Source organism: Arabidopsis lyrata (genome assembly GCF_000004255.2).
Source record: "Arabidopsis lyrata subsp. lyrata unplaced genomic scaffold ARALYscaffold_2, whole genome shotgun sequence".
NCBI classification, from domain to species: domain Eukaryota; kingdom Viridiplantae; phylum Streptophyta; class Magnoliopsida; order Brassicales; family Brassicaceae; genus Arabidopsis; species Arabidopsis lyrata.
This window is the reverse complement of record NW_003302554.1, coordinates 11038052-11110140: the sequence shown is the minus strand read 5'-3', so window position 1 is coordinate 11110140 and position 72089 is coordinate 11038052. Positions and strand designations below refer to the sequence as shown.

Below are 72089 nucleotides of genomic sequence, written 5' to 3'. Positions count from 1 at the left end.
AACTGACTGATGAAGAGGTCGAGGAGATGATCCGTGAAGCAGATGTTGATGGAGATGGTCAGATAAACTACGAGGAGTTTGTCAAGATTATGATGGCTAAGTGATGATAAGAAGAAAATGAAGAATAAAAGTGGTGATGTGATGACCTTTTAGGCTTTTACTATCTACAAAAAAGATTCGACCTTTTAGTGTCTTGGGTTTGATTTGAGGTCAAGTAGTTTCTTAAGGTTTTAACAGACTGAATTTGTGACTATCTTTTCTATTTTGTGGGGTTTTTTTTCTTGTTGGCATAATGGCATGTTTAGATTTTGGTAACTACTGTTGTCGCAAAGCTTTTATTATGAAAAAAGTTACTTCACAAGCCCGAAAAGGCTTGATAGTTTGTTGTAGAGCTCCAACAAAACACAAACTCATACATAGAGTGCGTACAAAAGGAGAAGTATCTTAAATAAGATGACGAATTGTGACTTCCATACGTATCGGGGACTCGGGAGTCACTGTAATATGCAGAGTTGAAGATGTTGATTTGGTAGTGATAGAGGGTGTAGTTTCAAGTCCCCTAGTTAGAGAGGTTTAGGGGAAATAGCAAAGGGATCCGTTAAAAGAATGGATTGTTTTAAAATGGGGGTGTAAGAATTAGAGGTCTGAAATGAGAAAACATAAATGTGAGAATGTGTAGGGGTAGAGGCTTGAACCACCTTAGCTTGACTAGGTAGGAATAGAGTTTGAAAATCTCATTGAAAAAACCTTAAACAAACTCTACTTAATCACACCTTTTATTTAGAAAAAAAAATTACAATTAACCAGGACTAAAAAACTTACAAATTTTACAGCAAAAAGTAAAACCTCAACCAAATTAGACTCCAATCAGACCCTAGTTATTACAATTTTTTTAACTTCTCCTTTATTAATTTTAATGAAAGATCACAAATATATCAATGAACATACAAAAAAAGCTCTATAATCCATAAGTTAAACAAAAGAATCAAAAAATTGAAATTACACGTTGCTTTCTTTTTTTAGGTAAGCCTTACATGTTAACAGATAATCAATTTATTATTTTCCTTGATCGTCTTTGTCTTCCGTCTAATTTGATCTTCTTGTTTGGCTATCATCTCTTTTATGAAAATCCAATACATTTTTTGAAAATCAAAAGGTTGCGATCTATCAGTTACATCGCAAACCATACCAACATTTCCATCTTCCGCGACAAGCGATGACATTGTTTTGGTTGTAAATATCACCCATGATAAATCCATGATCTCGATTCTCTTGTTGATGTTCTTCGACAACTAGAAATGCAAAGTACTTATGATTTGATTCCATGGCGATTTCTAAGGCGGTCATCGACAAAATATGCCTCAATAAATACGGCATAGCCATCAGAAATTGCATTTCGATAAGAGATCCGACACACACAAAGGCTTATATTCATTTTTAAAAATTACAAAAGAGAAGAATACATTTGGATTTAGAAATCCAAAACAGAAAGGTTCACTGATTTAGATTAAAACAGAAAGCAAAGAAAATCAAAAGAAGAAACATGTATCGCTGACAAGTGCCGGCGGCCCTAAGACAATCGAAAAGGTGGAGGCCAAGAAAGAAAATGGTTTATGTGTTCAATAAGACCCTAGTTCTGACAATATGGTTACATACCTAATTAATTATCGTATTTAACAGAATAAATGCGTTAATAATTTGTCATCCAACCGTCACTTATACAAGAAGTGTCGAAAGAGACTTGGTATTATTTTATGCATCCACACGCCAACATAGAGATTAGTCCACACATTCGACATAAAATATTTTACGCGTGTCATGTGACTACAGACTACTAATCAAACATCACATTGCTTTCTTAATTTTTTGTTTGTTAAAGTTATTTGTATTAATTATTTGCAAACTCTACTCACTTTTCAGATATGAAACCTTTAATTTCTGAATTTGCCAAGTAAATTCTATCAATAATTACAACTTAAATGTATAATTTAACCAAAAAAAATCTAAATCATTACCTCTTAATCATCAAACATTAAAATTTAACTTAAATCAAATCCATTTAAAATTACCAGTAGGAATTTGTGAAGTTTTCTTGTAGTTGAAGATTAGTAGGTTACTCGCTATAATCATGCTAAATGAATAACCGTAAACATAAAGAGATTTAAAATTATACAATAACTAAAAGATAAAGAACTATAAATTCTATTCTAATAGTCAAGTAGATGTAGAAATTTTCATCCAAATGTGAAAACAATGTCTTGATTTGTAAACTGAAATTACGAAAAGCTAAGAAAATCAAAATATTTTAGAAATTTAATCATGGTTTTAAAACACTCTTAAAGTTGTTTAGATATAATAAACGACTTTAGGTCAGGCTAGTCCGGTTGGAACTAGTTATCCACTGTTAGAACTTTGAGAGAATCAAGAAAGTTTGTTACAGAGAGGATCAAACAAACTCATTTCATTGATGTTGATAAAACAAGTTACAACGAATGTCTTATTATAGAGAGAGTTTTCCGGTTTAGGAAACAGAGTTAACCGGAATTGAATCTATGAATTACATTAAACCAATCATAACCAATCTTATACTCTAATACCCCTCTTCAAGATGGCATGTATATTGAAAGTAATGACATCTTGCTGAGTAGAGTAAGAAACTGGCTGGGATAAAGCGGTTTAGTGAACACATCTGCAAGCTGCTGCTCTGTTTTCACATGAAGAGTCTTGATTAAACCATTAGTCACACATTCTCGGACTTTGTGACAATCAAGTTCAAGATGCTTTGTTCTCTCATGGAAGACAGCATTATTGGCGATATGTATAGCAGCAGTAGAATCACAAAAGAAAGCTATTGATTTAGACTGAGGTACATGCAACTCAGTGAGAAGATTAACCAACCAGATAACCTCTTTCACTCTAAATCCCATTGCTCTATATTCTGATTCTGCTGAAGACATAGAGACTGTAGGCTGCTTTTTAGAATTCCAGGAGATCAATGATTTACCTAGAAACATACAATAGCCTGTAGTCGATCGTCTTGAATCTTTGCAAGATCCCCAATCAGCATCAGTGAAAGCCTTAAGAGTCATGTCAGAGTCTGCTGAGTAGAATAAACCAAGACCAATAGTACCTTTCAAATAATGGAGAACTTTGTGAACTGCTCGCAGATGAGACGCCTTGGGAACTGCTGTAAATTGACATAGTCTATTCACTGCAAAAGTAATGTCTGGACGTGTAATGGCGAGGTACATTAAACGTCCTACCAAGCGTCTGTATAACTGAAAATCTTCAAGTATTGGCTCATCACCATCTTGAATCAGTTTCACATTCGGATCCATAGGGATAGTAGAAGGCTTACAAGCTAGTAATCCAGTTTCCTCAAGAAGCTCAAGAGTATACTTCCTTTGGCAAATAGAGATACCTTTTGTAGAGCGGGCAATCTCTAAGCCTAGAAAGTATTGTAAATCTCCTAAGTCTCTGAGTTTAAAAATATTCTGCAAATCAAGCTTGAGCTGAGCCACTTCATCATCATCATTTGCTGCAATGACAATATCATCCACATAGACTAAAACTGCCACATACTTACAATTAATGTTCCTCACAAACAATGTATGGTCTGTATATGATTTCTGAAAGCCAAGACTTAAAAGAGCTGAGCTAAACTTCAGAAACCATTGGCGAGAGGCTTGTTTTAAACCATAAAGTGATTTATGCAACTTACAGACATGATTTGGTGGCAGTGTTTCTCCTTCTTTTGCTGTATAACCCGGAGGAAGCTCCATATAAATCTCCTCATCAAGATCTCCATTTAAAAAGGCATTAGATATGTCTAGTTGATGCAAGCTCCATTGTTTAGCAGCAGCAACAGCTAGAAGTGTCTTGACAGTAGTCATTTTGGCCACAGGGGAGAATGTATCAACAAAATCTACTCCTTCTTGTTGAGTGTAGCCCTTTGCAACAAGGCGTGCTTTATAGCGCATAAAAGTACCATCAGCATTCAATTTAGTCTTATAGACCCATTTGCATCCAATGGCTATTAGACGGGAGAGAACAAACAGACCACGTATGAGTACTCTCAAGAGCTATAAGTTCCTCATTCATCGCCTTTATCCACTCATCAAACTTCTTAGCTTGTTTAAAAGATGCTGGCTCTGCAAACTTTGTTACTGCACAAATGTAAGCCTTGTATTCTTCTGTTATCTTTTCATATGACATATAAGCAGCTAAGGGATGAGGGATGTTAGTCATAGTCATATTGCAGTAGTAATCATGCAAATATGTTGGAGACTTGGAGACTCTTTTGCCTTTACCTTTACTAGAATTATCATTTACAGGAGTATCAGTTTCAGTCAAAGTTTCATTCACAACTGTAGGTATTTCTCTAACCTCTACAGGAAGTTCACTATTGACTATAGGAGACTGACTACTCACAACTGCAGAATCCACTAAAGTAAAGAAATCTGAAGAATTAGGCGTACCAGTGGCAAAAGGGAAGATGTCTTCATGGAAAACCACATTCCTTGAAATATGAATGGTTTGTGTTTCCAAATCTAACAATTTGTTCCCTTTGTAGCCTGCAGGATATCCTGAGAAGAGACAAGCTTTGGACCTTGGCTGAAACTTGTTGCGGTTCTTTGATGATGTTGAACTATAACAGAGACAGCTAAAGACTCTCAAGCCTTTGTATTCAGGTTTCTTCGAAGTCAATACCTGAAATGGAGTTTTGTTTTTCAACAATGGAGTAGGTAATCGATTAATGAGAAAGACTGATGTCAATATGCAATCTCCCCAATATTCAAGAGGAAGAGAAGCTTGAAACATAAGGGATCTTGCGACATTCAATATGTGTTGATGCTTCCTCTAGACTACAGAATTTTGTTCTGGTGTCTCCGGGCAAGAATGGTAGGATCTGATGCCTTTGGACCTATAAAGATCCGTGAATTGTAGCTCTGGAGCATTGTCTGATCTCACTCCTTTGACTACAGCATTATACTGAGTTTCTACCATCTTTATGAAATCTGGAAAGACCTGCAACACTTCAGATTTTGTTCTCAATAAATACACCCATGTCACCCTACTATGGTCATCAACAATAGTCAAGAAGTGACTGATTTATCATGGAAGTTATCAGATATGTTAACAAACATATTCTTGTCATGACATACATGATGTGTCGCACCACTATCAATGATCAAAGACTTTGATGACAATGTATTACCTGTGGCCCTCAAAACTCCAACAAAACATAAGGTAGAGGAAGAGAAGGCCATACCAGGTAATGCAGTGATGGTGCCACCAGAGGTAGACGACATCAAAGACTGATCCAGTGGTGATGACAATTGAGAGTTGAAGTAGGCTATAACTCCTTGTATCTGATCTTGTGAGAGAGCAACAGGCTGTTCAGCAACAGTGATTTGGTCTGTAATAGCAGGTGCTGCAACACTTGAGCTACCACGGGTTTAAGAGGAACTTATTTCACTTTGTGCTTAAACCCCACCGGATAACCATGAATCTTATAGCATTTGTCAGCTGTATGACCATTATAACCACAGTGTGAACAAATAGGCCTATTAGACTTCTGAGCATTGTAAGCAGCATTAAAAGAAACAGGAATAGTCTCATGAGCAGCCACATTGAAAACAGAAGCATTCTGAACTGGTACAATATTCCTTTGACTGAAATCTTGATCAAGAAGATTGTAAACTTCTGAAAGACTTGGAACATTCTTCTTCATAACAATCTGACTCCTAATGCTTGAGTATGAATCATTCCAACCAGCTAAGAACTTGATAATCTTGCTGTGTTCCACTTTAGTAGCATTAGCATGACAACATTCACAATTTTGATAGGTCTTTACACAGTCTTCTCCATCAAGGTCATCCCATAACGTCTTGAGTTTGGTATAATAAGTAGATAAATCGGAAGTACCTTGTTGAAGAGACCAGACTTGCTGTGTAAGTTGATAAGACCTTGGCAAATTGGTTATATGAAAACGAATCATCAAATCTTGCCAAATCGCAGAAGCATCATTAAAGCGAAGAATACTTCCATAGATTTCCTTTGTCACGGAGTTTAAAATCCAAGATTTGACCATTGCATTGCATCGTGACCAAATTCGATAATGCGGATGCGAATCTAATGGTCTCGGAAGTGAACCATCCACAAAAGCAATCTTGTTTTTAGCATCTAATGCAGTGGTAATAGCGATGTTCCATGTATTATAATTCAAGCCATTAAGTACCTCAGAGATGATGGAAGATCCCGGATTATCACCACTATTCAAGAAGTAAGGTGAATATTGAATTCCATCAAACGCAAAGGCTTCTTGACTTTGAATCGAGATCGGAACATTGAAGTTTTGAGATTGAACGGTAGGATTAACCGCGAAAGTCACCGGAATAGGTGGATTTGCAGAAACATTCACCGGAATAGGTGGATTTGTAGAAACATTCACCGGAATAGGTGGATTTGTAGAAATATTCACCGGAATAGGTGGATTTGTAGAATCGATCACCGGAATAGGTGAAGACATCACCGGAATTGAGCGAGTGGTCTTAGATCGAGCTGGATTCGTTGATTTCGCTGCAGAACCGGAGCCACGAGCTAATCGTTTGGAAGTTCGTCGGAGAGTAACCATTGTTATGAATCAAGGTGAAGAAAAATCGATGCGGAAGAGAGAATCGAAGATGGTGAAGTTGAATTCACCGCTCTGATACCATGTTAGAACTTTGAGAGAATCAAGAAAGTTTGTTACAGAGAGGATCAAACAAACTCATTTCATTGATGTTGATAAAACAAGTTACAACGAATCTCTTATTATAGAGAGAGTGTTCCGGTTTAGGAAACAGAGTTAACCGGAATTGAATCTATGAATTACACTAAACCAATCATAACCAATCTTATACTCTAATATCCACTAAAATCCGGGTGAATTTAAAACAGAGGAACCTTCACCATTTTTGTTTGAACATCATCTTGTTGAGTTGGATTGGACTCAAAGTAGAGATCCGATCCGATGAGATAATGTTGATGAGAGAATGATGACGGTTCCTCTCTTCTTTGATGTGCTTAGTCTTTTATTATTTTTTGGACTTTAGAACTCTGAGTCTGGATCCACATTTTTCTCTATTATGCAAACAATTGTCACCTCTATGTGGTTCTGTTGTGGAAGCATTCACGTGTCTTTAATTAATATATTACTACTATATAGGAGTATTTAAAAAAATAACTTTTAAAAACAAATATTTAACTTGATTATATTTATGGTATATTCATTACTATTAGATTCGTTTCCTTTGTTGGCTTTAGTTTTCCTAATATTTTTATTGGTTTGTTTTCAAGGCTTTTGCACTTCTGTTCCTATATTTTCTATTCTGTAACAAGATTTTCTCATTTTATATGCATTGATAAAAGAATATAGAAAATCTTGTTACGGAATAGAAAATATAGGATAAAAAATTATACAAATTGTATATTTTCTATATTCTTTTATCAATGCATATAAAATATTTAGCTAAAAATATATTTTTATAGTTTTATAAATATAGTTAAAAATATATAAATGTTTAGCTAAAAATATAGTTTTATTATTAAAATTAATTGTATTATGTCCCATTAAAATATTTTGCAAATCCACCACATTGTAAAAAGCCAAAAAAAAATACCCATCAAATATATCAATAGATAGATATCATCATATCCTACAGAAATAAATTAGTTTATAAATGCCACGTAAAATTTAATAATAAAAGAAAATCTGCAAGAGAGTTTACACAAGTAAAGTATATTAAAAATCAGAATAATATAAAAGCTTTTACTCACGCAATCTTTCACGCGTCTTTAAAACCGCGTTAAAACGTCACTTCACCATCAACCCTATTTATATCCAACCAACACATTCACTTCTCACAATTTCTTAAATCTTTTTCTTCCTCTCTAAACAATGTCAAAGAACGTTTCAAGAAACTGCTTAGGTTCAATGGAAGACATCAAGAAAGTTTTCCAACGATTCGACAAAAACAACGATGGGAAAATCTCTATCGATGAGCTTAAAGACGTGATAGGAGCTCTCTCTCCAAACGCTACGCAAGAAGAAACCAAATCTATGATGAAAGAGTTTGATCTTGATGGTAATGGATTCATTGATTTGGATGAATTTGTTGCTTTGTTTCAAATAAATGATCAAAGTAGTGATAGTAATGAGATTAGAGATTTGAAAGAAGCTTTTGATTTGTATGATTTGGATCGTAATGGAAGAATCTCGGCTAATGAGTTACACTCGGTTATGAAGAATCTTGGTGAGAAGTGTTCGGTTCAAGATTGTCAAAGGATGATTAGTAAAGTTGATTCTGATGGTGATGGTTGCGTTGATTTTGAAGAGTTTAAGAAGATGATGATTAATGGTAATGCTTGATGAAATCGATTTAGAATTTTGGAAGATTTAATCCTTTTTTTTCTTGTAAATATCGTTTTTTTTTATGATTTGGTCAATCTAATCTTTTTTAGGATTTAGGTTAATTAGGAGTTTTTAATTTTTTAAGGTTTTATCGATTAATCTAGAAGAATCTCTATGTTGCTTCTTTAATGGCTCTGACCTAATGTTAGGGAATATTGTTGATGACCTAATTAATCGATTAATAATAATTCAAAAAGTTAATTACCTTTTTGAGACATTTATTAATATAGTTGGTTTGGTTTGGTTTGATCATGTGCATCTTGTGTCGATGGTTACACTTAAAGAACATGATCCCATGTGATCTTAACCGTATCTCGCTGGTGCATTAATTTACATGTTATTACGATCCGATTATTGTGTGTTAACAATTAATACATAAGTATTAAAAAAGAAATTAAAATAGTGTTTAATTTGTCATGATTATTTTTAAGATCTCCAAGATCTTTAGATTATCCATAGAGATATTTAACTTGACATTTAGAATATTTAATAGATTCTCAATTTAAAAGATATGCTTAAGATCATTTTTGAGATCGGAGAGATATGTGCCTAATCTAAAAGCTATCCAGAGAGATACTTGCCTAATCTTAAGTCTTAACTAACTTGAGAATTAAAATTAAAACAAAAATGTTCTATATATGTAATGTATTAATGTTCTGATTTAGGGTTCTTTTTGTACTCGGCTCGGCCTAGTCCGTTGACAGCTCGATCGGCCCGTCACAAGCCCGAACCCCCGCCCCAGAAAGTCAGTCAAGGTTATTATTGGGCTTTTATGGGCTTTCATTAATATAATACTTTCAGGTCAATATTGAGAATTTGATAACCTTACGCCAAAATTTTGAAATGCAAAGCAAAACTTAATAACGATCTATAAAATACATCTAGAAATAAAGATTGAAGAACATACATAGCAAAATACACAAACACAAATCAAGTCGTCATCATCAACTTTTTTCAACACCAACTTCTATAAATCTGCAAAAGTGAAAGATCGTATGTTTATGAAAAAACTCATGATTCATTCATATAATTTCACAACATTAAAATATATATATCAAGAACCAATTCATCACATCACCAGTCTCATCAAATTCTAAAATCTCGTCCTAAGCTAATTGCTATTTTTGTCTTTAGTATCAAAATTACATCTTCAAACTGCATAAGTCATAACCATATAATCTTATGAATTATGATACAAATATTTTAGAGAAAATGAATACTTCATCTAATGATAAAATACAAAATAAATGTTACTTGATTTGGATAATAATAGAAAATATTTTCAGTATATCTTAATGTTACCAATACTTAAAATCCGATTTTATTGGAAGGATTCTATATTTTCAAAAATTAATAATTATAACTACATTTATTTATATTTCTATAGAAATCTAAGAATTCGAAACAAAATTATGGTTATGATTTTGGTACACGTATATAGAAACCACTAAATCTCTCGACATCTTTGCTTAAATTTATAAAGGATTACCCTTTTTATATTAATTGAGAAACATTTTATAAAAATACCCTTATCTTCATGTGTGATTAACAAAAATGTCATGCTGACGTGTCGTTCTCATAGAGCTTCTCAATCTATTTAACTAAAAACCCAATATTTATTAAGATATTTACAGATTTTGCAATTAGTTTTACTTATATTTATTTTTTTCCACTTAATTTATGTTTTATTTTATTTTACTCAATTAATTAAAACAAAAATATAATTAAAATATGTAATTAAGATATATAAATCTATACATAATGGAGTACCTAATATTTTGTATATTGATAAATATACCAAGATATATATATATATATCATAAATTATGATAACCATAAACATTAATACATAGATGAAAATTTCACTAATCTTGATAATCATTAATACATCACCGTTTATCTAATAATATAAAAATCGAACACTTTCAATATCATCAATACATTAAAATTGGTTAATAATCGTTTTAAAACTATTTTGTAACTAATATATTAATTAATCCAATTTTGTAATGTTGATGATATGGCACCAGTAAAGGCTTTTACGTACATTTTAACATTGTAATATTTATCTAGTACAAAACCACTAGCGTATGAGTGGTCACACGGCTAAAAAGGTCTTAATTTCCATGCCATAAAACTCGGTGAAGTAACTCATTCTTTACCTATAGAGGAAACAATGCACTGGCAATTTAATTTTACCATAAAGGAACCCTAAGGGTAAGTAAGGATAAAAAAAAAAAAAGCCCTTAAGTAAGGATGATGGACGGGCCTATTTACTAACCCGGCTTGGTTGGAATAAAATTAAGACCATCGATAAATGATCTAAAAAGAAAAAAAAAACCAAAAAAAGACATATGATGGACCTGGCCTATTTACAAGCTCATCATAGGCCCATTTTGGTAGAACAGTTCCATAGAGTTATCAATGATACACGTCCTGCGCTGTTCTTCTATGTATTTTGTCTTTGTTTGCACATAATCCAATAGAATATCTTCCCTTACATAAGCGAATAGAGAAAGATCGAGAGACTGAATGAGACTGTGACAGAGATGTTTTCTGGCCACGGGAATGGATTGTGAGTGGAGATGATAATAATATGTAGACAGTTCTTTAATTATTTTTGTCTTGACATCGTCGATATTTTCAGTCTTATTAGCTAGGTTTTTACTTCTATGGGTCACTCTCAATGTGAGTACCGACTTAAAAATATAAGTTACAACTTCCATAAAGTATTTTTTTAATTAAAAAAAGAGTTTTAATTATTTACCTATTTAAAGTTTTGAATATGTGCTAAACGACCAAAATTTTGAGAAGTAATTTGCGAAACGACAAGCGTAAAACAGGAGTACTGTGGCTGCAAGTTGCAGGGTTTTAGGTTGAAACTGGACAAAATACTTTTAGGCCAAATCTTTATCATTTGAATCTATCGGATTTAATTGGTACCATTTCCTATATTATCATTTACTCCCTCCGTTTCGTTGTAGTTGTCGTTTTAGGATTTAAATTTTGTTTCGATAGTTGTCGTTTTAGGTTTTCAATGCAAATGTTTGGTAAAACTTCTAGTATTATCTCTATTGTTTTAATGTTTTGGCCAATGAAAAAATTTATAAGATATATTAATAAAGGATAAAACAGAAAATTTAATGTTTTTCTTAATTTGTGTGAAAAAACCTTAAACGACAACTAAAACGAAACGGAGAGAGTATTAAGGTTTTCAAAAGATGACAGTCAAAGCTAAGGAGGTGATATGAGTTTGCGGTATACTTGCGGATAGCGGTAAGTTTTGTACCACCATCATTTTATGGCGGTAAAAAATTGAAAAAGTATCTTTTTTATGTTAGTTTATTTATTTATTAAGTGTTACACAAATAAATTGTTTAAAACTCTCTCTTTTATATATCTTTTGCAAAAAATTTATACTCTCTCTATTTCATTATATAGGATGTTTCGGAGTTTTTATTGTGTTTATGTTTTACAAGTTTCAATGCAAATCTTAAATATATTTAATATTTTTAATTATAAAGATTAGGCAGTCTCTTTTGTAATTGGTTGATATATTAAAAATCAAATATTAAATGATAACTTTAGAAAGAAAATTAAATTTCTTAAACAATATGTTTTTAGCTAAAACATCATATAATTTGAAACAGAGAGAGCATTAAATACTATTTAATGTATTGCATCTTTTCTATTCTTACCAAGCGGAATATAACTCAACCGTCAATTCTTACCATGTCATGACATTTTTTATAACATTTTCAAAAGCTCACTCTCACATCTACTTTATAAAAAGAAATTTTTTTTTGAGTAACATAACATGAGCGTTAATATATATCATCTATGATTAAACTCACCATATGTAGTTCAAAAGAGCAATGCTTTACAAATAGCATAACATTTTGTCAGTTTTATATATACAATTGTTCACTGTGAAGCCTAGTGGTATATACTAGGGCTTTTGTTGTATCATTATCACATAGTCCAAACCACGTAATGTATTTTGTAAAAGGAAGAAAACAAATAACCATTTACCGTAGATAATTTTCTTTTATTGTAACAGAAAATTGTATAATATAGCTTCCAAATAGCAGTACACTCGATATGGAGAGAGCGCAATGGAAGGTGACATTGTGGGACATCAACTCCAGCCATGCCACTTAGCTTGGTTTGCTTCTAGAAGTTAAATTTTGTCATCTCTCAAGTTTATTTTTGTCTCCAATTCTCAAATTAATCAAAAACATTTGCATTTGATGTGACAACCATTATTCTTTCTTGCATATAATTCAACATTACATTTTAAAAAAGAAAATTTTACAATATAAAAGTGATATTCAGTTTTTATGTATTTCAAACTATCCAATAATTATAACCATGGATAAAAAAAATTCAAATATGTAATAAGAAAATATTTACTATTCGTGTGAAATAGAATAACGCAGTTGATGATAAAGAATTAGTAAGGGCATTTTGTGTAGAAAAAGAGAAAGGAACGTGCATGGTCATCGTCCACGAACAATTTTCCAAATGAGACAGAATTTCATAAAAGCAGTAGGGTGTCGAGTCATCTTCATATAAAAGTTCATTTCACACTTTGGATTCATCCCACGAAGTTAATCATACACAATAATTGTTTATTCTTTCAAAATGATAGAACTTGATTGTACTGTTATGGACTTTTTCCGACATTTACATGATAATACTAGAAAGATTTCAAAACAAAACTTTTTTTTTTGTAAACAATAATGTTTTCTTAAGCCAAATTTATTGATTAAAATTTATGAAATAAGGATCAACTTTTGCTTGAATAGGAAGTTTGAACGTTGTAGGATTTGCGAGATGAATGAGATAATAACAAAGTAGATTAATCATAGAATAATGAAATCGATAGAATGAAATTTTTTAGGCTGAATAAATTTTAAAATTGAATAAAGAAATTTCTAAACAACAGAAAAACCAAAATTTACTATTTAGTTGATCATTATAAGGTTTTCTAAATTAATTACAATTATGAAACATTTTTTTTTTGTTAAAAATAATTATGAAACATGCCAGATCAAAAAATTGTTATTTTTAACGGTTTCTTATCCCATGCAAAATTTAATAAGAAAATTAACATATATGCAACATTTGGCCTAATTCTTTTTCATTCTACCACATTGCAGGCCCATTTATCGCTCATACCACAATTGAGGTGTGTAATAGCCATTTTGCCCTTCCTATTGTGTGTTCAAATTTCGGGGACAAAATTCATTGTTTGAGCAAACAAAAAGAATTTTACGCTCAAACAATGAATTTTACATATAGGTCATCTTATTTTTGCATATTAGCTGGTTTTGTCCCTCGATTTTAATTTATTGTTTTTGGATTTTAGTATGTAAACTCTGATTTCGGTCTTTTTATTTTGTTTGATGTTTATAATTCGTTTGATTATTATTCCGAATAGGTTTATTGTCTCCCAGATACTTGTCCCTAAATGTTGCATTTTATCTGCTACATCAGCTGATGGCAAAACCATCTTTTTTATACCATAATACCACATAAATGTGGTATGAGTGAAAAAAAATTATCAAATGTGGTAGAAATGAAAATGTTTTGGTCAAATGTAGTAGAGTTGACCAAATTCTCAAATTTAATTTTATATGATATATATTCAGCTAAATTAGGTTTAAAATGTAAAAAACATGAAAATAGCATATTATCTAAACCCAGATTGACAACAAATTCTGATTCTGTTTTGAAAAATAAACTTGACTTAGTGAAATGTACAATTGTTTTTCTAACCATTCTTTAGTGGTAAACTTTAACTTTGTATATATTTGCAAAGAATGAAAATATCTCTAAAGTATTTTCTTATATAACGTTCATGCAAAATATGACTGGTAGGTCGTTATAGCTCTTAAAGTTGAATGGTAGATTTGTGTGCGTGCACTATTGCCCTCTTCTCTTCGAGTTAAAACTTTACGTAATTCATTAATCAGGACTTACTTAGTTGTCAATTACATATAACTCTTTCTTTGCGTAATATAAATAATCCACTTTTAATCAAAGGTAAAGCCGTTTATTTACGTTGTTGCATATACGACATTGAACATGTTGGAATTAGTAGATCCATTCGTTACACATGTAAATGTTTCAATATAATAAAACACTAATCAATCATAAGTCCTTTCATGTTCTCAGGTTGGCCCATATTAGCAACCATGAGGCGTGCCGGTACAGACGTACGTATAAGAAACTGCATTAGAGCAACCTCATTGAGGATATGTTAATTTTGGCTCTTAGAATTAATTTATTATTAATTTTGAAAAGTTTAGAATTAAGAGATTGTATTTTGGTTTTAAATTTTAGGCGTCTTCAATAGTAGGTTTTTAAACTGTGGTTACTGTTTTTCAAAATTGAACCAAATTTTAATTTTTTCTAACATTTTCCTTCTTTTTTTGTATTTTTTCGGTTAATTTCGATTATATTCGGTTAAGCTCGGTTATTTTAGGTAAAAATCCGAAACAAACCGAACTTGTTAAAATTTTGGTTAGTTATAGTTATCTACAGTATTCAAATATCCAAACCGAACCGAATCGAAAGGGAACCGAACCGATCCGAACCGAAATTTCTAAAATATCCGAATGATTATTATATTACTATATCCAAACTAACCGAAACCGAACGTAACCGAACTGAAACCGAACGGTTAACCGAATGCCCAGACCTACGTGCAATCAGTCAGAAACTACCACGTGGACATCTCTTAACATTAGTTTTGTTTCTTAACTTAGAGACTACTTTTAACAGTATTCATCATTTCCATTTAATTTAAATCAAATTAAAAACTAAAAACAAGCTAAGAGCCTTGCATTGAGAATTATCTTATTATACACGAACATACTTACAAAAATCTAATCAATCTTTGCAATAGTTTTAAATAATACAATTTCAACGGTTACGGTTAGAACAACTTGGCAAGTCCAGCCAAAAAGATGTAGACGTTGCCGTATGTTATATCTCTATTGCTTCATCGATACATGCACAATACACAATACACGTATGCTACGGAGTAAAATTGATACAGGACAACATCAATGGTCCAAAACTTGTAATAAGGACAAGAGGTTCTCTTAAGAGGAGCGATGAAGAAAGATAACAAAAATTTGGCGAAAGGTTCCATGCATCTTTTGCGTTTTTGTCCCATGCAATTATAGTTCAACCCGAAGAAAACGGATATTAGTTGCCAAATTTTTGTTAACATGAAGTCCATATATTATATGCCAATCTCCGTATAAGTCTATCTCCATTACATACAGAAGTCGAAGCTCTTCTCTGGGCGATGAAGTGTATGATTGGTGCAGATAATCAAAAGGTAGCTTTCTTTACAGACTGTTCAGACCTGGTGAAAATGGTGTCTTTCCCAACCGAATGGCCGGCATTTTCAGTGTATTTGGAGGAATTTCAGAGCGACAAGAAAGAATTTCAACCTTCTCTTTATCTTTAATTTTTCGTAGTGCAAATGTAAAAGCGGATAATTTAGCACGAAAAGTTCGTGCAAAACCGCATCATATCACTTTTGTAAACAACATTCCTCAAAAATGACTCTTTTAATTTTAATTAATATCGGACGACAAAAAAAAAAGTCCATATATGCCAAGAAAAAACGGAAGTCCGTAGCTTTTTTTTTTAATAGTTTTTACGTAAACAAAAAAATTGATTAGTGATTTTTTTTATATAGAAAATTTGTACATTTATTCTTAAAAATCTTTTTCAATTGAAATTTTGATATTTGGAAACCACCATACATCAGAAATTAATCTACAATTGATCTTTACATGCTTCTATAATCTATTTGACTCGCTACGGCCGTTATTGGTTGCAAGAGATTGAGATGTAACAGTAGACGAATCAAAAATTAAACATTTAATAAAATTCAAATTATTAGTCAAAGTTTGTTTAAAAAATCAAAATATTTCATGAACGGTATTCGCCATTATTGATAGAGATTTATTTCAACCATCTACTGGTGATTATTATCTAGTTAAAATTAAATTACTAGCAAATATGTTGTAAATGAATTTGATACAAATTATTGAATAATACCAGCGGAAAAAAGTTTTGTAATAAGCTTTTTAATGTAGAGAAAAATAGTATTACGTTGCAGAGTCAAAAAAAATTTTTTGTTAAGGATGCAGAGTTAAAATTCCTCATGCTATATGGTATAATATCTTTGAGAAAAATATATGTATACTAATTAAAATTTTATCTAAAAATGTATAAAAAGGTTTATGGTTCGCATTATGGGAGCATCTACTCTACTACATACAGAAGTGGAAGCTCTTTTTTGGGCAATGTAGTGTATGATTGGTGCTGACAACCAACATACAACTTTTTTATAGACTGTTCGGATCTAGTGAACATGGTGTTTTCCCTAACCGAATGACCGACATTTTTATTATATTTCGAAGAATTTCAAAGCGATAAGGAAAAATTCTCAAGCTTCTCTTTATCTTTAATTTCTCGCAATGCAAATGTTAAAGCGAATAATTTCATATGATTATATATGTAAACAACATTTTTCAGAAATGGTTTTCTTGAATTTTAATTAAAAGTTGTTGACAAAAAACAAAGTTTGTGCCTTTGTGGTTAGCAAAGCCAACTAGTGTTTTTAACAAGTAAACTAATTTCACTCTTATGTTACCATATTTTTCCACAGAAGTTAGGAACCTAAACTGGAGTTATTTGCATGGAAAGGTTACTTCACAAGTGATGAGAAAATGACATCAGCTGTTTTATATAGAGATATCAACACTTTTGCGCAAACATAATAGGATTTACTAAAAGAAAAGTCCTTGTCACATAATTTGTTGAAAACAATTGGACTCGACACTTCTCTCTAAACAGCCAAAATCATTTATGAAAATAGAAAATAAAATCTTATCAGTTTAATTTTCAATGCAACTACACACAGCTCCAGCCCAATATATTTAGGAGCCTTAGGGCAAATTTTTTTTTTATGGCCTATTATTATATATAAAGAGAAAATTTTACTTAATCTTTTAAAAATTTGCAGTTTTTTTTATAGTAAAAATTGTTATTTTAAAAATTTCGGACTTTTTACATTTTCTTATAAAAAATTAGGTCTCTTGAAATATAATTCTCATATTAATAATATTTTTTAAAATTATTTGGGCATTTTTTACATGTAAATTAAAAAAAAAAAAAAAAAGTGTTGACTACACATACTCTTATTTGTGGCTAGTGTTTTTCTTTTCTTTGTTGTTGTTCTTTGTTGTTGTTAAACCGCGAAAGTTCCGTACCCCAATTCTTATTGAAAGAATAATTCTCCGTCCCTAAAAAAGAGTGAACTGATGAGGACAAAAAAGAACCAACGCCTTTGTACAGTCACTAAAAATTTGGGATTTACAGAGGATTTTTTACCTATAATGCTTGATAAAAAGTAGAAGAATAATAAAGAAAGTATCAGAATGTCGAGAAATGACTCATACTTTGTTATGAACAAACCAAGATGGCAAGATCCTTACACGTACAAGTTACGCTGCGCGAGCTGTCTCCATTTTTCGTAACCCTAGCTAGTTGCTTCCACATTATTGGTATAAAACTATATTTTTATTTATAACTTATAAGTACAGAAAAACTAACTTTATTTTTGTTAGACCATAAATATAAACTTGACCGTACAATCTGCCTAGTTTGCCATAAGACATCTTTTCGTGTTCAAACTTTCTTCTGCTTCTGATTTTCTTAATTGAATGAGTTATATTGTAACAAACGTCGTTGTCACCTTTGAATTTAATATTTACAGTTTACTTCAATCATTAATTTTTTTTCCCTTTGTAAATAATCCTGACCCGCACGTACGTGCGGGATTTCATATTTTAAAAAATATTTTTTAATAAATTTAATTTAATATAGATTATTTTGTTGTTTTATATGTATATATATATATATATACACACATATTTAGATAAGACAATGAGAGAAAGTAGTGTCGTCCCGTCCCGTCCCGTCTCATTGCCTATCTTAAAAATTTTCGTCACATAGCTGTTCCCTTTAAAATAATTACCAATATGAAAATGTTTAATTTAGTTCAACAGAGAAGAGAATGGGTAAGAGTCTAAGAGATTTAGATGGAATACCCGTATTTTCCGTATTTTTCCTTTCGGGATTTAATTTTTACAAAATAAATAGAATCTATTCAATTTTTTTTTTAAACATTCTCTAATTGTTTAAAATGCTGGTGCGGATTATATTTGAACACTTATTTATTTGGTATAATATTCATAATTTGACAATCCCACGAAAGAAATTTTCTAATTCATATTCATAGAACACTACATAAAAACCTTATTCATCCGCGGTCTATAAAAAATGTTTTGTTTTCTCTAGTTGAAAAAAGCTTCATGGTTGTAAAGACTCAAACACAGAAAATAATAAAAACATCAAATACTAATCCAACTATTATTCTATTTGTTTTAATGATCTCTTTTCAAACTGTAGTAACATGATATTTTATGTTTGGATTATCTATTAATAAGTTCAAACATCGACATATGAACTATTTTTATCACTTTTTTAGTATTTCATTTGTGTATGTCAAACGTACGTATAACTTAATTATTTACGACTTACATTTGGAATAGTGGGCTAATGAATATTTGTGAGTCTAATTTTATATATTTATAGGGAAAGATGAGGTTAATGTGAAAAATTAGGTTTACCTACTTTGAATTTTTAAAAATAATTCAATATCTTAATTGATTATTTATTATTATTTCAAATTTTAAGTCAAATCTCTTGTTTAAATATTCTTGTTTAAATATTTTATATCTTTGAAATTAATGACAACATATTCATATTTTCTTTTATTATTATTATTTCTATCATCAATATATTGGTTTAAAGATATATTAAGAAATCAATTTTAGTATTAAAATCATATTAATAGAATATAGAATATGACTTTTGTTAAATTTCAAATCATTATTTAATTTTAAACAATGCTCTTAAAGAATTTTGAAAATAACGAATCCAATAATATATTTTTCCTAAATTAATTCAATTAATTCAAACTAATTAAATCAGTTTGAATTAATTATCTTGCCGATTAAATTTAACTTCCAATATTTTCTCAAACTATTAGTAACTTATGTTTTCCCTAAATCCTGATTTTTAGGCAATAGATTAGATTTTCGGATTTTATATATTTTAAGGTCATATATATAGTTTTTGTTATTTATTTGTAGTAAGATTTGGAAAAATTGAGATTTGAAAAGATTGAAAACTTTTAGTGATATTTATTAGGTAATTTTATGGTATGATTTGCATAGTTTATTTTATATGAATTCTAATAATATAGGATTTTATATAAAAATTATTATTGGATTCATATAAAAATAATTTTTGATTTTTTAACCATGAGAATTCGTAATTTCTATGAATGGTTGTTTCTTTAATGATAATAAATTAATGATTGGATATGAGTTTTTATGGTTGCAAAATCTTGGAATTATTATAATTGTTATTAATGTCACTAATATGATTGCTATTTTTTTTTCTTTTTTCAAATTAAAAAAATCTCAATGGCATCATATGTAATATTTTACCTTTTATAAGGTTATTTAATTTTGAGTGATTCCCAATTAATAGTATAGATTTATATACTAATAATTTATATTATTTCAAAAAGTAAAAACGAAAGGTTTTGTTTAAAAATGCCTAAAGTCATTTATTCATACACACTAAATACGAAAGCAAACCCACACACAAACTTAAACAAACGGTGAGAAACACTAATCAAGTTCCACAGTCTCTCCATCAAACAGACTCCAAAGTTGCTCAAGGTCAAACGCCAAAGTGGCCCCCTCTTCAGTTGTCGTTGCTTTCGGAACTATCGCATCTGCTTCTTGGCTCTCCTCTAGTAAATTCTCCAACCACATATTATCTCCATTCATTAGATTATTCACAAAATCATCTTTCTCATCATCTTTGTTACATGTGATACTATTTTCACAAACATTATTGTTGTTGAGTCCAAGGCATGAAGGAATTAAATCAACTTCTGGTAGACCACTGAGATGGCTACAGCCATTGTTTACGGAGAAGGATCGAGGTCGAGGCTTAAAAACATCGATTTTTTGGACCGGTGTTGTAGGAGGGGAAATGATGTTTTTCTTTTTCATTTTAGTCTTACAACATGGTTCATGTTTCTTACTTAGATGGGTGTTCCAGTAATTTTTGACATCATTAGCCGTCCGACCAGGCAATCGACCAGCAATCAGGGACCACCTAAACATTGTTAAACAATATACATATAAGTTATTAGTGTTGAACTTATGGCTCTTGAAATGATTAGTATCGAGTAAACAATACCTATTTCCGAGAAGCTTATGAAGGCGAAGAAGAAGATCAATTTCATCAGAGCTAAATCTTCCCCTCTTGATACTTGGCTTTAAATAGTTTAACCATCTTAGTCTACAACTCTTTCTGCACCGGTTTAGCCCTACGAAACCAATAATGTACATTAATAATACCAATCAAGACAGCTTTTGTGTCTCCATCTATATTTTTTTATCTTTTATCTTGAAGAATCTAAGCACACCAATAGAAATAATTTACTGTTCCAACACGTTAGTACAGAAATTTCCAGTGAGTTCACTCACTCACAAGGACAACCCAGTAAAAGAGTTTAACGATTTTACAGAGGTTAGCTTCTTCCTTGGTTGTGAAGAATAAGCTATATATGCAACGTAAATAAAAATAGTATCTAATTTTTTATCTCCAGTTTTATGTAAATTATTCGTTTAAGTCCAACATAAAAATGAACAGCATAATTAATTTTAATTAATGACCATTTTTTTTGTTTGTTAAACACTTTTACTCGACACTAGCATGAAAAAATAATTTTTTCATTAACTAAAACAATTAAAAAAAGTCAAATAATGATTAGTGATTATATATATATATATATATATATATATATATATATATATATATATATCTTTGTGTTTAAATAACACATACCAGCTCTCAAAGGAACTTGGTGCCATTTGCCTTCTCCATACTTATCAATACATTGCCTCAAGAGACTATCTTCTTCAGCAGTCCATGCACCTTTTCTTAGCCCTTTCGACGAACCTTCCATGGAGCAAAGATAAATATAAAAGTATCTGACCAAGTTATTCTAAAACTTTTAAGAAAAAAGTCGAGGAAGAGGGGGTTATTTTGGCTTCCCAAATCCTCGGAGGACTTTTTGACAATGTGAGCATTTGAGCGAATATATAGGTATATATATACACACGTGAAAGAGATAGAAAAATGACGTGCATGTTGGATATCCACATTTCATGTATTAGTGGTCGTGCTTAATTTGCTAAGTTATTGTTTGGTTACTGATTTGACTAGAGTCTAGAGAAAAAGTTCATATATATATATATATATATATATATATATATATATATCACCTTTTTCAAGTACTTAAAACATATTTCTTAACAAGTTAGGAGAAAGGACGATTAATGATTGGTCGCAGATGGTTTACATGATTATAAGAGATAGTAATTTCATGCACATAAATGAAATTGAACATAATAGAGAAATAGGGTGGACGTATAACAAAAAGGGTTTGTTGGTAAAAGAAGTAGTTTATAGATTCTTATTAGGAAAATGAGTCTTTTTAAGTTCTAATTGAATATTGGGTAATTTTATAGTTAGTTTTGTAGGATCTACATTATATAAATGATGAAAAATTCTTTTTTTAGACCATCTCCATCCAGAGGTTCTAGGAGAGGTTCTCACTAATTAAAAAATAAAAAGTAATACTAAAGTCGGAGAGAGACTGAGAAACGTTTTTCAACTGAGAAACTATAAGAAACGAATCTTGACACATGTTATGTTGTAATTGGATAAATGCTTCTTTTATAAAATATTTTTTAAATAAATGATAATATTATACCAAAATTTTTAAAATAATATTTTTTTAAAAAACTAGTAACGTTTATACTAATAAAGATCTTCTTAGTGAATTGTCGTCTAGGCCGATTTTTAATATTGGTTTTATATAGGGAAAAATGTCATTAAAATCCCCAACTTATTCAAAACGTTGATTTAAATCCTCAACTCACGACGAAACGAAATAAATATCAAACTTATGTTGACTTTCCAAATAAATATTAAACTTATGTTGAATTTCCAAATAAACACCAAACTTTCATTGACTTGGCCATATTAGGCATGACGTTAAGTGAGTTAACAAACAATGTTAACACCTGTTAGTGTTGATCAAAATACTAACAAGTATTCCTTCTAAACACAAAACGACGTTGTTTTGTCATAACTGTTCAATAAAATCCCGAGTTTCAAATCATACTCTATTTAGGGTTAGGGATTTTGCTCGATTTGGGGATCTAAGATTGACTTTAGGGATTTAATTCAATCGTTACGACAAAACGACGTCGTTTTGTTGTTATATGAAACAATGTCGTTATCAATTAACACATATGTTAACAGAAAATTACCTCCGTTAACGAGATCTATTAACCCACTTAACGTCGTACCTAATATGGCTAGGTCAACGGAAATTTGATATTTATTTGGAAAGTCAATATAAGTTTGATATTTATTTGGAAAGTCAACATAAGTTTGATATTTATTTCGTTTTGTTATGAGTTGAGGATTTATTAACCCACTTAACGTCGTACCTAATATGGTCAGGTCAACGGAAGTTTGATATTTATTTGGAAAGTCAATGAAAGTTTGGTGTTTATTTGGAAAGCCAACATAAGTTTAATATTTATTTGGAAAGTCAACATAAGTTTGATATTTATTTCGTTTCGTCATGAGTTGAGGATTTAAATCAACGTTTTGAATAAGTTGGGGATTTTAACGACATTTTTCCCGTTTTATATATATTTTTATGTGGGTTCCGCATAAATAAGAACCAAAAACATGTCATATTTTGACTTTGATTTATTATTGAGTAAATTTCTTTAATTATACATGATTTTTTTTGGAACAAATAATTTTTTTTCTCTGATAAATTGGTTAACAACATATTTTTTTCTTTAGTTAAAAATTTTATATCATAGTTTACTTTAAGTTTGTTACAAAAATAAAATTTAACATCTATATATGTATACCCTCAAGTTTTCCTAAATTTTAGTTTTGTAAATAAATTATCTTCAAATTTTACTTGCTTAATTAAAAATAAATATTAACATGTGTATTCCGCGGGGTACAAGACAGTGTATCTTGTAGTGTATTTCACGGAGTACATGGCGGTGTATTCTCTAGGGTACATGGCGGTGTATTCTCTAGGGTACATGATGGTTTACTCTTTAGGGTACATGATGGTGTACTCTCTAGTGTACATGACAGTGTACTCTGTAAGGTAACTGACGGTGTACTCTGCGAAGTACAAAAACGGTGTATTTAGTAGGACACACGACGTTCCTCCGTAAAGTACATGACGGTGTACTCCGCTGGATACATGACGGTGTACTCCACTGGATACATGACGGTGTCCTCTGAGTACATGACATCATACTTTGCATGGTACATGTTCGTGTACTCGCTTAGGTACATACCGGTGTACTTTGTATGCTACATGACTCTGCATGATACATGACGTTGTACTCCCTAGGTACAGGATATTGTACTCCCCAAGGTACATGATAGTGTACTCTGCAGGGTACAAGATGATCTAACGGTGTACTTCACATGGTACATGATGGTGTATTCTGTACACGTAGAATACATGATGGTATACTCGCCAAAGTATAGAACGGCGTACTTCGCGGAGTAAATGACGGTATACTACGTAGGACACATGATGGTGTACTTAGCAAGATACATGGTAGTGTATTCCGCATGGAATACGACGGTCTACTTTGAAAAGTACAACACGGTATGCTCCACATGGTACATGAGGGTGTATTCTGCAGAATACAAAACGGTGTACTTGGACCAGCGCATGAAGGGATAAGGTGAAGTGATGGAGGATAGGAACTCGGCGGGTTGATGAATCGTTGGTGCATGCCTCTGGCATTTGTCGCATCGTTGAGAAAATTTCTCGCAGTCCTTGATCATTGTGGGCCAAAAATACCCTTGGCGTTTGATTTTGATAGCTAGGGCTCTCCTGCCAGAGTGATTTCCACATGATTCGCCGTGCACTTCTTCCATGACTCTTCGACCTTCGTCTCCTTCAACACAGATCAGCAAGGGTCCGGAAAACCGCCACTTGAAGAGTTCACCATCGAGTAGAGTTTACCGAGCTGCTTTTGCCTTAAGCTTCCGAGCCGCCCACTTTTCAGCCGGGACTTCTCCATCGGCTATGTAACTTCGGATCGCCCTGATCCATTTGGTGTCGCATCCGTATTCGGGCTCAGTCACGTTTTCCATTTATCCATTTATTGGCTCGGTGTCCATTTATTTAGGTTCTTCTGTTTCCCGAGCTGTGAGTACGCAATCTTCATTTCTGTCTTCAATACTTGGCTTTTCGATGAACTCGACCGGTATGATTCTTCTTAGGTTTGGGTCGGATGTTGAGGCTAGAGCTGCTAAGGCGTCTGCTGATGTGTTCTCGCCTCGTGGAATTCGTGTTAATTCGAACTCGCCGAACTGTTTCACTAGGTCTTGAGTTAAAGCAAGGTATGCTTCCATTTGTTCATCCCGAGCTGTGTGTTCTCCGTTGAATTGGTTGGCCACGAGCTGGGAATCGCAGAAGGCTCGTAGCTTATTGATCTTAAGTCTCCGAGCCAGCTTCGATGTATCTCTGATGTGCCAGTTTCAGTCCAGCTATCAGTGCTTTGTATTCTGCCACGTTGTTGGTTGCGTCGAAGTTTAGCCGGAAAGACTGTTCAAGAATTTCTCCTTCTGGAGAAGCTAAGTGTATTCCGACGCCAGAGCCCTGCTTTGAAGACGAGCCATCGATATTGAGGGTCTAAATCGCGTCAGGCAAATTTTCTCGACTATTCTTAGGAGGTAGTTCGATGATAAAATCTGCCAAGACTTAGGATTTCGCTGAGTTCTATAGCCCATTTGGCTAGGCGTCCGTATTGGCTCGGACTGTGCAAGATAGCTCGGAGTGATACGGGCGCCATGACGACAATTGAGTGAGACTAGAAATACGGTCGCAGTTTCCGAGCTGACATCACTACTGCGAGGGCGATCTTTTTAGTTTGTGGATAGCGCGTTTCCGCATCAGTGAAAGTTTGCGAGACATAGAAAATCGGTTTTTGTTCTCCCCTATCTTCTCGGACTATGACTCCGCTGACCGCCGTGTCCGATACAACGATGTACAGAAATAATGGCTCGCCCGAGACTGGTTTCGCTAAGACTGGTGGATTAGCTAGATACTTCTTCAGTTCTTGGAAGGCTTCTTCGCAGCGATCGGTCCATTCGAATTTTTTGTTTCCACGCAGAGTATCGTAGAAAGGCAGACATTTATCTGTAGATCGGGAGATGAATCGATTCAGGGCTGCGAATCTTTCGATCAGACGCTGAACCTCGCGTTTGTTCTGCGGCGAGGGCATGTTCAGTAGCTCATCGATTTGTTTTGGATTCGCCTCGATGCCTCGGTGAGTTACCAAATACCCAAGGAATTCGCCTGACTTTACCGCAAAGAGACATTTCGCTGGGTTGAGCTTCATGTTGTGCAGGTTAAGCTGACTGAAACAATCGCGCAAATGGGCCACATGGTCGTTTTCTTTCAGGGATTTGACTAGCATGTCATCGATGTAAACCTCAATCGGCTTCCCGAGCTGCTCGGAAAACATCCTGTTGACGAGCCGTTGGTATGTAGCGCCAGCGTTCTTGAGTCCGAAGGGCATGACTTTGTAGCAGTAAATCCCTTGGTCCGTGATGAATGCTGTCTTTTCGAGATCGTCGGGGTGCATAAAGATTTGGTTGTAACCAGCGAAAGCGTCCATGAACGACAATAGCTTGTTCCCGGCAGTTGCTCCTACCAATCGATCGATGTGTGGGAGCGGAAAACTGTCTTTAGGACATGCTTTGTTTAGATCGGTGAAGTCGATGCAAACTCTCCACTTCCCGTTCTTCTTTTTTACCACAACGGGATTCGCGAGCCAGTCTGGGTATCTTGCTTCGCGGATCGAGCCGATCTATAAGAGTTTTTCTACTTTGGCGTTTATAGCATTAGCGCGATCTCAGCCTAACTTTCGTCTCTTTTGTTTAATGGGCTTGAAAGATGGATCGATATTCAGCTCGTGACAAATTACATCGATGCTTACGCCGGGTAAATCCTCAGGTGACCAAGCAAAAGTGTTGATATTTTCTCTGAGGAATAAGATGAGCTCCGCCTTAATTTCCTCGGTAAATTCACAGCCCATTTCCACGCATCGCTCAGGTCGTTTGTCGTCAAGTTGATGGAGATTACAGGATCTGAGGTAGGCTTCTTCTCCTCGCGTGCCTCCTCGATCTGTAATTGCTATAACTGCTTAGATATGGCCTTCTCCTCGCTTCGTCCAATTTTTGATTTCTTATGGTCCACCTCGGCACCGGTTTCGGTGACGGGGTTTCGGAGTTTGTGCGCTGCTATGAAACACATCTGTGAATTTTTTTGACTTCCCCATATCGTCTTTACGACGTTGGGAGTCAGGAATTTGATGCAAAGATGATACGTGGAACCGACGTCTCTTATCAGGTTTAGCCATGGCGTCCCCATTATGACGTTATAGATAGTTGGCTGATCAGTGACTGAAAAATTAACTATCTTCGTCACTCCGCCGGCTTGGACTGGTAGCTGAATAATTCCGAGCGTCATTAATGTTTTCCCTGAGAAGCCGAGGACTGGCCTCGGAGTTGGGGTTACTGGAGACATGTCAAACTTCATTTGTCGGAGCGTTTCTCGGAATATCACATCGATGGTGCTGCCGGTGTCGATCAATACTCGACATACGTCTTGATCCCCTATAGCTAATGTGATGACGAGGGGATCATTGTGAGGCATGTCGAGCCCGTTCATTTCACTTTCCTCGAATGTGTCCACATCGTTAGGTAAGTCGAAGAGTCTCGACCAGTTGCTAGGCGCCTCGGCTCGTCATTGATATGCCTTGATTGCGGCTACGGTGTCGTTGCAGTATGGTGATCAACCCATTATGGTAAGTACCTTTTGTCGCTTGCTATCTCGGTCCTCGTCCGGCGTTCCTCGGGCTCTCTTCAGGGTTTCAGTATTTCTTGGCTCGGGATCCCTTACTGTGTTAGTCTGCTCGGGCCGAACCAGCTCCGGCTCCAGGTCTTTGAGTGTGACGTTCGTCCCGAGCTCTCTTGTGGTGCTCGCAGTATTCCTGGTCATTATTTGGTGGTTGATCTCACGTACAAGTGAAAGAGTCTCTGGCTCGTCCACGACTTTGGCCTCGAGGCGCATCGATCTGGTAGTTATGAGCTCTTGAAAAATTGCGTCCTTCGTGATACGTATACGTCCCGCTCTTGCTGGCTTTCTTCTGGACCGGTGGTGCTGTCTGAGTTTTCTCGGTTCGAGACGCTTGCTTTATCGGCTCGTGTCTCTTTGCTAGCAGCTCCATCTCTTCTTCGTGGGCGACGAAATACTAGGCTCGGTGCAACGTGTCGCGAATTGTGGTGGGTTTGGATAGGTTCAGCTCTTTTCTGAATTCTGACTTATACCAGAGTGCTTTTCTTAAGGCTGAAAGGGCGACCACATCAGTAATTCCCTCGACCCTGGCTAGCGTTGATTTGAAGGTTGTGAGGAAATCCCTCAATGGCTTGTTGGGCTGCTGAGATAAAGACCACAAATCTGCGTCGGATGTCCCGGGGTCGATGAGCATAGAGTACTGCTTGAGGAAAAGCGTTGACAGCTCGTCGAAACTATCGACTAAGTTTTGATCTAATCTCAAAAACCAGTCCAACACAGGTCCTTTAAGGTGTTCTACAAATAGAAGACACAGGCCAGCGTCTCTTTCCCCGGGTTTGAATCTAGCACGGGCCACAGATATCATAAATGATTTAATGTGCCCCTTTGGGTCGGTTGTCCCATTGAAATAGTCAATCTTGAGCTTTCCCGGATCGGAGATTGTTGCTTCAGAGATTCTTCTAGTGAAAGGTGTATTACGAGATTCTTCTAAAATTCGGTCGATGTTGGATGCCGAGGAGGACACGCTATGCATCTGAGATTTGACGAGATTCATATCGGCTTTGGCTCTGGCTAGGGAGGCTCTGATTTCGCCGAGCTCTCGTTCCCTCTCAGATTCTTCGGCCCATCTTATATTCTCCTCTTCGTCGTCGGAGATTCCGGTTTGCTCGGTAATGTTTACTCCGGCTTGGGGTTGTTCGGCTTGCGGATTGCCCGGCTCGTTGGTTTGGTCTGTCATGTTTGGCTCGGTAGGATCGTCGAGATTCTTGCGTCGGGCGGGCTCGGCTTGAGCTGTGGTTCTCGTATTGTCGATCACCGTTGCGAAGAAGAGTCTCGTTGGGTTGATGCCGGGTATGTCTCTTCGGGCTCGTAGCGGTCGAGTGTGAAAACTTGTGGTTCGAAGTTGTCCGCGGGACGCGACTTCTTCGATTTGCTGTGCCTTGGTCTGGTTGACTTTTTCTTGATCGACAGCCTTCTTCTCGAGTTGCATCATCATGTCCTTCAGCTCGGCTAGGGCTGTTGAGATTGTTGGTTCGTTCTGAGGATCTTGAGGGTTTGGAGGAGTCGGGTTACCTCCGACTGGTGGAATCTGATGATCGTCTTAGGTCATTGTCTTATTCGGTAATCGAGTTCTGCGTTCTTAGAGTAATAGAATTCTAAAGTATCCCAACAGACGGCGCAAAACTGTGGAAGTCAAAACATAACACAATCAAAATTTGTCTAGGGTTTAATTTAGGGATACGACGTGCAAGAATCCTCAAAGAACAACAGAACGAATAGTAACCAATGATGGTGTTCTCGATATTATTGATAAAAGAGTAACTTTGATCGTACAAGGAGTTTGATCGTAAAAAGAAAAGTGTTTTTACTTAGAGCTTTATGTAGTCTAAAATCTAGAGTGTTATTGTTTGTCTCCTGTGAGAGCCTTGAGTTGCTTTATATAGGGGTGGTAAACCGCCTCTCCAGCGATATTCTCAGAAGATTTCCATTTATCTTGAAGTCGGCGTAGAATATCGCGGATTAGGATACTTTCCTTATTTTCGGAGCTTTTGGAAGATTTCCTTATTTGAATTGATCCTTGGAGATTCTTTCCTATCATTTCCGAGTACATCGGAAATGATCTTTCTTTTCCGGACATGATTCTTTGGAAATGAATATATACTAAGTCCTTGCCTTGGGTGACTGATGACTCCCCCTCAGGCAGCTTGGAGACTGACTGGTGTATTTGGCTCCGTGGTAGATGTCGGTGAGATGTACAATCTAAGCCGGGGCACCGAGGAGATTGGCTCGGGTACCCGAAGATGACCAGCTTGGGAACCCAGAGAAGACCGGCTTAGGTTCCCGAAAAGGGCCGGCTCGGGTACCCAGGAAGGACCAGCTCGGGTACCCGAGCTGAATTGAAAGCCGTCTCGAGGTGACCTCGGGTGTTCCCGAGCCAACTGGCATGCTGTCCCGAGGCGATCCTGGGAGCTCCCCGAGGCGGTCGATACGCTGTCCCAAGGCGATCCTGGGTGCTCCCTGAGGTGGTTGGCACGTTGTCCCGAGGCGATCCTAGGTGCTCCCCAAGGCGGTCGGCACGTTGTCCCGAGGCTATCCTAGGTGCTCCCCTAGGCGGTCGGCACGTTGCCCTAAGGTGATCACGGGTGTTCAACGAGATGCTCAAAGTCTGGCTCAGTACTAGAGGATGGAATCCGACCCCAACAATGGAACAGCGAGAATGGAAGATATTTTCTCTTTGAATAGTCTCGGGATCAAATAGAGCACTAAGAGTTCTTCTAATAACTAGAATTTCTCATGTTTCTGGATAATCTACAATGTCTTCCTCTGATTCCACTTTCTCTTCTTCCTCATCTTGTGATTCATATTCTCCGTTGGATTTGAGGATCATGACTCGTTGGTTTGGGCACTCTCTTGCATAGTGTCCTTTACCTCGATATTTAAAACAAGTAATATCACTAACTCTTTGATTATTTGGCTTACCTTGCTCAGGTCTGATTCCTTTCGATGTTTTTGGCATAGTCTTTTTAAATCTTGGATCCATATCATTAGGTTTTCCTTTTTCTAGAGCTTTCTGAGGTTGTGGTGTCCAAGGGGCCTTGCTGCGGTTGCTTGAAGCAGTCTTCCTCTTAATGTGTTGCTCAGCCTGAACAGATAGATGTAGCAACTCATCCATATCATGGTAGGTCTGTCTCTCTACTTTTCTAGAAATTCGATCATGAAGTCCATCTAGAAACTGTGCCATCAAGTTCTCTTTGGATTCTTCTAATTCCAATCTGTTCTTAAGTGATTTAAACTCGTCATAGTATTCTTTAACAGATTTGGTTCCTTGAGTGAGTTTCCTGAACTTTTTCTGCAGTTCGCGGTGGTAGTAGGCTGGGACGTATCTCTTCCTTAGCTGAAACCTCATGTCTTCCCAAGTAGTGATTGGTACATGTCTATGACTCCTCCTCTCAGATACATCTCTATCCCACCAAGCTAAGGCATTTTCAGTGAGTTGAGCAGTAGCTAGGGATATCTTCCTCTGATCTGAATAGTTGTACTAGCCAAAGATATACTCCATACGTCTCTCCCAATCAATGTATGCATCAGGATTAACCTTTCTAGCAAAAGTTGGAGCATTGAGTTTGAGATCATGGCCTCCTTCTCTCTGGTGGCCCTTATCTCTTCCTCTTCCACGTTGGTATTGTCTCCTTGGCCTCAGGTTGTGGTTAAGATCACGTTGCTCCTCTTCAGAATAAAACGGATCTTCAACATCATACTCTTGGTTGTCTTTTGGTGCAGCAATAACAGGTTCTCTAGGTACAGGTGGGGGCTGTTCAATCCGATTCATGCGATCACCAATATTCTAGAGTTGCGTTTGGATGTTTGCAAGTAACTAAGCCACGTTCACATCTTCTCCTTGTACTTCCATGATTCAAATTGTTTTCTGTCTCAAAGAACAAATAGATCAAGTGCGCGGGAAGTTGAACGGTCTAAGCCTAAAACCAAACAGATCTAACAAAGGAAAGAAGTTGAAACGAACTAGAACAATAAACAAACAGATAAAACCTGATTTGGAGCGTTTAAGCTCTGATACCAGATGATACAGGCACAATCCTACAGATTTTCTGACTCGATAGACTTACTCATCTGACGTACTCGACTGACTTACTCGACCGACTTACTCGACTAACGTACTCGACCGAGTTACTCGACTTACGTACTCGACAAACTTACTCGAGCTAGGATATAGAATGAGAGATGGTGAAACTGTGGCTGGACTGAAGTCACTCTCAACAGATCCAAGTGAATGGAGGATGGAATAGAAGCGGGATGATGGAGAATCAGTTGCTGGACTAAAGTCACGCTCAACAGATTCAATAGGGATGGAGATGAGTAGATGGGTGGAGTGAGTGACGCCACACAGATCTGTGGAAGGATCTATGATGAGTCTGGACTCAATCTTCAAGGATTCTTACACAAGAAGAAGGAGAACGTGGTTGCTTCGATCTCAGAAGTTAACCTAAGAAAACTCTCATTTTATTTCATAAAACTTGTTAAAGATACATAGCTGAGAAGAGACTTTATATAATAGTCTAGCAGCTGGGGACCTTCTAGGGTCGAAATTACATAATAAAAGTACTAAACTTGCAAAAAAAAAAAACAGACTCGAAATTAGGACCTAAGACAAATATAAACCCAACGGTCTTATTCCTGCAAAACAAGAAAAGAACGATTTATTATTTGAATTCAAATACTTACCTCGGAAATATTGCTCATGCACGCTCCAGCCCTTCATTGAATAATGTTGGAAATGATGAAAAGAGCGGGTTCTTTTATTCCTTGTAAAACTGGTAGAAATGAAGCTGTTTGAGTCATGAGTTGCACGCAAGCTTTATCTTTGATGATCTCGGTTTCTTGGGATGTTCCTTGCTCAAAATATTTGTTGTCTTGTTCATTCTCCAAGTCTTGAGCTTTGGAAATGTTTGGATTGATTTGAGGCTCAATAGGTGTCTCTCGGATAATATCCTTAGTGAACGACCTTCCTTTGAGTTCCTCTTGCTCTATAAGTGTAATCAACCTTTTAATGGACTTGTTGAATTGTTCTCTTAAGCGTTTGGTTCCTGATCTTGTCCTTGGTGCTTGAACCATGGTTTTTATGTTGTGGGATTCTTCCTCGGAGTTAGTTTGGATAGTCTCGATGTCCTCATCAATGATTGTTATTGAAAAAAAGTATCCCTCGCTCAATCGCCTCAGCATTGGAGAAGGTCAGAACGTTGTGATTAACCTCGAAGGAGGAACCAGAGCTCTCTATTCTTCAAACAAAGAAAAGGAAGTTTTGAATTCTTGATGGTATCGACAATACCCAAAGGGTGATATTTATACCCACAAGGTCAAATCCCTTTTCAACTAGGAGATTTAGTTCTGTCTTCTTTCCCGAGGGAGAAAAGGAAAACATCTTGTTTTCCTTATCCAAGAAGGAAAACATTAATACTGGTATTTCCTGTTTTGCTTCGAATGAAGGAAAAAGAAATTTAAGCAAGCATTAAAATGCAAATAAATTAAAAAAAAAAAAACCGCCCCATAAGTGGGTCTACGGTTGGATTCGAGTTCAAAAAACAAACATCCCCAAAAGAGAGTCCACGGTTAAAAGAAAAGAGTTCAAATAATATGACAAAAGAAAAACAATAAGGAGATAGGAAGAGCGACGCTCTCTAGGCTTCAGCGTTCTTCTCCTCGACCGTCACGTCGCGGATGTCGCTCTGGCTCACGAGGTCGGAGTTAGAACCGTGCTGGTTAGGGACATGTGTGACGTGAGCGGAAGGAGGGACACGCCCAAAACCGAGCTGATCGGGAGACATGTTGAGATCGGCGTCTGCTAACTCAATGACCTCCAGCGCATCAACCTCTTCTTCTGCAGCTTTGGCCTCCTTAGCTAAATTTTCTAGCTCAGTCTCTGCAATAACCGCCCCCTGCCGATCAAGACCACTACAGTCTCGTGAGCACCCCTAGACTGATTCAAAGCGTCCATCCTGGGTTGAAAAACATCCGCCTACTCCTTCATGTAGGACTTCACGTTGTTAAGGCGAGCCTGAGCCTTCTCAGTGGTGCGAGTAACTTTGGCGAAACGATCGTTTCTCAGCCTGGCCAATTCCTTCTCCTCATGGTTCTTGGCCGCAACCAGATCGTCCTTCAATTTGGCGACCTCTTCCATAAGCTCGACCTCGAGCTTACGGAGCCTGGTTACTTCGCCATTCAGTGAGGCAACTTCGGCGTGATGGGTCGCAGCTGCCCTCTCTAAACCGGCATTCTTCTTCTTAAGCTCCTCATAGTTGAGCCTGACTTGGTCGAAAGACGAGCTCAAGTTTCCAAAGGTATCCGCATCCACCGAGTTAGCCCGGAGCCGCCGATCATATTACGCGATTAGGTTATTGGCCAGTGCGTTGGTCTTAAAAAAAATGATGACGCAAGCATGAGTATGTAATTAAAAAGCGCAGATGAAGGAAGAAGCAAAGGTGTAAACGAAAAATTACCTCTAGAGAAGATCAGGCGAACTTCTTATAGTCCTCACTAAGGGCCAGCTAGTCCGGGTTCGGAAATGTCCCTGCTCTGGGAAGTTATATACTGCTCCACAAGTTGGCAGACAGCCTCCCGATCCTCCATCAGGTGTTGGCTTCCGACGAACTGGAAGGAAAATTTATCAAAACGGTCGGGATCATCTCTGGTTAGACAGAAGGTCTTCTGGAAAGGATCTTTGTTGGTTAAACCGGCTTCAGAAGCGCTCCTCTTCTTGCTGACTACAACACCTTTCCTTTTGTCCTCTCGGGACTTCGTTCTCTTCTCGGCGGCAGTCGCCTTTTTAATAGAAGGACCGTCTTCGGTCGATTCAGGAAGGGTCAGGTCGCAGTCAACCTGTATGATTTCAGGTGCAGCAACCTGAAGGTTGGTGGTCTGATCATCGACTTCCTCTAAACCGGCCTCAATCCGGTCTCCAGCGTTTTCAACAATCTCCGTCTCCATCAGAGCGAGATCAACTTCGGCCGAACCATCAGTTTCTTGGTGTAACTATGAGACCGAAGTATTGCTGGGATCCTGGCCTGAATGACCCTCTTCCAGAAGGCGAACTGGAGGGAGCGGTGAACTCTATAGCCTCGCCGCGAAACTAACAAAGTTTTATTCACTTTACCCATTATGCGAGCAACCCAATCTCGTGAGATGTCTTTCCAAGATCGGGATTGAGCACGAAAGATGGCCGACCTAACTTCTTCGTATTCAGCAGGGAACTGAAGGCTAGGAGCGTAGCGATCTGAAAAGAAAATAGTGGGTATTAGATAAAGAAGAACTAATCAAACGAGTATCCTAATATGACCAGCTGTTCAGGGGTCTACCAGGAGCCTCACTCCACATCCTCCTTCAATCTGACAGTGGGCCCTCAGAAGAATGAAGATCGACCCTAACATAGAAGTAGTAACGCTCCCAGCTCTTAAAATTGCTGACTTTATCTCCGGGTATGAATCTGTGATTTGGCCGATTATTCACGAGCCAGGTGCCCGGCGACTTGCTGGCTTTCAGCGTCGTAATTTATTCGAAACAACGAAGATTGACCCTGTAACCTTCCTTCGCACCAAAAACGAGAGCGCCGACAAAATTACAGATCGCCGCATGGGTTAGTTGAGAGATCGCCAGGCGATGGTGATCAATGTAGGCGATCAGCAGTGATGGGATCGGAAACTAGAGACGACACTGCCTGAAATATGCTTCATACAAACAGATGTAGCCCCTGGGTGGATTGCACGGGCGATCATTTGGTCCCGAGATTATAAAGGTGATCTCGCAGTCCTCCAAAGCACAGGAATAACATCCCGAGAACTGTTTGCTCTGTGGAATGGGTAGAGATCCCAACAATCTTTGGATCCCATTCTATCACTGGGGGAAGGTCAAGATCAAAGACACCAAGTGGAACCAGTTTTCCTTCGACTTCGGCTTTAGTATACCGGGGGCGATCTGAAGCTTCCTCTTCCAAGTCAATCAGCAATTCGAATTGGTCGGTACCATCCACCGGTTCGTCATGATCAACGGCCGGGTTATCACCGTCACTTTCTCAATCCGACTCGTCGATCAGTTCGGGAATTCTGATTTGGTTGCCCCGACTTGACTCAGCTTCAGCTCCCAGATTCCGAGAGTCATGGCGAACCAGCACAGTGGTTTCGCTGCCAGAAGAGAAGGAGGCTCCGGCGGTCGTACCCATAATCGGAATGAAAGGGAAATTGCAAAAACAAACAGAGAATTATAAGCAGAAAAGAAGAAGAAAGCAGAGACTACCTTCGAAATCTATTTCGCAAGCGGCTGAAAATAAAAAACGGGAGAGGTTCATTGGGTATAAGTAGACGGAGAGTGGGCGTCAGACCTAGATAAAGTAATCATTAGGCCTACTGGACTCTTCGCTTTCCGAACTCCACGCGCCTGTTTGGACGTCAAGCGATGACACGTGTCAAAGGAAAGCTGAAGAGTTCGAGAATTCGAAACGATATGAGGAAGTCTCGCATTTAATTCGCACCTTCCTAAGGTATAAGCCGAATATTCATTTCTCTAATTCGGAAATTGTGAATTAAAAAGTTTGGATTTTCCGAATTGGGGGGGGGGACTAATTGTTGGTGCATGAATTAGCATCTCCGACAATACCGGCTTAAACCGGATGAATTACGAATTCAATTAGGAATTCAATTTAAACCGGGGAATCCCGGTTAAGCCTGTTAATGGGCCAAAGAGGGAGATCGCCAAGGGAGCTCGATTCAAAGACGGGAGGTCGCCTACATCCTCATTCAAAAAAAGGGGAATTTTCCCGGAGAATCAAAGAAAATCCCGAAAGGAAAGGAAAATTGGAGGATAAAGCTTTGAAGATTTAGAAGATTAACATATCACAAAACCGCCCAAATTATGTATAAATAGAGGGGTTCATCCTCCGCTTCAAAGATCCGCAACTTTATTGAAAAACCCTAATTGTTCTTTAGCAAAACTCTAACTTTGTATCTAAGCATTAAAATTCATCTTTCTTTCGAGTCTTTGATCATTAATAGCAAGAGAGTTAATTGAATTTGTTTTCCCCCTTTAAACAAATTCATTGTGTGATTTTCAGAATCAACAATGCCTCAAAAATTTGGTTTTAAGAAGATTTTTGTAATCTTTTCTATGGAAATCATCACCACTTTTAACAATTTAGAATTTCTTTGTCATCTCTTTATTTATATTTTGCAATAGGTTGATATGATAATGGGAAGCATCAGGATATGTGTTCAGTTTTTGAAGTGTATCTTCCGAATGACAAGGAATCAAAGCACGAAACCACTTGGAGAATGTGCTCAGCTCAACTATGGAACTCCTCGAAGAAGAATCAAAGCAAAAGGAGATCAAACAAAGGAGTTATTCAATTTACAAATCAGGTGTTCTCCAGTTTACCAGATTCGGACCTTCGCGCATTCAATGAAGAATTCCGACCAGACCAGAATGAACTAAGCTACAAACTGACTTGTTCTACAATCTTGGTCCATTATAGAAGCCCAGCAAAGTGGATTCAGCCCAAAAATAATCAAGGAAGATCAAATTTCGTCCATAGCAAAGACTGCGTTTAATTCTGTCGATTTCTCTCTCTTACATGCACTTTAGAGTTTGAATTTCATCTCCCTAAATGCTTTGCATGTTAAGAAACTATTATGGACGAATTTGTTGTAATTCCTCTATATAATGAGGTTCATCTCATGAATAAAGAATAAGCCTTTTTGATATTTTTGGAATCCTTTGAGAGTGAGTTTTCATTTTTCGTCAATGGTGTGTAATATCCATTGGTTTGGTTAATGGTGTGTCCATTGATCAATACATGATCTGTCTTGGTGCGTCATATCCAGGGGGTCTTGTCGAAAGTGATTCTCATTTTCAGCCTTGAATTCGTCTTACTGTGTCATATCTAAGGAATTCAAGTTCGGTAAATCAAGAGTCTTCCGCAGCTCTTGTGTGACCATTCGCTCCACCATCCTTGTTCTTCGTGGCTTCACCGTCCGTTGAACCTAAGGAATATCTATTCACCGTCTTAGAGTGCCGACTCCTTGGGAGATTCTTATCATTTGGTATCAGAGTAACACTCTAAGCTCGGTCTATCATTCTATCATTCTATCATCTTCTCTTCTCTCCATCTTCTTTCATTCATCTCCTCATCTCTTCATCTTGTATTTCTTTTTTATTTTTATTCCTTTATTTTTCTCAAAAAAAAAGAAAAGAAGAAGAACAGTAGCCGGATTTGAGGGCAAATCCTTTTTCAAGAGGGAGAGTATGATATGATAATGGGAAGCATCAGGATATGTGTTCAGTTTTTGAAGTGTATCTTCCGAATGACAAGGAATCAAAGCACGAAACTACTTGGAGAATGTGCTCAGCTCAACTATGGAACTCCTCGAAGAAGAATCAAAGCAAAAGGAGATCAAACAAAGGAGTTATTCAATTTACAAATCAGGTGTTCTCCAGTTTACCAGATTCGGACCTTCGCGCATTCAATGAAGAATTCCGACCAGACCAGAATGAACTAAGCTACAAACTGACTTGTTCTACAATCTTGGTCCATTATAGAAGCCCAGCAAAGTGGATTCAGCCCAAAAATAATCAAGGAAGATCAAATTTCGTCCATAGCAAAGACTGCATTTAATTCTGTCGATTTCTCTCTCTTACATGCACTTTAAAGTTTGAATTTCATCTCCCTAGATGCTTTGCATGTTAAGAAACTATTATGGACGAATTTGTTGTAATTCCTCTATATAATGAGGTTCATCTCATGAATAAAGAATAAGCCTTTTTGATATTTTTGGAATCCTTTGAGAGTGAGTTTTCATTTTTCGTCAATGGTGTGTAATATCCATTGGTTTGGTTAATGGTGTGTCCATTGATCAATACATGATCTGTCTTGGTGCGTCATATCCAGGGGGTCTTGTCGAAAGTGATTCTCATTTTCAGCCTTGAATTCGTCTTACTGTGTCATATCTAAGGAATTCAAGTTCGGTAAATCAAGAGTCTTCCGCAGCTCTTGTGTGACCATTCGCTCCACCATCCTTGTTCTTCGTGGCTTCACCGTCCGTTGAACCTAAGGAATATCTATTCACCGTCTTAGAGTGCCGACTCCTTGGGAGATTCTTATCATTTGGTATCAGAGCAACACTCTAAGCTCGGTCTATCATTCTATCATTCTATCATCTTCTCTTCTCTCCATCTTCTTTCATTCATCTCCTCATCTCTTCATCTTGTATTTATTTTTTATTTTTATTCCTTTATTTTTCTCAAAAAAAAAGAAAAGAAGAAGAACAGTAGCCGGATTTGAGGGCAAATCCTTTTTCAAGAGGGAGAGTATGATATGATAATGGGAAGCATCAGGATATGTGTTCAGTTTTTGAAGTGTATCTTCCGAATGACAAGGAATCAAAGCACGAAACTACTTGGAGAATGTGCTCAGCTCAACTATGGAACTCCTCGAAGAAGAATCAAAGCAAAAGGAGATCAAACAAAGGAGTTATTCAATTTACAAATCAGGTGTTCTCCAGTTTACCAGATTCGGACCTTCGCGCATTCAATGAAGAATTCCGACCAGACCAGAATGAACTAAGCTACAAACTGACTTGTTCTACAATCTTGGTCCATTATAGAAGCCCAGCAAAGTTGATTCAGCCCAAAAATAATCAAGGAAGATCAAATTTCGTCCATAGCAAAGACTGCATTTAATTCTGTCGATTTCTCTCTCTTACATGCACTTTAGAGTTTGAATTTCATCTCCCTAGATGCTTTGCATGTTAAGAAACTATTATGGACGAATTTGTTGTAATTCCTCTATATAATGAGGTTCATCTCATGAATAAAGAATAAGCCTTTTTGATATTTTTGGAATCCTTTGAGAGTGAGTTTTCATTTTTCGTCAATGGTGTGTAATATCCATTGGTTTGGTTAATGGTGTGTCCATTGATCAATACATGATCTGTCTTGGTGCGTCATATCCAGGGGGTCTTGTCGAAAGTGATTCTCATTTTCAGCCTTGAATTCGTCTTACTGTGTCATATCTAAGGAATTCAAGTTCGGTAAATCAAGAGTCTTCCGCAGCTCTTGTGTGACCATTCGCTCCACCATCCTTGTTCTTCGTGGCTTCACCGTCCGTTGAACCTAAGGAATATCTATTCACCGTCTTAGAGTGCCGACTCCTTGGGAGATTCTTATCATTTGGTATCAGAGTAACACTCTAAGCTCGGTCTATCATTCTATCATTCTATCATCTTCTCTTCTCTCCATCTTCTTTCATTCATCTCCTCATCTCTTCATCTTGTATTTCTTTTTTATTTTTATTCCTTTATTTTTCTCAAAAAAAAAGAAAAGAAGAAGAACAGTAGCCGGATTTGAGGGCAAATCCTTTTTCAAGAGGGAGAGTATGATATGATAATGGGAAGCATCAGGATATGTGTTCAGTTTTTGAAGTGTATCTTCCGAATGACAAGGAATCAAAGCACGAAACTACTTGGAGAATGTGCTCAGCTCAACTATGGAACTCCTCGAAGAAGAATCAAAGCAAAAGGAGATCAAACAAAGGAGTTATTCAATTTACAAATCAGGTGTTCTCCAGTTTACCAGATTCGGACCTTCGCGCATTCAATGAAGAATTCCGACCAGACCAGAATGAACTAAGCTACAAACTGACTTGTTCTACAATCTTGGTCCATTATAGAAGCCCAGCAAAGTGGATTCAGCCCAAAAATAATCAAGGAAGATCAAATTTCGTCCATAGCAAAGACTGCATTTAATTCTGTCGATTTCTCTCTCTTACATGCACTTTAAAGTTTGAATTTCATCTCCCTAGATGCTTTGCATGTTAAGAAACTATTATGGACGAATTTGTTGTAATTCCTCTATATAATGAGGTTCATCTCATGAATAAAGAATAAGCCTTTTTGATATTTTTGGAATCCTTTGAGAGTGAGTTTTCATTTTTCGTCAATGGTGTGTAATATCCATTGGTTTGGTTAATGGTGTGTCCATTGATCAATACATGATCTGTCTTGGTGCGTCATATCCAGGGGGTCTTGTCGAAAGTGATTCTCATTTTCAGCCTTGAATTCGTCTTACTGTGTCATATCTAAGGAATTCAAGTTCGGTAAATCAAGAGTCTTCCGCAGCTCTTGTGTGACCATTCGCTCCACCATCCTTGTTCTTCGTGGCTTCACCGTCCGTTGAACCTAAGGAATATCTATTCACCGTCTTAGAGTGCCGACTCCTTGGGAGATTCTTATCATTTGGTATCAGAGCAACACTCTAAGCTCGGTCTATCATTCTATCATTCTATCATCTTCTCTTCTCTCCATCTTCTTTCATTCATCTCCTCATCTCTTCATCTTGTATTTCTTTTTTATTTTTATTCCTTTATTTTTCTCAAAAAAAAAGAAAAGAAGAAGAACAGTAGCCGGATTTGAGGGCAAATCCTTTTTCAAGAGGGAGAGTATGATATGATAATGGGAAGCATCAGGATATGTGTTCAGTTTTTGAAGTGTATCTTCCGAATGACAAGGAATCAAAGCACGAAACTACTTGGAGAATGTGCTCAGCTCAACTATGGAACTCCTCGAAGAAGAATCAAAGCAAAAGGAGATCAAACAAAGGAGTTATTCAATTTACAAATCAGGTGTTCTCCAGTTTACCAGATTCGGACCTTCGCGCATTCAATGAAGAATTCCGACCAGACCAGAATGAACTAAGCTACAAACTGACTTGTTCTACAATCTTGGTCCATTATAGAAGCCCAGCAAAGTGGATTCAGCCCAAAAATAATCAAGGAAGATCAAATTTCGTCCATAGCAAAGACTGCATTTAATTCTGTCGATTTCTCTCTCTTACATGCACTTTAAAGTTTGAATTTCATCTCCCTAGATGCTTTGCATGTTAAGAAACTATTATGGACGAATTTGTTGTAATTCCTCTATATAATGAGGTTCATCTCATGAATAAAGAATAAGCCTTTTTGATATTTTTGGAATCCTTTGAGAGTGAGTTTTCATTTTTCGTCAATGGTGTGTAATATCCATTGGTTTGGTTAATGGTGTGTCCATTGATCAATACATGATCTGTCTTGGTGCGTCATATCCAGGGGGTCTTGTCGAAAGTGATTCTCATTTTCAGCCTTGAATTCGTCTTACTGTGTCATATCTAAGGAATTCAAGTTCGGTAAATCAAGAGTCTTCCGCAGCTCTTGTGTGACCATTCGCTCCACCATCCTTGTTCTTCGTGGCTTCACCGTCCGTTGAACCTAAGGAATATCTATTCACCGTCTTAGAGTGCCGACTCCTTGGGAGATTCTTATCATTTGGTATCAGAGTAACACTCTAAGCTCGGTCTATCATTCTATCATTCTATCATCTTCTCTTCTCTCCATCTTCTTTCATTCATCTCCTCATCTCTTCATCTTGTATTTCTTTTTTATTTTTATTCCTTTATTTTTCTCAAAAAAAAAGAAAAGAAGAAGAACAGTAGCCGGATTTGAGGGCAAATCCTTTTTCAAGAGGGAGAGTATGATATGATAATGGGAAGCATCAGGATATGTGTTCAGTTTTTGAAGTGTATCTTCCGAATGACAAGGAATCAAAGCACGAAACTACTTGGAGAATGTGCTCAGCTCAACTATGGAACTCCTCGAAGAAGAATCAAAGCAAAAGGAGATCAAACAAAGGAGTTATTCAATTTACAAATCAGGTGTTCTCCAGTTTACCAGATTCGGACCTTCGCGCATTCAATGAAGAATTCCGACCAGACCAGAATGAACTAAGCTACAAACTGACTTGTTCTACAATCTTGGTCCATTATAGAAGCCCAGCAAAGTGGATTCAGCCCAAAAATAATCAAGGAAGATCAAATTTCGTCCATAGCAAAGACTGCATTTAATTCTGTCGATTTCTCTCTCTTACATGCACTTTAGAGTTTGAATTTCATCTCCCTAGATGTTTTGCATGTTAAGAAACTATTATGGACGAATTTGTTGTAATTCCTCTATATAATGAGGTTCATCTCATGAATAAAGAATAAGCCTTTTTGATATTTTTGGAATCCTTTGAGAGTGAGTTTTCATTTTTCGTCAATGGTGTGTAATATCCATTGGTTTGGTTAATGGTGTGTCCATTGATCAATACATGATCTGTCTTGGTGCGTCATATCCAGGGGGTCTTGTCGAAAGTGATTCTCATTTTCAGCCTTGAATTCGTCTTACTGTGTCATATCTAAGGAATTCATGTTCGGTAAATCAAGAGTCTTCCGCAGCTCTTGTGTGACCATTCGCTCCACCATCCTTGTTCTTCGTGGCTTCACCGTCCGTTGAACCTAAGGAATATCTATTCACCGTCTTAGAGTGCCGACTCCTTGGGAGATTCTTATCATTTGGTATCAGAGCAACACTCTAAGCTCGGTCTATCATTCTATCATTCTATCATCTTCTCTTCTCTCCATCTTCTTTCATTCATCTCCTCATCTCTTCATCTTGTATTTCTTTTTTATTTTTATTCCTTTATTTTTCTCATAAAAAAAGAAAAGAAGAAGAACAGTAGCCGGATTTGAGGGCAAATCCTTTTTCAAGAGGGAGAGTATGATATGATAATGGGAAGCATCAGGATATGTGTTCAGTTTTTGAAGTGTATCTTCCGAATGACAAGGAATCAAAGCACGAAACTACTTGGAGAATGTGCTCAGCTCAACTATGGAACTCCTCGAAGAAGAATCAAAGCAAAAGGAGATCAAACAAAGGAGTTATTCAATTTACAAATCAGGTGTTCTCCAGTTTACCAGATTCGGACCTTCGCGCATTCAATGAAGAATTCCGACCAGACCAGAATGAACTAAGCTACAAACTGACTTGTTCTACAATCTTGGTCCATTATAGAAGCCCAGAAAAGTGGATTCAGCCCAAAAATAATCAAGGAAGATCAAATTTCGTCCATAGCAAAGACTGCATTTAATTCTGTCGATTTCTCTCTCTTACATGCACTTTAGAGTTTGAATTTCATCTCCCTAGATGCTTTGCATGTTAAGAAACTATTATGGACGAATTTGTTGTAATTCCTCTATATAATGAGGTTCATCTCATGAATAAAGAATAAGCCTTTTTGATATTTTTGGAATCCTTTGAGAGTGAGTTTTCATTTTTCGTCAATGGTGTGTAATATCCATTGGTTTGGTTAATGGTGTGTCCATTGATCAATACATGATCTGTCTTGGTGCGTCATATCCAGGGGGTCTTGTCGAAAGTGATTCTCATTTTCAGCCTTGAATTCGTCTTACTGTGTCATATCTAAGGAATTCAAGTTCGGTAAATCAAGAGTCTTCCGCAGCTCTTGTGTGACCATTCGCTCCACCATCCTTGTTCTTCGTGGCTTCACCGTCCGTTGAACCTAAGGAATATCTATTCACCGTCTTAGAGTGCCGACTCCTTGGGAGATTCTTATCATTTGGTATCAGAGCAACACTCTAAGCTCGGTCTATCATTCTATCATTCTATCATCTTCTCTTCTCTCCATCTTCTTTCATTCATCTCCTCATCTCTTCATCTTGTATTTCTTTTTTATTTTTATTCCTTTATTTTTCTCAAAAAAAAAGAAAAGAAGAAGAACAGTAGCCGGATTTGAGGGCAAATCCTTTTTCAAGAGGGAGAGTATGATATGATAATGGGAAGCATCAGGATATGTGTTCAGTTTTTGAAGTGTATCTTCCGAATGACAAGGAATCAAAGCACGAAACTACTTGGAGAATGTGCTCAGCTCAACTATGGAACTCCTCGAAGAAGAATCAAAGCAAAAGGAGATCAAACAAAGGAGTTATTCAATTTACAAATCAGGTGTTCTCCAGTTTACCAGATTCGGACCTTCGCGCATTCAATGAAGAATTCCGACCAGACCAGAATGAACTAAGCTACAAACTGACTTGTTCTACAATCTTGGTCCATTATAGAAGCCCAGAAAAGTGGATTCAGCCCAAAAATAATCAAGGAAGATCAAATTTCGTCCATAGCAAAGACTGCATTTAATTCTGTCGATTTCTCTCTCTTACATGCACTTTAGAGTTTGAATTTCATCTCCCTAGATGCTTTGCATGTTAAGAAACTATTATGGACGAATTTGTTGTAATTCCTCTATATAATGAGGTTCATCTCATGAATAAAGAATAAGCCTTTTTGATATTTTTGGAATCCTTTGAGAGTGAGTTTTCATTTTTCGTCAATGGTGTGTAATATCCATTGGTTTGGTTAATGGTGTGTCCATTGATCAATACATGATCCGTCTTGGTGCGTCATATCCAGGGGGTCTTGTCGAAAGTGATTCTCATTTTCAGCCTTGAATTCGTCTTAGTGTGTCATATCTAAGGAATTCAAGTTCGACCATTCGCTCCACCATCCTTGTTCTTCGTGGCTTCACCGTCCGTTGAACCTAAGGAATATCTATTCACCGTCTTAGAGTGCCGACTCCTTGGGAGATTCTCATCATAGGTGGATCATGTTTTTTCGTCAATTAATTATGTCTTGTTATTTAGCTTTCATAACTATGTGTAGTAATTCCTAATTGGGTTCTTGGATTTGATGGACTAATATGTATTGATGTTAAGGGTGAAGTCTTCATGGTTCGGCCATCTAATAGATTTTTTTAATACTAAAATTTTCTTGACCAACTTGTTCTAGATCAAAAAGAAAATTATTCACTAAAAATGTTTTGTGACCAATTTTTGATAAAACATTCTCATATATAATCAATGAATGTTGATGTTAGAAAGAACTATGAGATTAATGCTTGTTGATTATCTAGATCAGAAGTAAAAAGGCTGCCCACAAGGCATCATCCTTATAATGATTGTGGAGTATGTTGATGCAGTTATTTGGGTGTTTTGTACTAGTCGTCAAAATAGTATAGAAAGTATTACAAGAAGTGACTAAAGAAGCTGAGATGCATAATTGCTGATGAGGAGCACGAACACTTGGATGTAGGAGCGTTTGTTAAGTCAAAAAAAATATATATATATTTTTGTTTAAAGACAAAAGGAATCATGTAAGCAAATACGAAATTCTACCAAATCTCTGAAAATATCAAGTCCAATACACCTGAGAGCAAATTCGGTCTAATTTTAGTGAAAGTTTTATTCAAATTTTTTTTAAAAAATTGTTTTGTTTCTGAATGTTATAAATTCATAAACGATTAAAACTGAAAAAAACGGTTATAAGTAACAATAAAGAAAAACTTTATTTGTTAAAACCAAACAAAAATACTATTTTTTGTCAAATCCAATCTTTAAATAGCATATTGGGTTTGAATGGTAACCCATTATCAAAGCGATACATGCTGTACAGTTTTGACAGTTACCAATCACAAAATTTTTATCAAAAGCGTTACTAAAAGTTTGACTCTCAGCTTTTTTGTAAAAAAATTTTGTACAACTGTTTCTTACAGTTTTGCACTATTTCGGTAAAGCTTACAACTCTAACTAATAGCTAAAAAACATGTACAGTTTTTGGTTACTAATCGGACCCATTAAGACTTTAAAAATAAAATATAACTTTTAGGACCTAATTAATGGTTTATGTTACTTATACTATGGGTCTGCTACTCTGCTATGACTGAGAGAAACCGGGACATAGATGTTTATGAATTATGAGAGAGATGGTAATAATATGTAGACAGTCTTAAATATGTTTCGTCTCCACATCGTCGACCTCTTTGGTCCTCACCAGTTATTACTATAATGTGTCACTCTCAATGTAACATAGTACAAGCTATAGGCTTTGATTGGTGAACAAAAATAAAGTACAAATGGTACAGCTTTAATTTTTACCAATCATAGAAACCGCTTCATACCGCTTCGAACCGTTCGAAATCGCTGAATTTCAAAAGCTCTTTCCCGCAAGCATTTGCGATTGCGGACGGTAGCGGTTGGATTTAAAAAAAATAAAAAATAAAATAATAAAATAATAAAAAAAATTAAAAAATTAAAAAAATCAGACTTTTACTTATAATTATTATAATATATATTAAACCTATATATATCTTTCATCTTTGTATCACGTTCTCATCAGAAACACTAATCAATATTCTGAAACTCTATTCTCTCAATGTCTTCCACCCAAACTGATGAAAATCAAGAACCAAACGTAGTATCATATATCATTTTATTCATTCATCACCTCATATGTAACTCTTTAAATAATTTTCATGGCATCGTTTTTTTCTTTTCATTATGTATTGCTTTGCTTTTTGATTGAATATATGTTTCGATTTGTTTTCTCGAATGGAAACTCACTTGCTTTTTGATTAAATTCAATGTTATTTACAGTTTGCCCCATTACTTGATGCAATTTTTGGTGTTAAAACAGATGCATAAAGTACTATCTTGTTACAAAATTTCTTTATTTTGAATAATTATTTAGTACTTTATTTACGGTTTTAGTTATTAAGCATGTTGAATTTTTCTAATATTATCATAAAAATATATTGGTGTTTTTTTAAAAATATTTTTTATTTGTTTTGGTCATTTTTTATTTAACTGCTACCGCACCCGCTGGTTTACCAGTCATAAAACTCCCGCAAACGCATCCATTTTCAAACGCTAAACCAGTCGTTCAAAATGCTCGGTAACGCTTGAAGCCGCAACCTCCCGCTTCCGCAAACTTCTGCAACCGCAACCGCTGCGTTTAAACCAGTCAGGCCCTCAGTTTGTTATAATATTTTCACAAATTTTGAAATAATTTTCGAAATAAACCCCTAATGTATTGCACACAATTTTCGAAATAATGTAAACTAATTATATATTTTGCATTCAAAACAAATTCTGCACCAATAGCAGATCTCTTTTATAGATGTATCTCAAATTTTTATTTTTAGTTCAAAAATCAAATTACTTATGATTAAACAATGAAAAGAAGAATATGTAAAATTTAGCAAAGGAAAGACACACTAATAAATTTGTTAAAATATATTTGTAATTTTAATAGCATACATATTAACCCGCAAAACTTACAATATGTATTGTATGGTATATAAAGGTAAACAAACAAGAATTTGGAACATGATTTTAATAGAATGAAATGAGAATAGAAATAACGAGACGGGATGGGATGTTGTTTATAACTCAAAAAAATTCCGCCAAATTGTTGTTTATGTAACGCTCCGACCAATGTTGATTTTGGTATCAACGTAACGCTTTCACCTTGTCAGTCCTACCTTCATCCGATGGTCAACTTGTTATTTAAGAAAGTTTACGACAAACAACGACGTAATATATTTTGTGTTTAGTATCTCTATACTATTAAAAGAGAAGTACTATTGAAAATAGGTCGGGTTAAAATCAGAAAATTGATCCGAAATTCTGAAATCGGATCTTTGAAATTTTTTTGGAATATAAATTCGAATTAATAATGAAAAATCGAAATAAAATCAAATATTTATGGAAATCAAATAAAATCTGATTGTACTTATGGTAACTAATAATAAAAGCATATTCCAAAAAATATTATACATTAATTACGTATAATAAATTTGTTCATATATTTTTGGGACTAATTCCATAACAATAAACGTTTTTGTCATTAATTTCGCTCATTTTAGCCAATTATCATTAATTGAAAGATATTTTACTTGCTTCTAAAGATTTCTAGAAAATTTATCACAAATAACCCATCTGTTTTATAAATTAAATTGATATTTTTATTTTGGTCTTGTAAATTAAATAGATATTTTTATTTTGGCCGTGTAAATTAAATAGATATGAAATCCATGTAACTAATTTTAATTTAATTAGATTAAATCGAAATTATGATATTTTCATACCTATAGCTTACCAAAGAAGTTTAATTTTCAATTTATAAAGATTTCTTGAATATGATTTTAGAATTATTCAACAAGATGATAAGTATTTATTAAATTTTGTGAATCATGAAAAATAATAATTAATTTTTAATCATTATACTTCATCTTTCAATCTCTCATCTAACAAATAAGATACATATTCTATTATTACTATGTCCAAACTTCATTTTATTGTATGACTAAATAATATTCCCATTAGAACTGTCAAAGGGAGTTGATTCGTCCCGTTAAGTCCGTTTTGCGATAGACAAAAAATATTTTGACTTTTAGTTAGTCAGTCCGCACGACCCGCGGGTAGCATATATGAAATACAAACCCGTCCCGCGAATGTATGCAGATTTGCGGGATTGTCCATGGATTTTGTTTAAATAATTTTAAAGTAACCAAAATTTAAAATACTACTAAATAAATAAATCAAAATACTATTAAAAGTTTGTTTAAATTACCACATGTTGAATAAGTTATAATTTTATCAATAAATACTAATATGCGGGCTGATCCGCCAACCCGCGGATGAAAACCGATTAAACCTATGACCCACTGCGAATTAATCCATGTGGCCCGCTTATTTGCGAGTTTAATATATTTTCCCAAATCTGCCCCATAGTGAGATGATGTGGGCTCAAACCGCGGTTTTTAACCTATTTTGACTGCTCTAATTCCCATGAATCGTCTAATTTTAGAATTTTAAAACACAAAATTCTATTTTGTAAATCATAATTAATACGATGGGTATATTTATAAACAATTTTACATTTTCTCTACAATTCGTTATTATGAATATTTATAAGTATACTACACGATTCGTTCTACTAAAAAACACACACAATATTAAACGCATCGTATGTAAACCAATATTCTCCCGCGGTGGACCGCGGGTCCGATCCTAGTTCATATAAACAATATAATTTACAAGATCTTGACCCGCACGTACGTGCGGAGTTTCATATTTTTAAAAATTTTCTAACAAAATTTAACTTAATATAGATTATTTTGTTGTTTTTATGATATATATTATAGTGTATTAGATCTTGATCCGCACATACGTGCATAGATATTTTTATAGAAATTGTTTCATAGATTTTAAAAATATATAAAATTTTGTTGTGCTAGTGAACTTTGTAATAATACAGATATTAGAAAGTTGGAGTAATGAATGAAATTGAGTTGCGCTAGTGCATAGTTATATTTTAAAATCCGGATCCACACATACGTGCGAAATTATATTTAAGATATAATTTAATTGCAAAAGTTAAGTGATGTTATGCTTTTATTTTCTAAACTAATCAAAACATTTCTAATAGTTTGATTACGGGTGTTAAATAAGATATGGATTCAGTTTTAGTTTGGGTTATTTCATGTATATTAGCTAGGCGTAACTATTTTAGAACGGAAAACCCATTCCGTCCTATATCTGTCATAATTTCTTTGTCTCATAACGTGTCTCATATACATGAAATAAAAATAAAACACAAAATATTTTGAAATTAATATGTATAATTTATTGTTTAAATATTTCTGAAACTTCCTATAAACGAAGGCCATAATGATAATTAAATTAAAATTTATTATTATTTGAGTTAATTTTATAGTAAATATAGATATTTGTTAATATCTAATCTCGTTTTTAGAACTTGTGAAATAAAATTTCGTTTTATATTTCTAAAATTTTGAAAATATTATAACAAAATTGAATCTTAAAAATATATGTATATAATTTCTTACGAAATTTCAAATTCAATCTTAGAATCCTCCATTGATAAAACTTTTTAAACGATAGTTTTTTTAATTTTGAATTAAAATAATTTTATTTTTGTTTTTATTTTTGATATTAAAATAGTCTATTTGGATTGGTTTAAATAAATTTTAGTAGGATATCAAATCTTAGTTTTTCAATTCTCATTAGTTAAAAAAATTTTAGAAATTAATTTCAAATTTTCATCATAATTAATAAGAGAGAGAGAAAGTGAGTTTACTTTGTTAGAACTAATAACTACTTAATAGAATTTTATGATTTTTATTTAAATATATTTAAAAAAACTAAAAATTAATGGTATCTTATGTAATATTTTACTTTTCATAAGGTTATTTAATATGTAGTGATTCTCAATTAATAGTATAGATATGATAAAATTATTTTTATTTTTTTTTTTGAAGAAAATATGATAAAATTATTTCTATTTAAGAATTTAAAATCTAATAAGATAATGATTTTAATCATAATCTATTCATTATACTTTTTTATCAATAACAATAAAAAATTGGTTAAATTTATCAATAATAACGTTTATTTTCAACTTTCATTTGCTTTAATTATTTAATATAAGCGCACCCAAAACATTTAAAATATGTAATAAAATATACTCTTGTGAAATAGAAAGGGTAAAAAGTAAGATTATATAATTTTTTTCTGGGTAGAAAAAAAAGAAAGAAAGAAACGTGCATGCCCATCGTCCACAAACAATTTTCCAAATGAGACAGAAACTCATAAAAGCGGTAAGGTGTCCAAAGCTAATCATAGAAATTTACCGTAATTATCTTTTATAGACAGACATTTCTTTTCAACTGAACATCGTTGAAATATCACATGAAAGAGAATATTCCGAAAACAACATTTTATATGCTATTTAATAAAGGGAAAATTAGATATAAATGATAAATAATTAAATTATTGTCCATCTATGCATTCTATATTGATAATTGATCATATATGCTTTAATATAATTAAAATCTCATTTTGTCCCTAGTTTCTTTAAATCTTGCTAAACTATAAAAAAATTTCCAAAATTAATTAGATTTCTTTCTAAAAGCAATTTGGAAAAAATATAGGGCAAAAACAATATTTATTTACTTTCCAATTTTTTTGCCTAGATAATTCCAAATCTTCTTTTTATTTGATTTTTTTATGGTAACATCTTCTTCGATTCTTTTGACGTCAACTTCTTCGAATTTATCTTTTGGTAGTTTTTTGGATTTTTTCAATTCTTTGGAGCTTGTATATATATGTAAAATTTTAGATTTCTTTGCATGTGTTGGATTATTGTAGACGTAAAATTTGTAGACATAATACATTTTTTAAAATTTGTAGACGTAAGATTTCTAAACTAATTAGAATACATGATCTAAAATTTGTAGACACAATCTTAACCTTAATATTCAATTTTATCAGATGTAATATTAACAATATTCAATTTCTTTATTTAAAGATTTATTTTCCTTTTTAAAAAAATAAATTCTAAATTATATAGAATTTGTTTTCTATTTTTGTAGAATATAAAAAAAATATAAGAATGTGTTTTCTAACAATTTTAGAACATTGGTAAATTTTAGAAAAGATATTCTATTTTTTTCTAGAAGAAAGAGTAAAGTATATAATATGTATTCTAAATTTCGTAGAAATTAACTATCTAAATACCGTAGAACAAAAATATGTTCTAAATTTCGTAGAACATATAAAGTGCATAGAATACATTATCTAAACTTAATAGAACATAAGCAATATGTAGAATACACATTCTAAATTCAGAATGTGTATTCTAAACTTCGTAGATCATATTTTATTTATCCAAAACGGTAAAAAAACGATATATTTTGGACATTATAAGTATCCTCATGACTTCTTTTTCATTTGCCTACAAATTGTTCTAAATTTTATTTGAAAAACTAGTTAAACCAACTACAAAGGGTAAATTAGAAATATGTGATATTTAGTCCTAGAATGCATGGATGGACAATAGCTTAATTATTTATCCTTTATATCCAACTTTTCCAATAATAAAATGTTGATTTCTTAATTTCTTAATAAAATCTAAATGACCAAAAAAAAAGCTATATACCATTCAAGCATTCAAGCCCATTGTGGCATTGTTATATGACTGGTCGGTTAGTTAGTAGTTGAATGGTAATCCTTGCGTTGCCCGTGAAATCTGTTCCTCCTGTATTCGAGTAAAAACTGCTTTGGCTACGTAAGTATTTCATAAAACTTAATTGCTATGTACCAACTTAATATTTATGGTCCTTTTACGTCCTCCGGTTTTCCCCTATCAGCAAAACCCATGATTGTACTTATACACGCCAAAATTAAAATTATATTCTCGTCAGACAAAAAAACTAAGAAAATAATATTCAGAAATATGGAGATATTCCTGAATATTTTTATTTCAAAATTAATGAAACTCACCATGATCGAACTGAATCAAACCCTCCATATCGATCATTGATTCCTTTAAATATGTAATAGTTAACAGATAATTACCTGTACAGTATATATTCTAAACTATAGATTCAACAAAAAATCAAAGAATGCCACCAAATTTGGGTTTCTGATATGGTTTTGTTTTGTTTGGTTCGGAACCTTATTGTTTGTTTTTTACACAAGTGTGTGACCTTTCAATATAAAACATTATTTAATCAGAAGTCCTAGGACACTAGTATTGTTTTATTATACATGCGCAATTGCGAATACTTACAGAGATGATACAATTTCAACGGTTGCCGTTAGAACAAGTTGGCATGTATTGCCAAAAACATCTATAAATTGTCGTATGTTATATCTCTATTACTTCATTGATACATAATATATGTATGCCAGAGATTTAAATTGATACATGACAACACCAACGGTCCAAAACTTACAATAAGAACGACTAGAAATACTTTTAGGAGAAGCGGTACAAAAATGATGAAAGTTTCCATGCATTTTTTGTTTTTGTCCCATACATTTCATTTTTTTTAAATCTAAAACCATCTGTGGGTGTAACAATCAAATAACTCGTTCGCCGGACTTTATAATAGAATTAAAACGTGACACCGACTGGCGAAACGAGAGTTAAAAAATTATGCATGGAAATAATTCAAAAAGAAAGCGCGTGGACCATATGCTCAACAAATCTTACCATGGTAAACTACTAGTGGATGGTTTGCATGGTTTGCATTTATAGTTTATCTCGAAGGAATTTGATATTAATTACCAAAACATTTGTTTGTTTGTTTTTATATTTTTAATACATCTTTAGATCGATAAACCTCGATCCATAATCAATCTTTACTACACAGAGTAACACGACTTAGTAGAGTCGAATTCCGGTGGAGAAGATAAAGTCAAATGGACTTAACTACTTGACTAAAAACACATCACTTACCAAAACGTTTGTTATAACAGCCCATGTATATTGATATATCTTTTTATTTAACTACCAAAAAATTAAATTAAGAACCACTTATGGATTTGCTATTTTTTAGGTGGCATTTGTGGATTTGCCATTTTTGTTAAAACTTTATGAATTTGCCATTTCTCAGGTTATAAAAATATGGTTTAACATGCACTTTACCTGTTATGTTTGGGTTTAGTCGGTTCCATTTGTTTTTAGGGTTTAGTATTTGTTATAAAGTATTTTAGCAAAAAAAAATCCAAAGTTTGAAATTTTAAATATTCAATAGTGACAAATCCTTAAGATTTTAGAGAAAATGACAAAATCCATAAATGACACTCTAACAATGGCAAAATTTGTAATAATTCCTTATATTAATTTACAATAATTTCTCATAAAAAGAAATTAGGGCAATTCTCAACAGTACCACACTTTTTTTTTTTTATCAACCACACATTCATTAAAAGGTAACTCCATGATTGGTTGTCCAACTAGGAGGAGAAGAGTTTACAAAAGTAACATCAGAAAACAGAAGTCTAGAAGAACGGGCTAAACAGTCCGCCTTAAAATTACATAAACGAGAAATAAGAGAAAGCGAGAAAAAGGGAAAAGAGACACGGAGAAACTCCAACTCGTCTAGCAGATTGGAGAATGCGGGCCATTCTTCAGGAGACTGAACCATCAAGACTAACTCAGAACAATCTGTTTCAAAAGCTTGACAATCAATTCTTCTTGAAAGGATATTCTTCTTGAAAGGATATTCTTCATAGCCCAAATTAAAGCTTCCAACTCCGAGTGAAGGGGGGAGGGACATCTCCGAAGGCATTTTGCACCAAACAGCAAAGTTTGATCAGTTCCTTGAAAACACCACCATCCTATACCCATAGTTGGGTCCGAAGATTTTCAAGAGCCATCAATCCGACATTTTATAGATTGGATTGGGCTTTCCATAATTTCCGTCATAGTGTTATCTTCCATTGGATCCAATTGAGCTTCTTCCCACATTAATTTTTCACTCAAAGCGTGATTTAAAATATCTGTGGGTTCAGATTGTATTCCTTTGAAAACCTTCTTATTTCTATCTTTCCATATAAACCACAAAATCCAAGCATTACAGTAAGATTTCTCCGCCCCATCTACATGATGTGGTATCCTCCAATAAAGATAGCCTAGATTAGAGAATTCCGACCTTAGAGGAAAACTACCTGATACCATAGGTATTTCGGATAATTCCCAGACTTTTTGAGAATGTGGGCACTCAAATAAAGCATGATTAATTGTTTCCTCTGCCATCTCACATCTTTTACAGGTAATATCACACTGAATCCCTCGATGAGCTAATTTTGAAGTTACTGCTAAGGATCCCGAAGCGATTTGCCATAAAAAGTGTTTTATTTTTGGAGGGGCTTTGACTTTCCAAGCTTGTGCTTGTAAAATTTTACAATTTGGACCCCATTCAATCGATTCAGTCATCCCTCGGGCAAGCCGATAGCCTGACTTTACTGTATATCTCCCTGAGTTTGTATGATGCCAAATAAGCCTATCTGGCTTCTGAACTTGACTAATAGTAAGTCCTCGAATTAATTGAATATCCACCGGATCCATAAATTCATGTAGAATAGGAAGGTGTCATTCTTTAGTAACCGGATTAATTAAATGGTTTACCATTAGATTTGGATGTAACAATTTTCCTCTTCCATTTGCGGGACGTGGAATAACATCCGGAAGCCAATGATCTCTCCAGACCGATAAGTTGTAACCTGAACCTAGGGATCTCTCCAGACCGATAAGTTGTAACCTGAACCTAGGGACCATCTTGCTCCCACTTCAACCAAGCTTTTGGTCGAAAATATACTCTTCCATCCAAACGATGGAGAGTTTGGTTTTTTTGCTTGTAAAGGATGAATATTCCTGAAATATCTACCTTTTAGTACTCGAGCTACTAAGGAGTTTGGAAATTATATTAATCGCCAGTACTGTTTTGCCAAACCACCTTTATCTTTATCCATACACAATTTTTCCCAAGCAATCCAATGGATCCCACGGTCTCTCCCATTGGAACTCCACCAATAATTTGAGATTGCACTTGTTAACTTAGATATTAACCCTTGAGGAAGTTTAAAACAAGACATCACATAGGTTGGCAGAGCCAACGCAACTGACTTAATCATCGTCTCTTTCCCACCTTTTGACAGATATTTAGCTGACCAGCCATTAATCCGTTCATTAAGTCTTTCCCGGACGTAGTTGAAAATTTTACTTTTTGAGCCGCCAAGGCTCTCAGGTATACCCAAATAGGTACCCATTCCACCTTCCTTTGTAATTCCAAGGAAATTTTTCAATTCCTCTTTTTTTTGGTTTGGTACACGATGACCAAACACGATCGAAGATTTATTAAAATTTATCTCTTTCCCCGAAGCTTTACCATAATTTCCAATAATATCCATCACTGTTTTACATTGCTCCATATCTGCTTTACAGAAAAATAGACTATCATCCGCAAAAAGCAAATGTGAAATAGGAGGACTCCTTTTTGCTATTTTAATTCCGGTCAGCCTCTTCTCTCGTTCCGCTTTTTTAATATTAGCAATCAGGACCTCTGTACATAAAATAAACAAATAAGGGGATAGGGGATCGCCTTGTCGTAAACCTCTGTTGGGAATTATATGTCCTCTAGGTTCCCCATTTAATAAAACCTGACACGAAACTGAACTAACACTCCACATAATCCAAGAGATCCAATTTGAATTGAATCCTAAACGAGTCATAACCGCTTCTAGAAACTCCCATTCGATCCTGTCATACGCTTTGCTCATATCTGTTTTAATTGCCAGGAAATCCGTTTTACACATTCTATTTGTCCGTAATCCATGAAACATTTCCTGAGCAAGCAAAATATTATCTGTAATAAGTCTACCTGAAACGAAAGCCGATTGTGTTTCAGAAACTAGCCGTGGTAAAATCTTTTTCAGCCGCAAACATAGAATTTTCGAAATTATCTTATAACTCACATTGCAAAGACGTATTGGCCTAAACTCTGCCATCCTTTGAGGCCTTTCGGTTTTTGGAATCAAACAAATATTTGTTTCATTAATTCTCTTATCAAAACTACCTGTTCTGAGAAAATCTCTAACCAAACCAACCAAATCTGCCTTTAAGGATTGCCAATACCTTTGATAAAACAAAGCCGTCATACCATCTGGGCCTGGTGTTTTTTCTGGGTGCATAGAAAATAAAGCTTTCCTAACTTCAGCTTCTGTAACCTCTTTGGTTAGCTCCCTATTCATATTTTCCGTAATAATCGGAGACACTTCTTGTACCATCTCAGCGATTCCATCTATATTGGAAACCGTAAAGAGATCTTTAAAATAATTAGTTGCTATCTCCACCATTCCTGATTCTGATTCCTCCCAAACATCATTAGGACCATATAAACCTGATATCTTATTCCTTGCCCTTCTTTTTTTTTGTGGAGGCATGAAAGAATTTGGTATTTTTATCTCCTACTTTTAACCAAAAATTCCTACTTTTTTGTTTCCAATAAATTTCCTCCTCATGGTAGGCTTCTTTTAATTTATTTTCGATTCTTTTTATCTCCTCTTGCGGAATAGAATCGTCATTCTTCGCTTCTTCCAAAGCCAACTTAAGGGAAGAAATATTTGCCTGGCCTGTCGGGAAATTATTTTTCCTCCACCATGAAATGGAGTTTCGACAATTTTTAATTTTATCCACAAAAACAGGAATTCTAAAATTTCTTGTTCGATTCAAACCTGAATCTATGGCCTCTGAAAGGCCATCCTTCCCAATCCATCTCTTATCAAATCTAAATTGTCTTTTTTTTCTTGCCAAAGATTTTTCACAACTCAATAGAATTGGTCTATGATCAGAACCAATCATGTCCAGATAATCCACTTTTGAATATGGGAAAAAGTTATGCCAATCCTCATTTCCCAAAGCCCGATCAAGTCTACATCTCACAATTTGTTGGTTTCTATTACCTCTCCATGATAGTTGTTCACCATAGCATGGGAACTCTAACATACCGTTATGTTGAATCATTAGGTTAAAAGAAACAAAAGAAGCACACTTAAGTTTTGGTTTTTCAAAAATAACATAAAACTAAAATTTAACTTTCAACCTCTAACACTAAACTGTAAATCCTATACCCTAAATATAAAATAGTCAATCCAAACCTAAAAATTTAAATTCTAAACTCTTGAAAATCAATTTTTGTGTTTGTGGTATGCTTGCAAAACTAAAACTTTTAGTAATATTTTTGGAACATTAGATTAATACTGGTATTTTCGGTAACAAGACTTGAAAGTGCACTATTTTGAGGAAATTCTCAAAATACTGGAAGCATATGTACGTATGAAATATAATATCTTATAACGTAACTCTTAACCGGCACGCCATAACCTATTTCTACAAAACTAGGGTTTTATTTCTATAGAATCTATTTCTAGAAAAACTAAATAGATTCTTATATTAGGGTTATTTGTCGATTATTTTTATAGAATCTATTTCTGTAAAAATTGAATAAATTCTTATCTTTCTTCATGCTGCATGCTACTCATCTTGGACAAGCTTGAATATGTTACCTGACTAGTTAGCTGCTATTGTTGTTGACTTCAACTAGATTCTAATGGAGGAACTGACATATTCGGTATTACTATTATTATTGATATTTCATAAATCTATAAAATTAAAATTATATGAAACTAGAATTATTATTGATAATTTTCCCAAAGAATCTAAAAGTTAAAATTTTATATCAGAATTCTTGGCATGTAATTGTTTCAACCATTTTTTCTTTTATCATATACATATTTAATTTTTTTTTACATTATGCTATATTTTTTTCAATAAATGTTATAGCACCGAATATTTAGTCACCGGGGCTTACAATGTTGTGTTCAAACATGTTTTTTTTTCCACCAAATTCTTGATTAAATTAGAAGGATACAAGACAAGTGAGCGTATTTGTACATGACCAAATAGCGAGCTTGAAAATTAAAGTACAAGAACAGACAATAATTAAACATAGGGACACAAGTTTGAAAAACTTGATAGGAGACCCGATTTATAATTGTTTAAGAAATTGAAAAATTGCTTCTACTCTTTATAACTTTTTGTTTAATATTTTTTATTTATGATCGCATCTTTTTATCCAGATTTTTTCTAATAATAACATAAATCTTAATAAATAATTCTGAGGATTATGTCTATTTATCATAATTTTTTCGTAAAAAATATTTTGATTATTATTAAAAAATTATTTTGCAAAGTTATTTCAATTCATTATACTTTTTCGTTTGATATTTCTTTCTTTAGAAATTTTTGAAAAACATTTCCCCACAACATGGCGGGGGATTTGAATCCTAATAATAATAATAATAATTTTATTATTATTATTATTATCATATTTAAATAAAAAAATTAAAAAAGTTTTGGGGTTAAACTTTCTTTTACTTGTGATATTTATTTATTTATTTATTTATTATGTTTAAGTCATGTTGAGTTATAGTGTAACAAAAGCTGCCACCTTTATATAAATTTATAGAATATGTACCACATGAAAAATTTCGGAAAAAATTTCTAATATTCCGAAACACAACTTTTTATTTTGCAAAACACAAACGCAGAAAAAAACAAACAAACAGTCAGAAACACTAATCAAGTTCAACAGTCTCTCCATCAAACAAGTTCCAAAGTTGTTCAACATCAAATTCCAAAGTGGCCCCGTTTTCTGTTGTCGTTGCTTCTGGACCCAGTGCATCTACCTCGTGGCTCTCTAGTAAACTCTTCAACCACATATTGTCTTTATCCATTAGATTTTTATACACAGACTCATAATTCTTCTCATCTTCGCCACATATGATACTACTTTCACAAACATAATTGTTATTGAGTCCAGAGCATGGAGGAATAACATCAACTTTTGGAAAGCCATTGAGATGGCTACATGCGTTTTTAACGGAGAAGGATCGAGGTCGAGGCTTTAAAACTTCGATTTTTTGGACAGGTGTTGTAGGAGGGGAAGTAATGTTTTTCGTTTTCATTTTGGAACTACAAAAAAGTTCATGCCTCCTACTCAAATGGGTGTTCCAGTAATTCTTAACATCATTTGCGGTACGATCAGGCAATCGACCAGCAATCAAGGACCATCTAAGCATTATGAAACAATATACATGTATAAGATAAATTATTACTATTAGTACTTATGGGTACTGAAATAAAAAGAATCAAGTAAACAGTGTCTACCTATTTCCTAGAAGCTTATGGAGGCGAAGAAGAAGATCAACTTCATCAGTGCTAAATTTTCCTCTATTGATACTTGGCTTCAAATAGTTTAACCATCTTAGTCTACAACTCTTCCTGCATCGATTTAGCCCTACAAAACCAATAATTGACATTAATTATCATGAAGAATCTATGCGCACCAAAATATATATAATATATTTTTCCCACACGTAAACTTGTTTTCGTACAGAAATTTCCACGGAGTTTATTTACTTAAATGCAATATGTATAACTTGTTTTCTTTAATTTTAAATTATAATCTTCGTTCAGGTCCAACATAAATATGAACAGAATAAATAATTGTCATGAACAACCTTTAAAAGCATGAAAAAAGGAGTTGTTCCGTAAAACAAAAAGGAAAAAAATGATATTATTTAATTTGCCGAGAGACAGAAGAATATTCGTAGTGATTATATATATGTGTGTGTATCTAACATACCAGCTCTTAAAGGAACTTGGTGCCATTTGCCTTCTCCATACTTATCAATACATTTCCTCAAGAGACTATCTTCTTCAGCAGTCCATGCACCTTTCGTCAACCCATTGGAAGTAGCCTCCATGGAACAAATATAGATATTGAAAGTATCTATCCAAATTATTTAAAACAATATATAGGAAAAAGGGTCAAGGAAGAGGGTTTTTATTGTGGCTTCACAAATCCATGCAGGAGTTGTAGTGAATGTGAGTGTCCGGGCAAAATTATATATACAAGTGAGAAGAGCTTTGATGGTATCCATATTTCATGTTTGAAGATATAGGGAAGTGACGTGCATGTTTGATATCCACCTTTCATATTTTACATGTCTTGTATTATTTTCTAAGTAACTTTTTGGTTACTGACTAAGACTAGATAAAAGGCTCATGGCATCTAGTGACTAAGGGAGTTTCTTCATCCTTTTTCAGTACATGAAAAAAAAACTGTTTCTTAACAAAATTAGGAGAAAGGAAGATTAATGATTGATGGCTGATGGTTTACATGATTACAAAAGAGAAAGCACTTTCATGCACAATAAATAAAACAGAATAGAAAAATAAGTTTTCTCTTTCTTTTTCTTTCATTTTACAAACTTTTGGAGAGTTTTTCTTTACTGCAAATCTTACAAACCTTAAGATTGTTCACAAAATCATATTTCTCCTTATCTTTGTTACATGTGATACTATCATCTTTGTTGTTTACTTTGCCAAAGCCAACTTCTGGCCGCCAGTTGAGCCAGCTGAAGTTGTTATAGGATTGAGGTAGAGGCTTTATAACAACTACTTTGGATTGGCGAGTTAGCTGAACAAGTACTTTCTCTCTTTCTCGCTTTGCTCTTACAACACGAGAAATGGGTGTTCCAGTAATTCTTGACATCATTAGCTGTCCTACCAGGCAATCTACCGGCAATCAGTGACCACCTAAAGCATGCATTCGAACAATTTGTATTGGACCGTTACATTATGTAAATAATATAGATTTGTGTCTAAGGAATATAAACCTGTTTCCTAGAAGCTTATGAAGGCGAAGGAGAAGATCAACTTCGTCTGAGCTAAAGTTTCCTCTTTTGATACTTGGCTGCAAGTAGTTCAACCATCTTAGTCGACAACCCTTCCCGCATCGGTTTAACCCTACATAACCCTTTACTCTTATCAAGACAAATCTATGAACAGAAACATATAGAGTATGTACACTGATTTTCTCTTTGTAGCTCAGTTACTAAAAGAAAAACAAATAAACGAGAGGGTTTACCGACTATATATCTTTAGTGTTAGATACACTTTCTTATATAAGTTCACCATTTATGATAACAACACACAAGAAAAAAGAAATCAATCAATCATTGAGTCACTTGTTAATTAATTAATTTATTATTTTCAATCTGTAAGTTAATCGAAGAGAAATAAGAATATAAGTAGCTAATAAACTATATAGATAAATAATATATATATAACATATACCAGCTCTTAAAGGAACCTGGTGCCATTTGCCTTCTCCATACTTATCAATACATTTCCTCAAGAGAATATCTTCTTCAGCAGTCCATGTACCTTTTCTCAACCCATTTGAGGAACTCTCCATGTCCCAAAGATAAATATTAGAAGAATCTAGTCAGGGTATATATCGTGGCTTCACAAGTCTTTGGAGGATCTTTGAATAATGTGAGTATGTGAGCGAATATGTATATATATACACGTGAAGGGTATAAGGAAATGACGTGCATGTTTGATATCCACATTTCATGTTTTTGATGTCGTGTTTGCTAAGTTAATTTGTTAATTATGTTACTGCTACTGATTTGGACTAGAAAATGGTTCATAGCACTTAGATGGTCTCTTTATTTCTGTTATTCCATGCAGAAGAAATATAACATTATACATTATATGTTAATAGTATGGATGTATAACAATAAGCTCCATTAGTGTAGTTCGGATATTATTATAGTTTGACAGATATTTGGAGGTTTTTCTACACTGCAGATCTAAAAAACCTTTGAACTTTCTTATCCATAATTTAAAATATTTGTCTAAATATGTTTTTAAAAATTATGCTAAAAACTATTGTACGAAGTGACTATGATTTCTCTATAGAATTAATAAGTATATAAAAGCGAAGGTAAAAATAACTAGAAACCAACTGAAATATAATAAGGAACAAAAGGAAACTTGAACAAATTAATACATTTTAAAAAGAAAGAAGTACTGGATGACTTTGTAATAGCATCTCCAAACAACCTCTATTTTTGTTTTTAACTTTGTTAAATTAAAATCTACTCAAACTCACTTTTATTTTGATCTCTAAAATATAGATTGCTATTTTTTTATTTAATTTATAAAAGAACTCTATTTTTCTTGAGTTATTTACAAAAAAAGTATCAGAACCCAGATGCCCTTCGGAAATAGGCACTCGACGATATGCTGTTCTGAAATAGGCACTCAAACAGTTCTCTCTCCTGTCAAAAAGACGCTTATGTCCTATCTTTGATGATGTCATCGCAAGGGTTTTTAACGTTTTGAGCAAATATAGCTTTTATTTATGGTGAAAAAAAAAAACAGATTTGAAATAATATATTGACAAAATATTCATCTTTTACTATGGAAAAATACAGAGATCGTGAATAAAACAAATATGTCAATGATGGACATACTATAAATGTCTTTTTTATGTGTAAGTAATTTTTTTTATATCGTTAAAAAAATTATAAAACTATTTGAAATTTGTAATAAGTTTTTTTTCTTTTGCATAATTCCTTAATCGAATTGGGTAAACCCATCTCTCGGCTATGATTTAGCGTTTTTTATTTATTTATAATATTATCATTTGGTAAAAGAGTTACTGTAGTTACATTATTGTGTTAAATTTTCTCGTTTTTTGTTTTTTTATTAATTGTGTGCCGTAAATAAATTGGTTTGGGTTCACCAATTTTTGACTACGGTTTAGTAATTTTTCCCATTTTTGATATTAGCCATCTCGTAAGGTGATTAATGCATTATCGTTGAGAGGATTTGTTTTTTTCTCATTTAGAATATTGCAATCTCATAAAGTAGTTAATGAATTGTGTTTGGGTTCCCTTTTTACAACTTAGGGTTTAGATATTATGTATAGATGATATACTGTAAAAGAAAGTGTGGATTCTCTAGTCTTCAACTAGGGTTTAAATTTTTTGTTCTTTTATATTATTGTTAGAACATCGTGTTTGTATTTTCGAGTTACTATTAAGAGTTTATCTTCTTCTTTTTTATTGATTTCCAATTCTAATCCTAGGGTATAGGATTTTCACTTTTTATATATTTTCGTTTTCTTGCTCGCTATATGCATAGCATACTGTCGTTGAAATGGTTTGGGTTTAGTCGTCCAAATATAGGGTATAGTGTTTTAACAAAATTTCACTTTTACACTTTGTCGTTTAACGGTTTGGATTTACGTTTTACTAGCCGTTAATAAGGATTTAGCGTTTTTTCTACTATGCATTTAAAGTATGTTTTTTTGTAGAGAAAATCTAATTAATATCATTAAAACATATGTTGTTGTCTAAACCGAAGTTTTTTTTTTTTTTTTTTGAATTACTAAGAGGTTTTCGATCTAGGTCCGTACATCCTCTTAGAACAAAGACCAGAAGCATTTTATATGTTCTTCTCCCAAATACTAAAACGAGTTTTTATAAAATATAAGATATGATTTTCCACCGTCTGTAACATAATTGTGTACTTAACTTTTAAAAGATAAGTCATTAACAATTTTTGTGAACAAAACTTAACTCTGACTTTTGTCCATGATGATTTGTGGAGAATCCTTGCATGTTGACGGGTTTCTGTATTGGAAACTAGAATTTATCAAACAAACAAAAAAAAAATCATACTACCCACGTCATCTGATATTTGCACCCATATGAAGAGGGGTGAAATGGTCATGAACAGAGTCATATATTAAACGCCAACTTGGCAAAGTGGCTAAATCTGAAGTTCTTAAGCAAATAATGCCTATTTTCATAAGTCTCTCATTTTTCTTCCATAATAGTGTTAAGACTTTTTTTTATTTGCAAAGTAATCATTTAACTTTTTATTTTTTATTTATGATTACAATAAATAAAATTAATATTTGAGTTGATTTTAGAGGATATGGTATATATATCTATTTGAGACTACTATTTATAAAAGATAAATTATATACTTATAAATATATAAACTATATATATTTTATGTTTCATTATTCCATAATAATTACTTAATACTTTGGTAATAAATTTATTTTTTATTATATAATTCCTTACAACAACAAAAAAAAAACATACATCGAAAATGGCCTAAGAAGGTGAGAAACACCATCGCTCCACTATACCATATTAGGTATAGGTACGAACCCTTTAGAACGTAGCCCTTTACGAGGCCTTCATAAAAATAATGCTATCCCAACTTTATGCAAGGCCCACTTATGATGTTTATGTATCTTTAGGATGTCATATATATTGTTTTGGAGTCAATGTTGCATCTCTGATCAAGTGTGCTAAAAAATCAAATGGACACCCACTAAAGATTGTTTGAAAGTTGGAAAATGCAGAGACAAGATTGTCCAGTTGAAAAGAGAAGTTCTTATTCCCTAATTCTACCTAAAATGCAAGGCAAATATGTAGCAAAAAAGTATTTATGTACAAGGAACAATCATATGAACTACGAATGATGATTATTGTTTTTTAATTTTTTTCCTAAAACGAACTAGAATGACGAGTTTGAGATAAACAAACCATGATCAAAGCAATTCAACAAACATGTAGAAGACTAAACGGTTGAGCAAGGATATTAAAAAAATTGGTACAATGGGCAAGGCAATCGGCAATTATATATTAAATTTTTTTTTTTTTTAAACCAAATCATATATATGAAAGGAGGCTATCTCTCTCCATCCTTCCGCCACGTCAGCATTTTTGGCTCTTCTGAAGATGACACATCAGCTTTTTATTCGTCCAATAAAAACATTTCATTAATACACATCAGCTTCTAATTATAAGTGTCAAATGGAGTAAACAAATAGCCCATGACGGATGGGCCATATGTGTTTTAGAATCTATTAGAGTGGAATATTAATGGGTCGAGCCCATTTCAGTGATGGCTTAATGCTTTTAAACCCAACAAATATTCTAATTCCCCACAAGATTTTAACAAAATAAATCTCTCTCACTCTCTGCTCGATCGTTCAATATGAAAGAAGAAGAATCTCAAGGCAAATTTCTCGACTTCGTAAATTCCATTCTTCATAGTCTCCCTTTCTGTACATCATATTTCTTTAGAACAAACGTTTTCTACCTTCTAACTGTCAGAATGGAGGCCACGATAGAAGTTACACAAAAACATATTCACACTCTCAGCTTACGGGATTACAAACTTTCACTACTATAAACTCTATAAATACTCAAACAGACATTGTTTATACCGGATTATATGTGTTTCAGACAGCATCAATAAATATTTACCAAGGTGCAAGGAACATAAAAACGATACAGAACCACCATCATGTACAACCTACACGGGAATTACAAAATGAAAACATCAGATACAACTCAAGTTGACAATATCGATATACACAACATTGAATAGCTACTCACCTGAATTATCACTGAGGTGGTGCTATTTGGAACAACTTTCAAAACACAAATACTCTGTAACGTCCTTTTGAGTATCGTTTTATACTCCCTTTCAACTTTTCCTATCAATATTCAAAGCAAAAGTAATTCAGATCTAAAAACAAGAATCACCTGTACGACATACTCAAGCAACAAAACAAGCCTTCTTCTGAACAACGAAACGCATTTACGATTACCAATCTATCCGGCTTAAGGCTTCCATATGACTTCAAAACAAGCCTTCTCAGCATTTTCGTTCTTCTTTGTTCCTGCTTTAGGTCTGTATTCTGCAGCTAGAAATTTTGTATCCCTTGAAAATATAAATGAGAGAGTTCAATGAATCCCATTCAAAAAGGATAAAAAAACTATGTACCTATAATAGATATTGATAAAGCTGATAAAGTACCTTCTGACCAACTAGCAGAGCCATGAGGACGATGAAGGATATTACGGGAACAAGCAAGAGGTCTCAACTGACAAGTAAGTCTTTTTTTGGGTTATATTTCAAATCAGAAAATAGATCTAATCTTAAAAATTGTAACTACATAAGATAGTAGTTTTATTAACTACATAATAACAAATAAAAAATAAACATAAATTAGCAAGAACAATCAATAATTTTTTCTTCACAATTTTCAAAACAAATCCACGCGTAGCGTGGGTATTCATCTAGTAACATTATAAAAAGACTCAAACTCCAGATATGGAGGAGGGAATACAGGATAATAGGCCAGCTTTTGCTAAAACATCAGCTCCACAGTTTTCAGCCCTTGGAACAAAGTGAACAGAACTAGACATAAACATAAAACGAAAGAAATCCGCTAATATGCCATCTACTTCGTTTGCGTGGCCACCGGTATTGGCCAGAAGAACAAGCTCCTGACAATCCGAAATACAAGCCAGCCTTGATACACCCAATGTTAAAGCTGCCATGATAGCCGCCTTGAGAGCTAGTGCCTCCGTTACAAGAACAGAGGACACAAAGGGTCTTGAAAAAGATCCATGGTGGATCTTTCCGTTGAGTGGGTCCTTGAAACACCAGCCCAACCCACAGCAGATCGAGGATTGTAACCATGCTGCATCCGAGAAGCTCAAGAACGCTTCCACCTTTTGTGATGATAGCTGGATTGGTTGGGACTTTATAACCCAGCCGTCCTCTTCCGTGAGGCCTAGTCCTGCACACAACCCATCAACAACACAAAGAACGCCAACGCTTCTTCTAGGGCCTGCACTATTCAAATCCAAACCAAAACCAGAAACAGTAATCTCCAAAAAATGTCTACCAAAAAGCCATCTCTCAAGAGACATTACAACCATTCTAGCAAAGATTTGGTCAAATCTGAAAACATCCTCATACTAAGGTACTTGAAACTGATGAATCCTCATACTGAGGTAATAGAGAACTAACAAAAGGCTGTTATTAGGCCTATGCACCCTACACCAAAGGGTCACAAATACCATACCTTTCGACGTCATGTAAATAGGGAGGAGAGCCCATGAGGGCTGGGGTTGCCCGTTGAAGAGAGAGCCGGTCTGAATCCTTTGGCACACGCAGTTCATGACGATTCCAGCCCACGAGCTACCTACAGCAGTCGGGGCACACGGGAAGGCAACATACATGTCACTTGAGGACACGCAAGGCTGAACCAAGCCCATCCAATCCCAGGAGTTCACGGAGAGAGCGAGGTTGCATAAGACGACATCAAGACTTCCAGGGGTGACGGAGGAGAGAATCGCGGTGGGGACAATCGAAGGAGCTTGAACTCGAAACTGGCAATCACTCAGCCAAAGTAAAGATGTCAACACAAGACTAGACAAATCGAGACAAAATCCGCATATTGCGGTAAAAGATCGCATCAAAGCGATAAAGGCGCTACAAGAGAGCACAATTATAGACTCAAAAGAATCCAAGCCCATTGAAACTGAATGAGCTAAATTAGGTCTCATCAAACCCGGTGACTGAGAGAAGGAGGATGGAGAGCCATAAATGACGGAGGAGCTCGCCGGCTGGGTACAAGAATCAACAAAAGTGAAGCAGATCTGAAAGTCTGGTGGATCCGGTGGATTCGGCGGAGATGGAGGCTCCGGCGGTGGTGCACGAGGGGGCCTCAGAAGGAGGAAGGCGACCGAAGACAACGGTAAGCAACGAGAGTGGCTCGCATTGGAAAGAAAAAGGGAAGTCATCTCAAGTGAAAGGCTCGCCGGAATAGTTACGTCACCGGAAAAGGAGCTTCACCGAAGAGATCTCACCTTAGAAGAAGCACCAATCAGAAAGGAAGGCAGTCGGAAGAGCATCGTAGGTGAAGGAAACTCATCTCGACCAAGGCTTGCGGCTACCTTGGTTATTGTGCCTGGGAGAAAAGTTTTTAGGGCGAACTGATTTATGTAAGATGAGTGGCAATTATATATTTAAAACCAATTCATATAATGATAGAACAAAAACATTAAACTCTTTGTTCACAATAGCGACCAAAGGGCTAGAGAGATGGGGGAGAACGGCGACTTTAGGGTTTTCGCACTTTGTGGGCAAGACGATACCATGACGGATATTAGTGAAAGGGATCAACCTCCAGGGGATCCACCAGACAGAGGTGAGTCATGGGTGCGTAAGGTAAAGGGAGGGAACGCAGGCGGGATGCCGAGTCCGGAGAGAGTACTAGATGACAAGTTTGTTGCGGAGAGGATGCACTTGACATTTCCGGATGGAGAGGATGGTGAGCCAGTGATCATGATCGGAACAGAGGTGTTAGATGCGATGAACGGGATGTGGAAACAGTGTATGATTGTGAAAGTTCTAGGGCGGAACATTGCAATCTCTGTGTTAAACCGAAAGCTAAGGGAGTTGTGGAAACCGAAAGGAGGGATGTATGTGATGGATCTTCCTCGTCAGTTCTTCATGATTCTTTTTGATTTAGAGGAGGAGTATTTGGCAGCCTTAACGGAAGGACCATGGAGAGCATTCGGAAGCTACCTTATGGTGAAGGCTTGGGCTCCGGAGTTTGATCCGTTGCGAGACGAGATAGTTACAACTCCGGTGTGGGTTAGATTATCCAATATCCTGGTGAACTTCTATCACAAAGAAATTTTGTTGGGTATTGCTCGGGGTCTAGGAAAGCCAATTAAAGTGGATCTAACAACACTTAACTTCGAAAGGGCAAGGTTTGTTAGAGTTTGTGTGGAAGTGAACCTGTCAAAACCCCTAAAAGGCACAGAGTTGATTAATGGTGAACGATATTTCGTGGCGTATGAGGGTTTATCCAACATTTGTTTGGCTTGTGGTTTGTATGGCCATTTGGTTCATAATTGTCCTCATAGGGTGGTAGAGAAGGCAGTGGAGGCAGTTGGACCAAGTGCAGTCGAAACACAAACAGAGAGTAGACAAGCAGAGGATGGTTTCACGACGGTGCGTCGGGCTGGGAGGAGACCGGCAGAGCCGGCGAGTGGAGTAGTTGTCGCGGCAGAAGGATTGAAAGCTAATTTTGGAAGGAATCTCCGCGAAATCTCAGGAACCGCGAATAAGGAAAATATCATTACTTCGAACAGATTTGGGAATCTTGAGGAAGATACGCACACCGTGACTGGAGGGGAAGTTGCAATTTTTGCGGGAGAGAATAAAGAAAATGAGATTATCTCGGTTAATTGCTCGAGTAATTACGCGAAATATCTAACCGTTAGGTAGTATATTCGAGGTCGATCTACAAGGACCAAAAATACTCTAAGGATTTCCGAGACTTGTTCTTAGCTAAAACTAAAGGATTGTTTGTTTGGTTTTCCGAATTGTAAAATAAAAATGCAACAAATTTAAACGATTTAACGAATATAAAGACATTGGGCCATAGAGTATTTCACAGATCAACGAATAATGGAAACATGAGACAAAAAAATTCAACAATTAAGAACCGTTCTTGAACATGAACACAACTAGACTAATTCTCTTTCAAGACATTAATCTCTAAATTTGACTACTCGATTACTAAACTTTTGCATGTAATTTCCTAGTCAAATTCGCATTATCAAACAAGTTCATTAAGTTCACAATGCGTCATAACGTCAACTTTCGTTGGCTTGAAATACATTGCTCAATTTACATTCTTTCGGGCATTCTATCGAACACTTTTGATGCATAGAAAAACCTAGAATCTACAACAGGGTGATCAATCCTATTCTAGCATTAAGAACATGTGAATCAAAGAACCTAGAGAATGAGAATTCCAAAAAACAATCAAGCCATCAATCCATTGAATCTTCTAATTAGAACCCTAAAACCCAATAGGATAACTACTCACACATAGGAAAAGAGATAACAAAAATCAATGAAGAAAACATGATGAAATTGTAAAAATAACAAGAAAGGGTTTAGAAATCTTCTCCAAGTGTCAAGAGGATGGATTCCTTTGCCCCAAAGTTGTTTACAAACCAAAGAACAAAGTTTTGAACTGAAAAATATTAAAGATAATGTCTCAAACATCGGGCATAGGGTTTTAAAACAATAGGAGACGAGCCGGGTTGGATCTTGAGTGAATCGGGTCAAATCCGGGCCAAAAGTACGTCTGTGGAAGGGATCGATCGATCCAAGGGAGGATCGATCGATCCAGCATGTCCAAAACTGATTCTTGTCCGTCAGAGGTGTGGATCGATCGATCCACAAAGGGATCGACCGATCTGGAGCTTCTAGTGTCTAATTCTGCAACGGTTTCAAATGCTCGCCAGAATGACCTGTCTTCACTAATTCGAATATAACTCTTCAATGTACCGTTAGATTTCCTTCAAATCACTTGGAAACTCAAGCTAACATCTTCATTTAGCGGTGGAAAAAAATCAGAAAGATCTAACGGTGGAAAGTCTTCCAGATGAGGCCAAACGTCTGACATTTCTAAACGAAACTGCATCTCCAAAAGTGTGTTTAGATCCCAAAACAGCTCGTTTTCCTCCGAAGCAACCTAAAACCTGTAAAGACTCGATAAAGAACTAAAAGATTCTAAAAACATACTTTGACTCTATAAAATATATGATCTAGCAAAGAAAACAAAGGCTCAAAACCAATAAAAACATAACATATCATCGGTCCAAAGAAGGGAAGGAAAGAGTGTGTATCAAGTTAACGCTCAAGTATCTGGTGGGCATGTTGGGCCCGTTGGGCCTGTGGAGAGAGTGAAGTCTGGTAATAAAGATGGGCCATTGGATAAACGGGCTGGAAGTAATATACAGAGACAAGTAACTAGGCCGAGACCTAAACAACAATTCTCTAACAAGCCCATGAGGGGACTAGTCTTTGGTCAGACAAGGAGAGAAGCGGAGCGCTCGAGCTCGGGGAAAAGGTTGAGAATTGAGGAAGGATCTGTAGGGAGACCAGGAGGAATATTTGTAAACAAAAGAGATGGGCATCTGGGAGAGACGAGTTCGATCCAAAGTGGAGAGAAGGAGTTGGGAAATCCATTACTAGGGTCGGACGAAAATTCTCAGTCCCGAGAGATTAGTATGGTCAGTGAGCCGCCGTCGCAAGAGGCGGAAGGGGTGGCGGCTTAATGGTGCGCCCCAGTGATTCAAAAATTGATTAACAAGATTAGGATGGATTGCATTCTATGGAATTATCGGGGGGGGGGGGGGGAATAAACCCAACTTTAGAAGATCAACTCGATACCTTTTGAAGAAATTCAAGACGGATATGCTTGCCTTGTTTGAAACTCATACCAGTGGGGATCGTGTGGGTCGTATTTGTCAGAATCTAGGGTTTGAGAACTCGTTTAGAGTGGATGCGGTGGGTCAAAGCGGTGGTTTATGGTTATTATGGAGGACGGAAGTGGGTCTGGTTACTGTTGTTGACTCTTCAGACTAATTTATATATGCTACAGTTGCAAAGGACTCAGAGATAGTTCATTTTATTGTTGTGTACGCAGCTCCAACGGTCAGTTGGCGAAGTAGACTATAGGCAAGACTAAAAGCAGTGATTGAGAATGTTAATGGACCACTGCTAGTTGGTGGTGACTTCAACACAATCATTCGCTTAGACGAGAGGATAGGAGGTAATGGGCTCCTATCACCTGATTCTCTGGCATTTGTGAATTGGATACATGAGCTCTCGCTGATTGATATGGGCTT

General features: G+C 35.1%; 6 protein-coding genes and 2 pseudogenes across 6 annotated transcripts in view; 3 read left to right on the top strand and 5 right to left on the bottom strand.

Moving 5' to 3' along the window:
- LOC9323102 (calmodulin-1) overlaps positions 1 to 379 on the top strand; it is a 1953-nt gene extending 1574 nt beyond the window's left edge. Inside the window, exon 2 of the mRNA XM_002888452.2 lies at positions 1 to 379. This exon is cut by the window's left edge and continues 270 nt beyond it. Coding sequence (XP_002888498.1) covers positions 1 to 104 — 104 coding nt within the window. The 3' untranslated portion in view covers positions 105 to 379.
- Positions 380 to 7892: 7513 nt separating this feature from the next.
- On the top strand, positions 7893 to 8680 carry LOC9323101 (probable calcium-binding protein CML23). The gene has a single exon (XM_021034839.1). The coding sequence runs from the start codon at positions 7943 to 7945 to the stop codon at positions 8411 to 8413; it is 471 nt and encodes a 156-aa protein (XP_020890498.1). The 5' UTR covers positions 7893 to 7942; the 3' UTR covers positions 8414 to 8680.
- Positions 8681 to 20123: 11443 nt separating this feature from the next.
- Positions 20124 to 21838, bottom strand: LOC9323100 (transcription factor MYB90). Its single transcript, XM_002886989.2, has 3 exons — positions 21482 to 21838; positions 20831 to 20960; positions 20124 to 20746 (listed from the first exon to the last, which is right to left on the bottom strand). Exons 1-3 carry the CDS (start codon positions 21600 to 21602, stop codon positions 20251 to 20253), a joined length of 747 nt encoding a protein of 248 aa, XP_002887035.1. The 5' UTR covers positions 21603 to 21838; the 3' UTR covers positions 20124 to 20250.
- A 37334-nt stretch (positions 21839 to 59172) lies between these two features.
- LOC9323099 (transcription factor MYB114) lies at positions 59173 to 60794 on the bottom strand. The gene is made up of 3 exons (XM_002886988.2): positions 60338 to 60794; positions 59860 to 59989; positions 59173 to 59763 (listed from the first exon to the last, which is right to left on the bottom strand). The coding sequence occupies exons 1-3, from the start codon at positions 60456 to 60458 to the stop codon at positions 59268 to 59270; spliced, it is 747 nt and encodes a 248-aa protein (XP_002887034.1). The 5' UTR covers positions 60459 to 60794; the 3' UTR covers positions 59173 to 59267.
- Positions 60795 to 60880: 86 nt separating this feature from the next.
- Positions 60881 to 62219, bottom strand: LOC9323098 (annotated as a pseudogene).
- A 3477-nt stretch (positions 62220 to 65696) lies between these two features.
- On the bottom strand, positions 65697 to 66669 carry LOC9323097 (exosome complex exonuclease RRP46 homolog). Its single transcript, XM_021010049.1, is given in 5 exon segments — positions 65697 to 65889; positions 65973 to 66073; positions 66188 to 66301; positions 66397 to 66476; positions 66641 to 66669. Coding segments are annotated over 5 exon segments (444 nt in total). The 3' UTR covers positions 65697 to 65769.
- On the bottom strand, positions 66670 to 68048 carry LOC9323096. Its single transcript, XM_021034199.1, has 2 exons — positions 67454 to 68048; positions 66670 to 67216 (listed from the first exon to the last, which is right to left on the bottom strand). The coding sequence occupies exons 1-2, from the start codon at positions 67935 to 67937 to the stop codon at positions 66681 to 66683; spliced, it is 1020 nt and encodes a 339-aa protein (XP_020889858.1). The 5' UTR covers positions 67938 to 68048; the 3' UTR covers positions 66670 to 66680.
- On the top strand, positions 68044 to 68362 carry LOC110230683 (annotated as a pseudogene).
- Positions 68363 to 72089: the final 3727 nt, after the last annotated feature.

Excerpts from the sequence above, each read along its gene's own strand:
- LOC9323101 (XM_021034839.1), top strand. The coding sequence starts at position 7,943 with ATGTCAAAGAACGTTTCAAGAAACTGCTTAGGTTCAATGGAAGACATC.
- LOC9323100 (XM_002886989.2), bottom strand. The coding sequence starts at position 21,602 with ATGGAAGGTTCGTCGAAAGGGCTAAGAAAAGGTGCATGGACTGCTGAA. Across the intron at positions 20,961-21,481 it reads CCAAGTTCCTTTGAGAGCTG|GGCTAAACCGGTGCAGAAAG; the intron begins GTATGTGTTATT and ends TTGGTTTCGTAG. Across the intron at positions 20,747-20,830 it reads CATAAGCTTCTCGGAAATAG|GTGGTCCCTGATTGCTGGTC; the intron begins GTATTGTTTACT and ends AACAATGTTTAG.
- LOC9323099 (XM_002886988.2), bottom strand. The coding sequence starts at position 60,458 with ATGGAGGCTACTTCCAATGGGTTGACGAAAGGTGCATGGACTGCTGAA. Across the intron at positions 59,990-60,337 it reads CCAAGTTCCTTTAAGAGCTG|GGCTAAATCGATGCAGGAAG; the intron begins GTATGTTAGATA and ends TTGGTTTTGTAG. Across the intron at positions 59,764-59,859 it reads CATAAGCTTCTAGGAAATAG|ATGGTCCTTGATTGCTGGTC; the intron begins GTAGACACTGTT and ends CATAATGCTTAG.
- LOC9323096 (XM_021034199.1), bottom strand. The coding sequence starts at position 67,937 with ATGAGACCTAATTTAGCTCATTCAGTTTCAATGGGCTTGGATTCTTTT. Across the intron at positions 67,217-67,453 it reads TATTTACATGACGTCGAAAG|GCCCTAGAAGAAGCGTTGGC; the intron begins GTATGGTATTTG and ends TGAATAGTGCAG.